The sequence below is a fragment of the Oncorhynchus clarkii genome, chromosome 1, assembly GCF_045791955.1.
Source record: "Oncorhynchus clarkii lewisi isolate Uvic-CL-2024 chromosome 1, UVic_Ocla_1.0, whole genome shotgun sequence".
In the NCBI taxonomy this organism is placed as follows: domain Eukaryota; kingdom Metazoa; phylum Chordata; class Actinopteri; order Salmoniformes; family Salmonidae; genus Oncorhynchus; species Oncorhynchus clarkii.
The window spans coordinates 51,180,273-51,252,361 of record NC_092147.1 but is presented as its reverse complement, the minus strand read 5'-3'; the positions used below and the strand labels follow the sequence as shown (position 1 = coordinate 51,252,361).

At 42.7% G+C, this 72,089-nt stretch overlaps 2 protein-coding genes and 1 pseudogene across 3 annotated transcripts; all 3 read right to left on the bottom strand.

The window, feature by feature from the left end:
* Nucleotides 1–17,687: 17,687 nt before the first annotated feature.
* LOC139408593 (CCR4-NOT transcription complex subunit 4-like) lies at nucleotides 17,688–32,300 on the bottom strand. Of its 2 annotated transcripts, none has more exons than XM_071152673.1 (13): nucleotides 32,064–32,300; nucleotides 30,611–30,829; nucleotides 27,778–27,975; nucleotides 26,414–26,500; nucleotides 25,182–25,283; nucleotides 24,774–24,899; nucleotides 24,197–24,324; nucleotides 23,569–23,793; nucleotides 22,939–22,996; nucleotides 21,992–22,253; nucleotides 21,216–21,773; nucleotides 20,626–20,868; nucleotides 17,688–20,425 (listed from the first exon to the last, which is right to left on the bottom strand). In XM_071152673.1, the coding sequence occupies exons 2-13, from the start codon at nucleotides 30,782–30,784 to the stop codon at nucleotides 20,043–20,045; spliced, it is 2,544 nt and encodes an 847-aa protein (XP_071008774.1). In that variant the 5' UTR covers nucleotides 30,785–30,829; nucleotides 32,064–32,300; the 3' UTR covers nucleotides 17,688–20,042. The 2 variants fall into 2 exon arrangements, with proteins under 2 accessions (XP_071008774.1, XP_071008766.1); XM_071152665.1 differs by having other exon boundaries at nucleotides 20,623–20,868; nucleotides 32,064–32,293.
* A 5,161-nt stretch (nucleotides 32,301–37,461) lies between these two features.
* Nucleotides 37,462–40,579, bottom strand: LOC139406394 (uncharacterized). The gene is given in 11 exon segments (XM_071148977.1): nucleotides 37,462–37,624; nucleotides 37,735–37,817; nucleotides 37,888–38,013; nucleotides 38,225–38,361; nucleotides 38,649–38,783; nucleotides 39,056–39,164; nucleotides 39,537–39,665; nucleotides 39,845–39,939; nucleotides 40,049–40,148; nucleotides 40,248–40,361; nucleotides 40,493–40,579. Coding segments are annotated over 11 exon segments (1,278 nt in total).
* Nucleotides 40,580–41,565: 986 nt separating this feature from the next.
* Nucleotides 41,566–44,037, bottom strand: LOC139406321 (pseudouridine-5'-phosphate glycosidase-like; annotated as a pseudogene).
* Between the last annotated feature and the right edge of the window lie 28,052 nt (nucleotides 44,038–72,089).

Below are 72,089 nucleotides of genomic sequence, written 5' to 3'. Positions count from 1 at the left end.
CAGTGTACTACGATTGCCGGATTGTTTTTAGGAAGAACATGCCATAATATACTGAAATATCAAATACTCTATAATAATGTGTTCCTCTGGCAAGCCATGATAATTAAACTGAAGTAGCCTACTATTATCAATTTATTGTAGGCCTACATTTGAATGATATGGACTACAATCCACTATATTAGCACTATATTAGCATCTGGATATATGGATCGTCTTCTCATTTCGTTTCAAGAAATACTGGAAAATTCATCCTAACCAACCACACCATTTAAGAGCGTTTCCAAATGCCCATTACTAAAAACCAACAGATAATGTATAGATAATGTATACATATCTCAACGGCAACCTACTGATCACAAAAACTGCATGGTCAACGGAAGACTGCATGAGCTTTTCAAAACTGTGGATCAGCTATAATAACAGTGTCATCACACCAAAGAAAACCCTTGCGTTCATCTACACCAAAGCCTTTAAAAAAAGATGAAATACCCTCCTTTATTATACATTTCTGGTTTTCTTTTTATTGAAAAACATTATCGTTTGCTTAAGATATTGACAAACACTTTGATCTCGGATCAGGCGTACCTTCTGGTTTTCATCTTGGATCAGGCGTACCTTCTGGTTTTCATCTTGGATCAGGCGTACCTTCTGTTTTTTTTATCTTGAATCAGGCGTACCTTCTGGTTTTCATCTTGGATCAGGGATACGTTCTGACTATTGACATCCCACCATGTTCAAACTAGCCTGGTCTCAGGTCTGTTTGCGCCGTCTTGCCAACTATTTGGTCGTTGTCAGGCCAAACATGTTTGGCAATTACCAATGACAACAATCATAAGAGTTGGCTGTACAGCACAAACAGATCTTTGACCAGGCTATATGTTCAAACCTCACTTTAGTTAGAATGGTGATGAGAGGTGACTAGTTTTTGTTTGATGACAGGGAGTGATATGATGGTAGACGTGTGATTACTACGAGTTTGTCATCCTGTCCATCCATCAGACATGCTTCGCATCCGAAATGACACCCTATTACTTATATAGTGCATTACTTTTGACAAGAGTAGTGCATTAAAAAAGTAGTGCACTAAAAAGGCAACAGGGTGTGATTTTGGACTCAACCATTGTGCATCTACATGTATATAGGAATGACATCCTATAGAAAACCTATAAGAACCTATGGAAATGTGACCAAGTGCATTGTATTTAGGGAAGCTGGCTTGCTTTGGAGCGAGCAGCTCAGCGGCACGAGGGACTGTTGACTCCTGGGGTCTGTTCAGGAGGGTGCAACGTTACAAGACATTCAGATAGAAATGTATTGTGCAGATGAGATATGACCATCTGTCATGTAGAACAGTGAGTCATGTCAGCTATACCCATTACATGTCTAACTGCAACATTCTCAATGTTTCACGTCGCTGAATAAACCCATGCTCTTTTTTTATTCTAAGTAGTCCATTTGCCGACTGAACATTGCAAATGTGTTCTTTTATGTTTGATCGTCGTTATTCATGTTTTGTTTTACGAGGATTATGCTACGATACGCTCAGTTTGTCAGACATCTGACAAAGGCATCGTCTGTGATCTATGCAAGGGTATTTCTTTTCTTACTTATGTCACACCTCATGATTTCATCGTACATCAAATACAATAAATTTTTAAGGATCTCATTGTGTATTTTCATTTGTTACTTGGTAAAAGGAGGTTTGGCTGTCTAGTCAAGTCTATAGGTGCTGACTGTGTACTTGTGAGCCATTAAGGGTTCAAGTATCCCATTCGGCTTCTATCCAAACCCCATTGGTGACCTTCCCAATGACACAGTCAGTGGACCAGTTTGCACCGGTACTCTCACATTACATTCAGGGGAGTCTTGATCAATTACAAACATCTTAGTACTTCAATATTGATAAACACCTGTATTAATGAATGTGGATTGAAAACTACCCACCCTGCATTCAGGCACTACCTCAAGTACCTGGCTACAGTCCATGTCACCTCTTGCCTACCTGTTGCTCACACTGTGGTTGTTATGAAGCATCAAGCACACGACATCTGAGAACAGCATTACTGTATGTGACATAGGAGAATGGAACTGTGAGTTCACAGGGCTGCAGGAATTGAGCCCTCTTACTCTATAGCTCAGCTATCTATGTAGCTACCATTGTGCTACACACTTCAAATCCATATGTTATTTTTTTCCCAATGGGAATGTTACAGAGAGGGGAGCCAATTTAAAGGTTTTCCTTTACACTAATCCCCATATTCAGGAGATGACCTCTCTCAATTTCATCATACTTCACATGTCATTACTCCATTCCGGGTTCTGAAGAGTGCAAATCTCACTTCTCCCACCACTGGGAAAACTGCCAATACAAAACCACTAGTAAATTACCACCCCAAAAAGCCCAACAGCCTTATTACAATCCAGACATAGCAATGACAAATAGCATTGCAAATAGTTGACAAGGAGTGTTGTGTTCTGTTCAAATCAAAGTAAACAACACTCATGGTGCATTTCTCAGCATATTTAATCATTCTAGAGTCCCAAAGCACCCAGCCTGTGTGAGAGTGAGATGCGTTGTGTCTGTGCGAATTTAGGGGAATCAAAATGATTCATCCCCACTCTGACTGTTCCCTGCTGCTGTGCCTGTGCTGCAGAGCTTTGTTACTGCTAGTAGGCTTGGTGCTGCAGAGTCATCATAGTAAATGCTACAGCTCTCTCTCTCTCTCTCTCTCTCTCTCTCTCTCTCTCTCTCTCTCTCTCTCTCTCTCTCTCTCTCTCTCTCTCTCTCTCTCTCTCTCTCTCTCTCTCTCCCCCTTCTCTCTCTCTCTCCCTCTCTCTCTCTCTCTCTCTCTCTCTCTCTCTCTCTCTCTCTGGTGTTTGGGATATTGCGACCCTGTGTAGTTCCCTTTCTCTTGTCCTCTGCATTGCCCTCAGGAAATGCAGCACTTCTCTCTCTCTCTGCCGGCAGCAGTATAGCAGCAGGGGTGGGGTAAGCTGGCTCCTGTCCCATTGCAAACGCTTTGACCGACACCAAAGCTCTGCTGTACTATAGTACAGAGCACAGTATACAGACAGCGGCTCTATGCTACAGCACCAGCCAGCAATGGTGGAAAAAGTACTTAATTGTCATACTTGAGTAAATGTAAAGAAACCTTAACATAAAATGACTCAAGTAAAAGTGAAAGCCACACAGTGAAATATTACTTGAGTAAAAGTCTAAACAGTATTTGGTTTGAAATATACTTAAGTATTAAAAGTAAATGAAATTGCTCAAATATACTTAAGTATCAAAAGTAAAAGCATAAATCATTTCAAAATTACTTATATCAAGCAAACCAGAAGGCACAATTCTTTATTTTTTTATTTATCGATAGCCAGGGGAACACTCAAACACTCAAGACATAATTTACAAACCAAGCATTTGTGTTTGGTGAATCTGCCAGGTCAGAGGCAGTAGGGATGACCATGGTTATTCTCTTCTTCTCTTGGCCATTTTCCTGTCCTGCTAAGCACTCAAAATGTAACGAGTACTTTTGGGTGCCAGGGAAAATGTATGGAGTAAAAAGTACGCTATTTTCTATCGGGATGTCGTGAAGTTAAAGTAGGCAAAAATATACAGTACCAGTCAAAAGTTTGGACACACCTTTTTCTTTATTTTGACAAGTTTCTACATTGTAGAATAATAGTGAAGACATCAAAACTATGAAATAACACATATGGAATCATGGCGTAACCAAAAAAGTGTTAAACAAATCCAAATATATTTCATATTTGTGATTCTTCAAAGTAGCCACCCTGTGGAAAAACCCTTGAATGAGTAGGTGTGTCCAAATTTTTGACTGGAACTGTAAACAGTCAAGTCAAGTCCAGATACCACAAAAAAGTACTACTGTACTTTTCACCACAGCCAGCCACACATACACACAAAACAACTGTCTCACACCATGTAGCTGTGTGAGAGAGGGCTGTGTCATCCCTGTGTTATGTTTGTGTGTGTGTGTGTTTTGTGTACAGTTTGTCCAAACCCGGAGGTTGTAAAGAGACACTAATTCCATGGAGATACTGTACCTGGTATTTGGGATCACTTATCCGCAGTATCCATGCGAGCCTGCGAGGGGAAATTTTAATTGAAACTGTGGTGGAAATCACTGTCTTGTCTCCCTCTCCGTCTGTCTGCTGCAGCAATTGAGGAACTATCGGTCAAGTCAGAGGTACAACAATCAAACCTCCCCCAGTGTCCATCTCATCCCTCCCTGATGTTAATTTATTTTAATGGTATGATATGAACAGTTGTCTGAAAACTGACTGTTGGTTATACACTAAATGGGAAATTAGTCCTGGCTTGCAGTCGGTGTTCCAATTCCTCCCAAAGGGGTAGATGGGGTTGAGGTCAGGGCTCTGTACAGGCCAGTCAAGTTCTTTCACACCGATCTCCACAAACCATTTCTGTATGGACCTCGCTTTGTGCACGGGGGCATTGTCTGCTGAAACAGGAAAGGGCCTTCCCCAAACTGTTGCCACAAACTGTTGCTGGCGGAAAAGAGGCACTCAGAGCTGACTTTTAGTCCGACTCAGGAGGCGCGCACACCACCCACCGCTTCAGAGTATATTACTCGCTAATGTACAGTTTCTGGACAATAAAGTTGACGAGTTCTGGGCAAGGATTTCCTTCCAGAGAGACACCAGCGATTGTAACATACTCTGTTTCACAGAAACATAGCTCTCTCGGGATATACTGTCTGAGTTCTTTCAGCCAGTTGGGTTCTCTGTTCATCGTGCAGACAGGAATAAATATCTCTCCGGGAAGAAGGCTGGGGATGTATGTTTCATGACTAACTACTCATGGTGTGATTGTGATAACATACAGTAACTCAAGTCCTTTTGTTCACCCGACCTAAAATACCTCACAATCAAATGCAGTCTGTATTACCTCCCTCTCTTCGGTTATAGTCACAGTCGTGTATACTCCCCCTCAAGCCGATTTTACAATGCCCCTCAAAGAACTTCACTGGACTTTATGCAAACAGGAAACTACCATATCCATATTTATTGTAGCTAGGCATTTTAACAAAGCAAATTTGAGGGAAACGTTAACAACTCCAACTCCAACTTCCGAGATGCCAACAAGGCCCTCCCCCGCCCTCCCTTCAGAAAATCTGATCACGACACGATTTTGCTCCTATAGTCAGAAACTCACAGAGGAAGTATCCGTGCTAAGGACTATTGAAGCTGGTCTGACCAATCGGAATCTGAGCTTCAAGATTGTTTTGATCACGCGGACAGGGATATGTTCCGGGTAGCCTCCGAGTTTATCAGGAAGTGTATAGGAGATGTTGTACCCACTGTGACTATTAAAACCTACCCTAACCAGAAACCGTCGATAGATGACAGCATTTGCGCAAAACTGAAAGTACGAACCATCGCATTTAACCATGGCAAGTGACTGGGAATATGACCAAATACAAATAGTGTAGTTATTCCCTCCATAAGGCAATCAAACAGGCAAAACATCAGTATAGAGACAAAGTGGAGTTGCAATTCAATGGCTCAGACAAGAGACAAGTATGTGGCAGGGTCTACAGACAATCAAGGACTACAAAGAGAAAACCAGCCACGTCGCGGACACCGATGGCTTGCTTCCGGACAAGCCGATGTGGCCTGCTACAAAGGACTGTGGGCTCTACTTCTCTGTGGCCAACGTGAGGAAGACATTTAAGCGTGTTAACCCTCGCAAGGCTGCCGGCCCAGACGGCATCCCTAGCTGAATCCTCAGAGCATGCACAGTCCAGGAGGCTGGAGTGTTTACGGACATATTCAATCTCTCCCTATCCCAGTCTGTTGTCCCCACATGCTTCAAGATGTCCACCATTGTTCCTGTACCTTCAGGAGGCTGAAGACATTTGGCTTGGCATGTAAAACCCTCACAGATGCACAATTGAGAGCATCCTGTCGGGCTGTATCACTGCCTGGTACGGCAAATGCACCACCCGGAACCGCAGCGCTCTCTAGAGGGTCTAGCCAACGCACAACCACTATCATCCAGAAGGCGAGGTCAGTACAGGTGCATAAAAACTGGGACCGAGAGACTGAAAAACAGATTCTTTCTCAAGGCCATCAGACTGTTAAAGAGGCATAACTAGCACATTAGAGGCTGCTGCCCTATACATAGACATTAATAACTGGAACACCAGTCAATTTAATAATGTTTACATATTTTGCATTACTCATCTCAAATGTTTATACTGTATTCAGTCCTATTCTACTGTATCTTAGTCTATGCTGCTCTGACATTGCTTGTCCAAATATTTATACATTTTTAATTCCATTCCTTTACTTTAGATTGTGTGTGTTGTTAGATATTACTTGTTAGATATTACTGCACTGTTGGAGCTAGAAACACAAGCATTTCGCTACACCTGCAATAACATCTGCTAAACACGTGTATGTGACAAATAACATTTGATTTGATTTGAAGTTGGAAGCACAGAATCATCTAGAATGTCATTGATGCTGAAGAGTTAATATTTCCCTTCACTGGAACTTTCCACTGCTCCAGAATCCAATGGCGGCGAGCTTTACACCATTCGACACTTGGCATTGCGCATGGTGATCTTAGGCTTGTGTGCGGCTGCTCGGCCATGGAAACCCATTTCCAGAAGCTCCCGACAAACAGTTCTTGTGCTGACGTTGCTTACAGAGTCAGTTTGGAACTCGGTAGTGAGTGTTGCAACTGAGGATAGACAATTTTACTCGATATGCTCTTCAGCAATCAGCAGTCCCGTTCTGTGAACTTGTGTGGTCTACCACTTTGTGGCTGAGCTGTTTTTGCTCCTCGATGTTTCCCCTTCACAATAACAGCACTTACAGTTGACTGGGGCAGCTCTAGCAGGGCACAAATTTGACAGACTGACTTGTTGGAAAGGTGGCATCACTGAGCTCTTCAGTACAGACCAGTCTACTGTCAATGTTTGTCTATGGAGATTGCATGGCTGTGAGCTTGATTTTATACACCTGTCAGCAACGGGTGTGGCTGAAATTGCCAAATCCACTAATTTGAAGGGGTGTCCACATACTTTTAGCCATGTACTAGTGTATCTGTTTTTAACAGACACATACACACGCAGACACACACACACACGCACACACAGGCCTGCTGTTTTTCCTGAGTCAGGCTTCTGGTTTACTTGCTATTCCAGATCAATTTCAGTAAAGACAGGCACTCACCCCATGTTATTTCCACATGTAATTTGTTTTCTGCATTCAAAAATGTTTATATTATATATAATTAGTGCACGTAACCCCTCTTGCATATCTCTAACAGTCCAATCAAGTGTTTACATGTACAAAATCTGCTTTGACAGCGATACTGTAGTACCTCCACTTCCTGTAGAATAGTGTATAGCCCTAATCCCACCCCGCTCACTCTTAGGCCTTTACCCCACCCAACACCGAAGGAAGGATGGAAGGAAGGGTGTGTGTGTCTGTGTGTGTGAGTGTTTTTGTGTGTATGTGTGTGTGTGTGTGTGTGTGTGTCTGTGTGTGTGTGTGTGTGTGTACATACCTTTGTGTATGTGTATGTAACACCCCCACCCCTCCCCACACATTCATTTCTACTGTGGCCCACTTCCTCGCTGCATTACCTCCATCAAAGAGAGAGGAGAGGCAGGCTGCAGCTGCTGTGCTGCTGCCACACTTGTTTAATTATTAAGGACATATTTCCCCTACTTTGTCCTTGTGGAAATCCACGGGCCTGTCCCAAATGGCACCCTATTCCCTATATAGTGCACCACTTTGTGGAGCTGTCAGGCTGGCACGTTTGGGCCAATGAACCGTGGTCAAAAGGAGTGCACTATATAATGAATAGGGTGGCATTTGAGACGCAGCAGTCCAAAATGTTTTTTTTTGTTGGAAGTCAGGCAGGGCGGTTAAATGTGCCTGCTCTTTACCTCACGCCACTGACAGCTCTACACCCCGGCAGTAATACAGCAAAGAAATAAATGAGAAATAGATGAGAGATTCAGGACAGACCAGGGAGAAAAGGAAAGCAAGATGAGGGATAGATTACTAGGCGTGGAGTGGCCTAGAACCACATCTTCATTGATTCATCCATTCATTCGTTCATCCATATGTGACGACCCACGTAAAAGGTAAAACGCTGCTAAAGTCAACAAACCCTCTGTAACAGCGGCCATCTACGATTCAGCACCACGAAAGCAGACGGTGACTGAATCATAATTCTAAGGTTCAGCACGACATGACAGTGGACAGCGGCCATCTAAGGTGTAAATCTTCCACTCACCTACAGCAAAAGTCCTTCCGTTCCTCTGCATTATCTTGCCGGTTCTTAAAGCTAGATCCAGTCCAGACTAGTCCAGTCTGTTCTTGTTTGGTTAGCAAACCAGTCTAGAATGTGTTCTTGTCGATACCAACCCAGGAAGAAGATCTCATCTTACAGTCCCTCTATACATCATGCAGTGTCAGCAGGCCAGTCTGGGGGAGAAAAGCTGAAAGTTAGCATCATCCAATCCAGGCATTAATATGAATTTACCGATTGGATTACAGCATCGCTGCACATAACACACTGCACCACAGCAGCACAGAAGGGGTTAGCCAATAGAAACCACAGAGGAAAAGACAGTTTGAGTGCACAAATGAATGCTGACGTAGGCTGTACAATGTGTGCAGCCATACCATAGATGTACAGTACAGTAGAAAGCTTTGCAAACCCATTACAATCCCTCTAATTGGTCAAGGCACATCTAGACAAGGCCCACAGTTCTTGACTCTATGGCTAAGTCTAGTGCTTTGGATAAATCACTGGAGAAAAGGCTCATTATCCACAAGACCTACTCACTCCCCTCCTTACCCCATCTCCATCTCCGCCCCTCCACCCTCTGCTCCTCCTCCCACCACTCATCCCCTCACCCTCCTCACCCATAGATCACATAGCAGGCAGTCCCATCAGCGCGGCTTGCTCTCTATCTGTCTGGACCACAGTGTGAAAGTCATTCATCTAAGGTCTCCTCTCCCTCTCTATTGATTTTGTATCGCTTCACATACTTCTGTGGAAAACCTCCTCATTGGGCGACTTTTTGCCATAGTACTTGACCTCTGAGAGGGATAGCCACAGAATGAAAAAGAACACATTCTCTTGTGTCTCTATGGGAGTATCTTTGTTGTTACACTACAACTCGGGTGTTATGGGAGATAAATAGGGATGAATATTAGTTGTAATCGGCCGAACGTGATGTGAGGGTCGGATATTGTGACGTCCAAGATTGGCAATGCAGTATGACTCACCTTACACAGGGAAACCCAGGAGAAAATAGCAAATTCAGGGAAACCAGATATGATTCCCTCTCTGTTACCAGGAACTGTAGGACAGGGCACTGAGTAAAATGCAGTTAAACATAAACAACTTCCCTTCGTGAGTCACGAACAGACCTATAGACTCATGGGGCTGTGGGCCAACGGGAGCTGCATGACTGCAACGCACATTTACAGTAAACCCCTTCCACAGGATTATGAGTTGTGAGTTTGCAGCAACAGAGGACTAATCTCTCTCTTTCTCTGCTTTAGAGAGCCTGGGCCTGGTCAAAAGTCATGCACTAAGTGAATAGGGTGCTATTTGGGATAGCTGAAAATTGGGAAGAGTGCTTTTTGCTGAGATGCTGAGAGAGAGAGAGCTGTCTGTCCCAACAGGTTTTACCACCTAGCACCCTGCACCAGGTAATTATAATCTGGCCGTCATCATATGATCCTGAGATGGATTGTGTGTTAGTGACGCCCGGGTCAGCTGTTTGTTCACCTGCACCAGCAATTTATAGCATTTTTTCCCCGGTCCCTAAACATATTTTCTGCACGAGAAAAACAGAGATGAAAGAGGAAAGAGAAAACAAACTTTACAGATGTTAACTAGATTGAACCATTCTATCAATTTATGCCATTATTCTGGTAAGCAATGATTTATTTAGTCTAACTATAGACAAGCTGACTAACAAATAGCATAACAAAATGTCATAAATTATAAGCAGAAACATAGGCCTTTGGGAAAAACAGTACAGCGCACATTCTATATTTGGTGCAGGCCTCAGATTTTCACTTTATCACATACAGTCAGGCGGTTGCAGATGGGTTATTTCAATTAACAAGTTCAAACAGGTGCCATTAATACAGGTAACGAGTGGAGGACAGAGGAGCCTCTTAAAGAAGAAGTTACAGGTCTGTGAGAGCCAGAAATCTTGCTTGTTTGTAGGTGATCAAATACTTATTTTCCACCATAATTTGCAAATAAATTCATAAAAAATCCTACAATGTGATTTTCTGATTTTTTTTTCTAATTTTGTCTGTCATAGTTGAAGTGTACCTGTGATGAAAATTACAGGCCTCTCTCATCTTTTTAAGTGGGAGAACTTGCACAATTGGTGGCAGACTAAATACTTTTTTGCCCCACTGTATGTATATAGAGTAACATATGGTAGTTTGTAGGCCAAAACATTCGAACGCTACAGATGATTTTGTGAGAAGACCGATTTTCGGAATGTCTCATGGTCTGACAAACACTGCTCTAGCTCTGTCACCTTTACCCGCAGATGCGGAAGTGTGACATCGGCGGATGCGGCGGATTGAGGCATCCATTGCAGATATCTCTAACTTAAATTGACAGATTTTTATGGGGATTTTTGTATTATGCTAATTAGATTTCCGCAAGGGGTGGACATCGACTCTAGGGGTTAACCTGTGTGTGTGGGATTCTGAGATGGATTGTGTATATGTACTGTATGCGTGTGCAACGTTCTTAGTGTGTGCTCCTGAGATGGATTATGGTACCCTCCCCCAGGTACAGAGGATCATTCAAGGACAGCACAGACAAGGCACAGCAGCTATAGAGAATACCCTACATTTTGCAGCAAGCAGTCCCTCTAGAAGGCAGGAAAACCTGGATGTCAGACCTTTAAGTGACTCTGTGTGTGTGTGTGTGTGTGTGTGTGTGTGTGTGTGTGTGTGTGTGTGTGTGTTACTCAATTCCCAGAGCAGAAGCTGCAGCAAAAACAGTAACAATGAGCGCATTATTACAGAGTATGATTCATCACCATGTCCATTACTGTCTCCCTGTTCTCACATAGCAAGAAGCACTACAGTAACTAGCATGAATACACCATTGCAGCAAAATAAGGCAATCAATCATTTTTTTATTTGTTTGAGATTTCTTTCCTGGCCCTGCCAAAGACAAAGCTAACCAGAGGAATCTGACTGGCCAACCCAGCCCGCTCACGCACACAAGCTATTAAAAAACAGTATTGGATTTCCTACAGTGACTTTCCCAGTCATGTAGCCCACAGACTATATGTTCTCTTTTCCATTACAGATTCCAACCTTCAGGTAATACTTGATTCTACAAAGAATTTCTTACAAACAATTATATATATAAAACGATTTATAATTCCAAAATACATATCAGGCCTCAATTGTGCAAAATCACTTCAGCTGTGAATGTGCGAGGTGCTTGTTGTGTGAAAGCACTCTGCTCTCCTGTGTGGGTGTGTGGTTGCCCGACCAGGAACACTGAGCAGAGAGAGAGAGAGAGAGAGCAGTGCCTCCCCCTCTACTGCCTCTGTGTTGCTGACTCATTGTCACTGCCCCAGAATCTGCTGGCTGTCTGCAATATTCACATCCTCTGTTAGCTGTTAGTGCCTCCTCAGCACCTGGACGGCCATGGGGCTGCTTGGCCGTGGGGGCTGTGCTGGCCCAGGGGGACTGGGGCCTAGGCTGAGATGAACTCAAAAGGCAATGCTGGGGCAACCAGACTCAGAGGGCTGGGTCAAGTCTCTGATAAAATGTCAGATTATGTTTAAATCATGGATTTACAATAAACATAACTTTTATAACGAAGAGTGTCCCGCCTCATCTTCTAATGCTGGGCCGGCTGTAGGGCAGTGGGGGGGGGGGCAAGTCTCAGAGGGCAGCTTCAGCCTCCAGTGTGCGTGCGTCTCACGCACGCACGCAGGGCAAATTCTACCTAAAAACCCTTTTCATCATCAGAAAGATTTTTGGAAGAAAGTGTTCTTTGATGCCTCTATGGAAGGCAAGAAGGATTCTTTGGAAGGCAAGGTAAAGACTAGCCTTCTTTGCTAGGTAAAGCTCCAACTTATCTCAGCTCACTGGTCACCATAGCACGCGCTCCAGCAGGTATATTTCACTGGTAACCCCCCAAAGCCTATTCCCACTTTGGACGCCTTTCCTTCCAGTTCTCTGATGCCAATGACTGGAACAAATTGCAAAAATCACTGAAGCTGGAGACTCATATCTCCCTCACTAACTTTAAACCTCAGCTGTCGGAGCAGCTCACAGATCATTGCACATGTACATAGCCCATCTGTAAATAGCCCATCAAACTCCCTCTTCCCCATATTATTTTTTTCTCCTTTGCACCCCAGTATCTCTACTTGCACATTCATCTTCTGCACATCTATCACTCCAGTGTTTAATTGCTAAATTGTAATTACTTCACCACTACGGCCTATTTATTGTCTTACCTCCCTCATCTTACCTCATTTGCACACACTGTATATAGATTTTTTCCTATTGTGTTGACTGTACGTTTGTTTATTCCATGTGTAACTCTATGTTGTTGTTTATGTTGCACTGCTTAGCTTTATCTTGGTCAGATCGCAGTTGTAAATGAGAACTTGTCCTCAACTGGACTACCTGGTTAAATAAAGGTGAAATAAAATGTAAAAGAAGAACGGTTCTATACAGAACCCTTCTAAATCTGAATAAACTTTACATTTTTCCCCTTTCCTTTAAATAGTGCTTTGAGCATGAGTGTTCACCTCAGTGTTTAAACTTGAACCCTCTAGAGTTTAAGAATGTTTTAAACTGTAGCCAATATGAGAATATGTCTGCCCAGCAAATTGGCTAGAGATACCAAGTGTTGGTTTTTCAGTGTAACAAATAGGTAAATTAACACTCAGTGGTGTAAAAAAAACGGTGTTGGTGAACTAGGGGTGACTGTGTCATTTTCACTCAAAACCACACACATTATCACATTTCCCAGCATGCTCTATAGCAGGTTGATTTTTTACAATTGTTTATAATACATTTCCCAAACAAATCTAATCTGTTCGTAGTTGGACTTATTGCACTCGTTACTGAGAGGGCTAATCCAGTTTACATGGTTATTTTATTTCACCTTTATTTAACCAGGTAGGCCAGTTGAGAACAAGTTCTCATTCACAATTGCGACCTGGCCAGGATAAAGCAAAGCAGTGGGACAAAAACAACAGAGTTACACAAACAAACGTACAGCCAATAACACGATAGAAAGATCTAGTCATCTCGATTATAAATCTTTCCTACCATGGCAGTCATTTTGAATGCAGGTTGTAGGTGAGTAAAAGTTCAAATTGTTCATCTTCTGTCTGGATTTGCAATAGGAATTAAGCATCACTTTGCACACCAGTCTAATGTGGCATGTAAGCCAGGTGTTTCTTAGGGTATGACTATGCCCTCAAAAAGGCCTTAGGATATACACTGAGTCTACAAAACATGTTTTTTCAATGACATATACTATGAAATCAAACTTTATTTGTCACGTGAAGAATACAACAAGTGTAGACTTTACTGTGAAATGCTTACTTACAAGCCCTTAACTAACAGAGCACTTCAAGAAGAGTTAGCAAGTCCAGTTGATAACTATGATCCTTATTGATGTCACATGTTAAATCCACTTCACATACACAATTCAGTGTAAATCAAGGGGACGAGACAGACATGGATTGTGTATGTGTGCCATTGAGGATGAACGGGCAAGACAAAATATTTAAGTCCCTTTCGAACGGGGTATGGAGGCAGGTACCAGGCGCACCGGTTTGAGTGTGTCAAGAACCGCAACACTGCTGGGTTTTTCACGCTCAACAATTTCCCATGTATCAAGAATAATCCACCACCCAAAGGACATCCAGCCAATTTGACACAACTTTGGGAAGTATTGGAGTCAACACAGGCCAGCATCCCTGTGGAACGCCTTTGACGCCTTGTACTCCATGCCCCAACGAATTGAGGCTGTTCTGAGGGCAAAAGGCGGTGCGACTCAATATTAGGAAGGTATTCCTTATGTTTTGTACACTCAGTATACGTAATGTATTGTCATAAAGAGTTGAATTTGAATAACTAATTAAAGGCTGGTGGAACCGCTCAGAGGATTCTAGGAAGAACCTTTAGATGATAAAAGGGTCCTTTGTAGGACCCATTTATAGAGGGTTCTAGATAGAACCCTCTAGTCTAAATGGTTCTATGACAAACCCTAATTAGAAGGTTCTAGGTAGAACCCTCAGAAAAGTGTTCTACCTAGCAACCAAAAAGCATTCCCCTATGGGGACAAACCAAATAACTCTACATGGATCTACTTAGCACATTTATTTCTAAGAGTGTAACAGTCACACTGACCAGGCAGACCAGAGGTAAACAGAAGAGAACGATGAGCACTTGGGCTCAGTGAAAATGATAAACATTAGGTAACAGCTCAACTCTGGCAGGTGGGGTGTCGAAGTCCCAGTGGGAAGACCAGAGGTAACATTATGGACGACGTTGGATTCATAGCATAACCTTGTCTCAGGATGAAACCTCGTATTTAAATAGGACATTCATTTACCGCTCTAGGGAAGAGGGTAAACATTCAGACAACATGGTGTGAGGCAAGTAAGTCACAGACTGGGAAGAACAAAGGTAACATATGAACATGGTTGAGTTCTCATACGGTCATGATGCAATATAATGACCTTGCTTTAGATTGAACTAATTCCGTCAAATAGAAAGACATTCATTCAACACCTATACAGGCAAGAAGATAAACAGAACATCCTAGCTGCGCGGGATGTGTAAGTCACACAGGGAACACCAGCAGGAACATTATGGAAGAGGACGGGTGGATTCATAACGTCATGATGCATTAGCATAACCTTTTTTCAGATTTAATAGGAAGACATCCACTAACAGTAAGATTAACATTACTCTCCCAGGGTGAGGTGTTGAAATCACAATGGGATTTTGTCACCACATTACAAGACTGACAATAGTGATGTCACAGAATTAGTGTCCCCATTGTTACCTTTAATCTCTCAGAGCTCCTAGAGGACACAGAGCCCACTACTATTCTGCTGCAGGTAGCTACAGAGCCCACTGCTATTCTGCTGCAAGTAGCTACCCAGCCCACTGCTATTCTGCTGCAAGTAGCTACAGAGCACACTACTATTCTGCTGCAGGTAGCTACAGAGCACACTACTATTCTGCTGCAGGTAGCTACAGAGCCCACTGCTATTCTGCTGCAAGTAGCTACAGAGCCCACTGCTATTCTGCTGCAAGTAGCTACAGAGCCCACTGCTATTCTGCTGCAAGTAGCTACAGAGCCCACTACTATTCTGCTGCAGGTAGCTACAGAGCCCACTGCTATTCTGCTGCAAGTAGCTACAGAGCACACTACTATTCTGCTGCAGGTAGCTACAGAGCCCACTGCTATTCTGCTGCAGGTAGCTACAGAGCCCACTGCTATTCTGCTGCAAGTAGCTACAGAGCCCACTGCTATTCTGCTGCAAGTAGCTACAGAGCCCACTGCTATTCTGCTGCAGGTAGCTACAGAGCCCACTGCTATTCTGCTGCAGGTAGCTACAGAGCCCACTGCTATTCTGCTGCAAGTAGCTACAGAGCACACTACTATTCTGCTGCAGGTAGCTACAGAGCACACTACTATTCTGCTGCAGGTAGCTACAGAGCACACTACTATTCTGCTGCAAGTAGCTACAGAGCACACTACTATTCTGCTGCAAGTAGCTACAGAGCACACTACTATTCTGCTGCAAGTAGCTACCCAGCCCACTGCTATTCTGCTGCAAGTAGCTACCCAGCCCACTGCTATTCTGCTGCAAGTAGCTACAGAGCACACTACTATTCTGCTGCAGGTAGCTACAGAGCACACTACTATTCTGCTGCAGGTAGCTACAGAGCACACTGCTATTCTGCTGCAGGTAGCTACAGAGCCCACTGCTATTCTGCTGCAGGTAGCTACAGAGCCCACTGCTATTCTGCTGCAGGTAGCTACAGAGCCCACTGCTATTCTGCTGCAGGTAGCTACAGAGCCCACTGCTATTCTGCTGCAGGTAGCTACAGAGCCCACTGCTATTCTGCTGCAAGTAGCTACAGAGCACACTACTATTCTGCTGCAGGTAGCTACAGAGCCCACTACTATTCTGCTGCAGGTAGCTACAGAGCCCACTGCTATTCTTCTGCAGGTAGCTACAGAGCCCACTGCTATTCTGCTGCAGGTAGCTACAGAGCCCACTGCTATTCTGCTGCAGGTAGCTACAGAGCCCACTGCTATTCTGCTGCAGGTAGCTACAGAGCCCACTGCTATTCTGCTGCAGGTAGCTACAGAGCACACTACTATTCTGCTGCAGGTAGCTACAGAGCCCACTGCTATTCTGCTGCAGGTAGCTACAGAGCCCACTGCTATTCTGCTGCAGGTAGCTACAGAGCCCACTACTATTCTGCTGCAGGTAGCTACAGAGCCCACTGCTATTCTGCTGCAGGTAGCTACAGAGCCCACTGCTATTCTGCTGCAGGTAGCTACAGAGCCCACTGCTATTCTGCTGCAGGTAGCTACAGAGCCCACTGCTATTCTGCTGCAGGTAGCTACAGAGCCCACTACTATTCTGCTGCAGGTAGCTACAGAGCCCACTGCTATTCTGCTGCAGGTAGCTACAGAGCCCACTGCTATTCTGCTAGGCTGTCTGGCTGCACAGCACAGGGGGAGGTTGAGGACTGCATATGGAATAACTAATATAAACTTCATCCCCCTGTCACATACATACATATATATATATATATATAACACATATACACACACAAACAAAAAAGGCAGATATCTTCTTAGCTACATACTCCTGCCATCTTTCTCAAAGTCAATAAATCAATTTAGGACAATGTCAATATTATCAGTTGGGACAGAATGAAACAATTAGTTTTACAGGGGAGAATCAATGAAGACAATGTACCCAGAGACAACCTTCAGCATCAACATTCCACCAAGCTCTCTGTAACCTTGTCTGGGTAGACAGAGGCATCATCCCAAATGGCATCCTATCCTATTCCCCATTTAGTGTACTACCTTTGTCCAGGGCCCTAGTAAAAACGTAGTGCAGTAAATAGGGAATAGGGTGCCATTTGGGACATCCAGTGTTTGGACTGCAGAGCCGGAGCACTGAGTAAAGACAGACTGGCCCCTAGTGGAGAGAAAGCCTGAAGAAATTATTTATTGACTTAGTTTGTGGTGTCAACATTTGGTAGGGTCATTCAAATGTTCTCCTGGTCTTAAAATGCTGGTCTTCATGCTGTGGAGATCAAGCACGTTACGTCAGAAACAGGACTCGGGTTCCCGGGGGCAGATCAAGTCTAATCCTGGACTAGAAAGATTGGAGAATTTCCATTGAGCAGTGACATACATTTTTAGTCCAAGACTAGGCTTAATCTTGAGTCCAGGAAACTAACAGACCCTGCGAGTTGTTGATATAGCCAGTGTTACAAGTTATGATAGATTAGAACAGCCTGTGTAATACTTGAACTTGAAGAAAAAAACAACATTGAAACGTGATAGTGTGAATCTCTGAAACAACAAAAAGAGCCAACTCGAGCACTGGGTTTTTCATTTTATTTAAGGTTTGTTTTTCCAGACGGGCAGTGGACAGTTCAATTCCTTTAAGCTCCTCATTGTGTTTTATATCTCCGCATCACGTTAAAAACCACAGTAAGTATGACTGTTGGTTTCACCTGGATCAGTTCATGTTTCTAGTGAATAATGTTTTAATAGGGGATATAGCAGGAGAGAGAAAGAGAGAGATAAAGATGTAGATATTATAGAGTTAAGACTTAAAAATAAAAGTTTGTGAAGGGAGGTTATTCATTCTCAAGGCCCAGAGAGAGGCAGAGCGCTCCTTGGATTAAATTGCTAGCCGTCGTTTGTCGTCGTCTTCTAGCACCTTCCTTTCACACAATCTCCGATATCGCATGACATTATTTAAATTCTCACTCTTTTCTACAGGTGCATATCTAGGAAGCCTTTTCATCATTTATCTGTTGGGTCTTCTTGTGACTTTCCTGATAAGGGTTTAGCTACTGTAGTTGCCACACAGTGGCACTGTGCGTATCAGACCAAACCCTACATCTTAGGATGTCCCATCTTCCCTCCAACAGTCTTTAAAGTAAAATTCCACCCCAAAACATTCAGTCCACTGCTGTTATAATCCCAAACTTTCAAAAAACAGAAAAAAACAGCTGGTATGATGCATTTTGCTTCATATGATGCAAAACGCAGCATGTTATGAAAAAAAGAGCATAACAGCAGTAAATCTGAATTTTGAATGTTAAACATCTTAACTTGATTGCTGCCATGCAAAAAAAAATGGGACTTCAACAATCAACTAATGAAATGATATCAAAATATCATTCTGGGGTGTTTTCCTTTAAATATTGTTCTTACATTTTTTGCCTCCACTCCAGCCATTCTTAGTTTCCCCAGAACTAGCATGTAACGTGCTGAGGTCTGGTATCATGACACTAGGCCTATTATTCTTCCAATCTGAGAATAGTCGTGAGACTAATTATTATTCTTCCAACCCTGGCGGTCAGTCCCCCAGTTAGGCAGTGCTCCATCCTCTGATACAGAGGTCGAACTGAATCTTGCCTCTACTACAGGATGGGGCACCATGACCCCAAAGGGAATGTGGGTTTTAATGACCTGTACAAGACAGGCCATTGGTGCGCATTCCAGGCAGACTACATTGCAGTTGCCTGCCAGATCTCACAATGCCTGTATCAGCTAACTAGTTAATCAGGTATAGCTAATCAGTTATATCAGTTAACCGCATATGATATAGCAGACTGACACCAGTCAGCAAAGTCGATGACCATTGGTTGCTGCGTGAGTGCAGCGTGACTGCAATATTGTCAGCCTGGAACGTGACCATTGTGACCCTGCCTAACAGGGAAGCAGATTGGCTTGGCTGTGCCCTCAACTCCCACATCCTAACATTATATCCATCTGTTACCATCTCTGTCTGCATCATTTTCTGTCATCTGAACCAATTAAAACAAGCCTGAAGTAATATTTACCCCTGTTTTTCTCTAAAGATTTTCAATCCTACCTCCTCTTAATCAGTTAAAAGGCATTTGGTATAATTTTTGCCTTAAAGTTATAGTTCACCTTAAAGCTTCTCTGCACTGAGTGAGTGTTAACCGTTTCATTCAGTCTCCTGTTTTAATCAAAGTGGGGAGGATGAGGGCCCTTGGGGCAAAGCTTTAAGAGCAGATTCACTATTCAGTTTGTTGCTTCATTCTCAAAGAGTAATCATGACTTCACTTTTTTTCACGACGATTTTCCTACAGGTTTCATATTTAATCATAAATTTACTTCTTAAAAATTACTCACGTTAGCTAATCTTGACTCCTGTACATTTGGAGTTATCGTCTTGGGTGTCACAAAATGTATCACTGCTCCTATTCTCTGTGCTCGTCTAGATCATACGGACAGACTCCACGTGAAGCTCAGAGTAGTCAGCACCGCTCTGATCCCAAACAATTCATCTGGGTCGTGTTCATTATGCACCAAACAAAAGAAAACCATGAGGGACTTACATGGACATATCTGCCCAATAAGAAACGCTCCTTTTCATTTTTCCGTTGGAAAACGTTTGACTACGGTGCATCCTACTGAAGGCGACCCTGACTACTGGAGCTCAGTGGGGCCGGTCAGTAGCAGACATAAAGGGTTAACAGGTCATTCATGTCATGTGCCACAAAAACCAAAACAAACAAATAGGCCTTTAGAATAGAAAAAAAGGAGGAAGGAGAAAGAAAAAGAAAGCCTTGTTATTTTGTTAATCATTTTCATAATCTGATAATCTGCAGATTAGTGTGTGTACTGTATCTGTATTGCATTGGGGATCGGGATTACGACGTGGGTCGGGGGTAGTCTGCTGTAATCTGTCTTTAGTTTAGTGGCGGTCCCCGGCGGAGGCGCTCTGTAGCAACTCTGTGGCGCTTTGGCCTGGGGGTCTGAAGGCTGTCTGGAAGCCTGGGGGAGGGCTGTGGAATTGGCTGGGGTTGGGGTGTGTGGGCTGGGTCAGGCCGGGCAGGTAGGGGGCCCAACCAGAGCCTGCTCTGTGGTGGAGGTGTGGGTGTGAGGAGGCCTGGTCTAGGAGGCCATGGTGGTGGCTGTGGTGGAGGGACTGGTGTTGCTGGTTCTGGGGCTGCTGGGGGAGTGATGGCAGTGCAGGGCCGTCCATCTCTGTCAGGGCCTGTAGGGATTTGAGCCAGTGGGGAGGGTTCTGGTCCTCCTGGAGACAGTCTAAACTGCTGCCTGCTGAGGCTGGGATGCCTGAGGTGAGGAGAGAAAGAAAGAGGTGAATGAAGATGTAGATTCTGGTTGGAAGTGACAATTTGAATCAGCTGTGTAGTGATACGGCAGAAAACTACACATGCACCCCTTGGGATCCCTAGTACAGAGTTTGGGAAACCGGTGCAATACAACAAAAATACATTTGTTTATAATAAACAAAATGTAAAGTTACTCACTACCTGTGATGATAGCTGGGTCCATCCAGCTGGCCGTACCATCCCAGCTGAGACTGTGTGAGAGTCCCCCTGGCCCATTTAGCCCCCCGGGACCCCCCATGTGGTTCATACTGGAGGAAGAGGAGGAAGAGGAAGAGGAGGAGGAGTTGGGGAGACCCCCGAAGTTGATGTTGATGTTGGGGAGGAGAGCTCTCAAACCGTCCTGCCATTCTTTCACATTGAGGCCGTCTATAGAACTGCTGTTTTCTGCAGAGAGAGAGAAAAATACATTTCATCAGGGATAAGTGAGAACATGAGTGCTGCTTTGCTTCTGTAAAAAAAGATATCAACGATAGAGAAGACATAAATATAGATTTGTAAGTCTTCACAGGGCAAAACACAAATGCATCTGCATGTAATATGTTTCTCGCAAGGTCAATATGACATGATCAAAACAGGCAAAACGATTACATATGTTTTGAAGTTCAATGCTTGTACGTTCATACTGAACAGATTGCGCTAAACCCGACTCAACCAGGGTTAGGGTCAATTCCATTTGACACGGGACATAACTGACCCCAACACTCCCAGAAAACAGACCCAGGGTATCCTACCTGACATGGGGATCCCTCCCAGCCCTGTATTGTGACTGTGGTGCTGAGGAGGCATGCTCAAGTCCAGGAAGTTGCTATGTCCTCCTCCAGCATTGGCTGAGTGGTTCAAGTGTGAGAGGAGGTGGTTATTGCTGCGTGCCGAGGGAGGCATGCCCATCCAGGTATGCCGAGCTGCAGCGGCCTGGGCAGCCTGACTTCCACCATGATGACTGCTCTGACTCTGGGAACCAGGGAAACTAAAGGAGCTAGAAATGTGCCTGTGGTGGAGCTGAGAGAGGCGGGGTGGAGGTCCAATGCTGCTGGGGAAATGGTTGGGGTTGGAGAGGGGCATGTGGAGGCCGTGGTGGGACCCGGGGTGGTGGAGGCCGAAGGGGCTGGGGGACCCCAGGGGACTGGGCTGGTCCTGGACTGACAACTCCTTCTCAATGAGGTCAGCCAGGGCCTTCCGTGTCACGTCAAAGGGGTCGAAGCCCAGGTCGTCGTCCTGCTGCTGTTTAGTAGAGGAGCCGAAGCCGAAGGCTGCCTGCCAGTCTGTGGAGGAGGAGACCGGTATTGTGTCTGAGGAGAGCAAGGGTGGAAGAGTTAGCAAGTGGTTAGCAACGTTAGTCAAATGAATCCACAGCAAGGAGAGACAAGTGTGTAACTTTTGTCTTCATTGGCACAAGGTTCAAACAGTGGAGCAGAAACTGCCTTTGTTAACGGAAGCATTGTTTCTTAACCGTGACGGAGTGCGTGTGCGCTCGTGCATCTGCGTGATTCTGCCCCACACAACCCACCTGATGCGAAGAGGCTCTGTGGTTCGGGGGTCATGGGCCAGTCGGATCCCCCTCTAGGCGAGCTGGCGAAGGGGGGCAGGCCGGACGGGATGGGGTTGGGGTGTCTGAAGTTACTGTTGTCGGAGAACAGGGACTGGGACTCTGCAGCAGCCCCCTCGAAGGGCGAGCGGGCGGTGAGGTCTGCTACAGTGATGGGAACCACCAGACTGCTGGGGGGCTTAGTCAGCCCCGGGGGAGGGGAAGGGGACTCGCGGTTAGGCATCTGGAAGGGGGAAAGAGGAATAAGGGGACTGAATTAGTGGGGGGATACCGTTAATACCGTCTAACATGTGTAAACAATAATAATTCATAATGAAAACAAATCTTTTAAAGGTCCAACCAATGCAGACGTTTTTACGTCAATATCAAATAATTTCTTGGTAACCCATTGAGTACCTTACTGTGATTGTTTTCAATTAAAATGGTCCAAAATACATTTAAAAAATGCTTCTTAGCAAAGAGCAATTTCCGATTCAATAATTTTGCTAGGACTGTCTGGGAGTGGTCTGATTAATTGAGGAGCTATTATTGGTAGAGGGGTTTGGAACTCTTATTGGTCTATAACTAATTTACCGCCTGGTAATTTCAGCCGGTGTTTTCAAATAGCTCTTACACTAAAATGGCATTATCATAATTTTCACTGTATTATTCCAACCTCAGTGTGGAAATATATATAGAAAAAGCGGGAAAGTCCCATTTTGGACTAAACTGGGCATTTAAAAATGGCTCAGGGAAGAAACAGTCTAGTCTGGATAGATATGACAATTTCTCTAATACCATCCCTATGTACTACATGTAAATAAAGTAATTATCTATACATTTATAAGAATCTTGAAAAGACATTCAAATGATTAAAATACTTTACTTCTACATGTTAAATTATCTAAAGGTAGCAAAAGTCTTCTTACCTGTTGTAAAGTCTCTCCATTCACCATACCTATTGATTCCGGAGGTTTGTCGCTGGGACTAGAGGGAAAGAGAAACAGACCAGCATCAGACTACGCAACTGTGTAGTTCATGGCCTAACAAAAGGGACCAAAAAAGGTGGCCAGTTTGGCCTGTGAGTTATACCCTTTTCAGTTCACTCTATTGTTCACATTTCCCTTTTCAGCAACTATAGTGAATGTGTAACCTTGTCTTCTCGGTACAGCTTGGTTTAGCTCAACTCCAGCCAGCCTGTATGTCTGTCCCGGTAATAACGGGATCACTGTCACAATTGGAGTAGAAGGGGGACAGAGCACATCCCCGTGTCCAGCCCCAGGCCCAGCCTCACTAATATAAGACTAATAGCCTGGCGGGTAGGAGCGATGGGCCAGTAACCAAAAGGCTGCTAGATCCAATCCCCGAGCTGATAAGGTAAACATCTGTAGTTCTGCCCCTGAGCAAGGCAGTTAATCCACTGAAGACGTGGACGTCGATTAAGGCAACCCTCCGCACCTCTCTGATTCAGAGGGGTTGGGTTAAATGAAGAAGACATTTTCAGTTGTACAACTGACTAGGTATCCCCATTAATGTACTACTATATTACTATAGATTACCCGTTGCTGTCACAATTAGAAGAGAAGGGGGACAGGGCAGCCCCCTGGACAGACCCCATCCCTGTGTCCGGCCCCAGGCCAAGTCCTAACCCGTCTGAGGTCATGACTTCTGGGTCCAGACAGCAGTCTAGCAGCGGAGGAGATTTCCTGTCCTCTGACAGCCCATTGGCCAGTTTGCCACCATACCCCGATAGTGTTGGCCACCCGTCCTTGCCGTTGCTGGGTCTGTGTTGAGAAATTGACAAAAACAAGAGGTCAGCATGGAAGAGAGAGATGTTGTGTGGAAGACTTGGAGAGGGAACTGCGGCCTGCGGTGTTCTAGCTGTTAGTGCCACGGCCTTCAGTGCAAATATTTGCTTTTTGGGTTTGCGGCGAGAGGTTTCACATATCAAGTTTATTTGCCATTCAAATAATGTATTCATTACATGTATCAATGGATCTTACTCACCCAAGGTCTCACAATAAAAGCACACAATAGAAACTGCAAGAAAGAAATATGCAAATACATTGTGTCGACCAGGGTTCCCCAACCTCAGTCCTGCCCCCCCAAATAAGGTCAATGTCATCAAATCAAGGGATGCTGCGTGGAAGAAAAAGATAGAGGGGAGAACCAAAATACCAAATGTACCTTTGTGTAGAATTTGAAGATTTGCTTTTGGACTTTTCCCCTGAACACGTTGGTGTTTGTAGAAAGCTGGGGTTCATTTTGTAGAGGTCCTGGAGTAGTTTCTGCTCGTATTCTTGGTGTTTCCCGGCCTAAGGACACAAACATTACATTAAGTCATTTTAGCAGTGAATAATAACACTATGCTCCCACTGTGCACCTAACTCAATTCAACTGTATGGCAGCGACTATAGGAGTTGGCTATACAACAAACAGATCTGGGAGCAGGCTAGATTCAAGAAACACTAATGCGGAGGTCTGAAGTAATTTGAAGTAAGAATACGATACAAAATTGTGGCAGACACCAAAAAAAAAATTCTCTAAAGGGAAGAATATATAAACACAGCCAGGCCTAACCCTTACATCTGAATGAATTAACTCTATTGATCCAAGAGAAGAAACTGGATTGGTCACCATCATCGGACACATATGCCCTGGCCTACTGACACCCAGGCAAGTACAATACATGACGTCAAGTTATCTGCCATCTCTAGTCGCCCACCAACCCAAACACAGACAGGAAGAATAACGGTTTGTTGACCTGCATCTCCTCTTTCGTAAAGCTAGCCGCCTCGTCCCCCAGCTCGTGTAGATACATACAGTCTGGTTTGGGACACTGCATGCTTTTGAGGAAGTAACTGCAGTATTTTGTTGTGCCTAAAGAAGCCTGCAATACAAAAACACACAGAAAGCTCAGTGAAAATGTACTTGTGATGACATTCTGTTGAATGTTCTCTTCAGCTGAGGTCAGAAGTCATAGTATTTGATAGCATTCCTTACAAAAAAAAAGTCACCAAATACTTCTACGACCAGTTTCCCAGACACAGTTTTAGCCTAGTCCTGGACTAAAATGAACCCTCAATGGAATTTATTTTATCCAGGATTTGGTTTAATCTGTGTCTGGTGAAACCGGCCCTGAATGTCTGTTCCTGTGTGTTAAGTCTCACACCTTGAGTGTTCTACCGTCCACCACCACATTGTTCACACATTGTATTGCTCTGAGGGCGTCTTCAGAGCGGATGTAAGTGACATAGGCACTAGCACTGGGACCCTGTGGATCAGAAAACAGTCAACATTTTAAATAGGTAGTTCATGTTCCCCATTCTCCATATTTACATTTGAGAGGAAATCACCTGCTGTTGAATTCAATCCCACATATATTAGCCAAAGTCACAGGATGGCATTTGAACCAGACAGATCTTTCGAGCTCAATATCATCAACAATGTGGTGGATTTTTTCAGAGACAACCATGTGTGCATTAACAAACCAATTACACAATCAATTTGACTTTGGTAAAAACAAAACTACATAACTTCATGCTAATCATTTATTTGAATGGTAAATCTCTATAGATAAAGTGGGTAAATAAAAATAGGCCAATGCCTAAGCCTATTCACAACACAGGTGAATACATATTCAATAGGAGTGTGTGTGTTGCATTGAGTTATTGAGCATGTTTTGGATGATATCATGGGGCTAACAATTCCCTTCCATTTGGGAATTATTTTATTGTACTGATCCACATTTGCGTAGAAGAAACGATCTCTTCTATAAAAGTGCACACTAAGACCTAATGACGTCATTCACACAGTAAGAGAGACTGGAAGACGTGATGCTGAAATCAGCCTATTTTCGCATTATGTTCATATAATATCGCAAACAAAGTACTAGGGGAGTGAACTGATGTTAACTTCCACTGTAAGCTAGCAAGGAAAGCTCGCCTACAAAGTTGAAAGCGACCGGTATCTTATTGTATTGTAAAGTGTTCTAGCCTGTAAATGGACCATGTTTTGTGAACAGTTATTTGCAGTTGCAACATTTCTACATGCTGTGTTGCATTATTCAAATGTGTTAACTTCTGTGCAGCATGAGTGGGGCGCGAGCATGTTGAAGCCCAGCATCGTGTTAGCTCCTCTCCCAATCAGTAGACGACGTGAGACATTTGACAGAAATATCAGAAGAAACAAATTCTAACACCGAACCGTTTTTCATGTTCTGGTATCGAAAGAGTACCAACGTTTCAATAATCCCACATCTTATGATGTGCCACTTAGCAGGCACTTTTATCCAAAGTGATTTACAGTACAGTCAGTGTAAATATTTTCTGTATGGGATCTCTGCGGGAATTGAACCCACGACCGTGTCTTTCACCAACTGAGCCACATAGAACCAGCTCTTACCTGTGAACCTGCATATGATGTGCTGTTGTTGATGACCACCTTGTGTATTTTCCCAAACTTCCCAAAATATTCTGGCCTCTTTAGAACCTGTGGAGAAACAGAGACAAATAGAGGGATGAATGTACTACGCTCTAGCATTATGGGGAAATTGTTCAAACAGAATTGTATAAATCCAGTTGGAGGGAAAACAAATGTAGCTAAGTCAGTAGACCAGAAATATGATCAAGTAAGAGAATAGTGAGATGAAATGCTATATCGCTCACACTAACTAGGTTATGGCTGAAGCACAGTGGAGGGCTGGGGACTTAGATTTAGCATGTGTGTGTGTGTGTTAGAACAATGTTCTAAATTATTTTGATCTTCACCCACATCTGTGGACGTCAAGTAATCTACGATAAAACTATGTACTCTATGTGCAACAGCTCATTTAAGCAGCAAAAAAAACATTGCCCAGGCAAACAAGCATGCATGGGTTAACTGTAAAGGAAATGGGATAGTAGATCACATGGAATATATTTCATATAGAACAAGAAACCTATGGCATTTTAGCTTAAAACAGATGTGGGAAAATAACACCCAAGTAACACCCAGGTTTTCCAGAAATCCTAGTTGGAGGATTCCCAATTTCTGGAAAACCTGAGAATTTTGGAAAATGTTTGTGGAATTTTGCCACCTTAACTATATATAAAAAAATATATATATATATACACACATGCCATTTGAGAGACGCTTTTATACAAAGAGACTTAGTCATGCAATGCATTCACTTCACGTACAGGTGGTCCCGGGAATCTAAACCACTATCCTGGCGTTACAAGTGCCATGCTCTACCAAATGAGCTACAGAGGACCACATATTTACCCCTAGGCAAAGAGCCGTGTTTCTCATATCCAGCCGTGGGATAGCCACAGTCAGCCCATAGCATAGACATAAAATGTATGCCTTTGTAAGTGGCAGCAGTCTTGACATTTTAGGTAGGAAATTCACTAAATATCTTCATTTTCGGTATGCCAGCGTTTCCTTTGGGCGTGAGGGGGCCTCAACATTTGCATAAAATAACTAGAAACCGGTTAGTCATTTTATAAAATAAAAGGTTAAAAAACAATCCCCGATTCACTCACACACACGTCTATATTTATGTAGTAGGCTTATATTGTGGAATCGAACACCAGGTTTCTCTGCACCACCCTGACCCTATGTGTGTGTGTGCGCACGTGTCCCGTCTCACCTCTGGGTCTGCGAGCCTTTGAGAGAGCCCGACAAACACCAGGTTTCTCTGCACCACCCTGACCCCGTGTGTGTGTGTGTGTGTGTGTGTGTGTGTGTGTGTGTGTGTGTGTGTGTGTACACGCGTTCTGTCTCACCTCTGGGTCTGCGAGCCTTTGAGAGAGCCCGACAACAAAAACCAGGTTTCTCTGCACCACCCTGACACTGGCCAGGTGTTTCCGATTCTCTGTCACCTTCTGTTTCTTCTCGTTCTGCTTCTGCTTCTTCTCATTCTTTATCCTCTGAATCTCCTCCTGTGACAGGGGCTTGTACACCGCAGGGTCCTCCGGGTACGGCTGGATGGTAGGGGGCAGAGATAGAAAGACAGGTAAGCTCACCTGTACGTAGGTACAGCGTATTTGTAAAGTATTCCGACCCATTTAATTTTTTCCCACATTATGTTGTTACAGCCGTATTCTAAAATGTATTCAATTGCCCCCCCCCCATCAATCTACACACAACACCCCATAATGACAAAGCAAAAACATGTTTAGACATTTTTACAAATGTATTAAATAAGTAAGTAGTATTCAGACCCTTCACTCAGTACTTTGTTGAAGCACCTTTGGAAGCGATTACAGCCTAGAGTCTCCTTGGGTATGACATGACAAGCTTGTCACACCTGTATTTTGGGAGTTTCTCCCATTCTTCTCTGCAGATCCTCTCAAGCTCTGTCAGGGTGGATGGGGAGAGTCGCTACACAGCAATTTTCAGGTCTCTCCAGAGATGTTAAATCAGGTTCAAGTCCGAGCTCTGGCTGAGCCATTAAAGGACATTGAGAGACTTTTGCTGAAACCACTCCTGCGTTGTCTTGGCTGTGTGCTTAGGGTCGTTGTCCTGTTGGAAGTTGAACCGTCGCCCCAGTCTGTGGTCCTGAACACTCTGGAGCAGGTTTTCATCAAGGATCTCTCTATACTTTGCTCTGTTCATCTTTCCCTCGATCCTGACTTGTTTCCCAGTCCCTGCCACGGAAAAACATCCCCACCACATGATGCTGCCACCACCATGCTTCACCATAGGGATGGTGCCAGCATTCCTGCAGACGTGACACTTGGCATTCAGGTCAAATAGTTCAATCTTGGTTTCATCAGACCAGAAAATCTTGTTTCTCATGGTCTGAGAGTCCTTTAGGTGCCTTTTGGCAAACTCCAAGCGAGATGTCATGTGCCATTTATGGAGGAGTGGCTGGCTTCTGGAGGAGTGGCTTCCATCTGGTCACTCTACCGTAAAGGCCTGATTGGTGGAGGTCTAGGACAATTCCTTTGACTTCATGTCTCGTTTTTTTTCTCTGACATGCACTGTCAACTGTGGGACCTTACATAGACAGGTGTGTGCCTTTTCAAATCATGTCCAATCAATTGAATTTACCACAGGTGGACTCCAATCAAGTTGTAGAAACATCTCAAGGATGACCAATGGAAACAGGATGCACCTGAGCTCAATTTTTAGTCTCATAGCAAAGGGTCTGAATTAGAGGTCGACCGATTATGATTTTTCAACGCCGATACTGATTATTGGAGGATCACAATAAAGACGATACCGATTAAATCGGCCAAATTTTGGTTGTTATAATAATGACAATTACAACAATACTGAATGAACCATTTTATTTTAACTTAATATAATACATCAATAAAATCAATTTAGCCTCAAATAAATAATGAAACATGTTCAATTTGGTTTAAATAATGCAAAAACAAAGTGTTGGAGAAGAAAGTATAAGTGCAATATTTGCCATGTAAAAAAAGCTAACGTTTAAGTTCCTTGCTCAGAACATGAGAACATATGAAAGCTGGTCGTTTCTTTGAACACGAGTCTACAATATTCCCAGGTAAGAAGTTTTAGGTTGTTGTTATGATAGGACTATTTCTCTCTATACCATTTGTATTTCATATAGCTTTGACTATTGGATGTCCTTATAGGCACTTTAGTATTGCCAGTGTAACAGTATAGCTTCCGTCCCTCTCCTCGCCCCTACCTGGGCCCAAACCAGGAACACGTCGACAACAGCCACCCTCGAAGCATCGTTACCCATCACTCCACAAAAGCCACGGCACTTGCAGAGCAAGGGAAACAACTAATAGGGTCGTTGTGACAGAGAATCGGAAACACCTGGCCAGTGTCAGGGTGGTGCAGATATGGTCAAATCCGGAAACTATAACGACAGTGCTTTTTTTGCGAATGCGCTTGTTAAATAACCGTATGGCGAAGTAGGCTATGATTCAATGATTAATTAACAGGCACCGCATCGATTGTATGCAACGCAGGACAAGCTAGATAAACTAGTAATATCCTCAACCATGTGTAGTTAACTGGTGATTATGTTAAGATTGATTGTTTTTTATAAGATACGTTTAATGCTAGCTAGCACCTTACCTTGGCTCCTTGCTGCACTCACATAACAGGTAGTCAAGCCTGCCACGCAGTCTCCTCGTGGAGTGCATTATGATCGGTGTCCAAAAATGCCGATTACCAATTGTTATGAAAACTTGAAGTCGGACCTAATTAATCGGCCATTCCGATTAATCGGTCATCCTCTAGTCTGAATACTTACGTAAATAAGGTATCCGGTTTTAATACATTTGTAAAAATAAAAAAACAGTTTTTTATGGGGTATTTTGTGTGTAGATTGATGAGGGGAAAAACATATGATACATTTTAGAATAAGGCTGGAACATAACAAAATTTGGAAAAAGTCCAGGGGTCTGAATACTTTCCAAATGCACTGTATATCCTTCTGAGGAGAGTTGGGAGCAGAATAATATTCTACGAGATTGTATGGCACATTTGCATAACACCTATGTTTATTGACAGCACCACCCGCCAGCCAGCCTCACTTTTCTGCAGGATGGGCAAAGGCTGTTCTTGTCTGTGTGGAGGCAGTGCCAGCGGAAGGGTAAGGTAAGGGCCAAGGTAAAATAGGTTATGTACCTTTCTGCAGGCAGGGCAGAGGCCGTTCTCATCTGTGCGGATGCGGTGCCAACAGAAGCGGCAGATCTGGTAGCCGCAGGTGCAGGGAAAGAAGTTTACGTCGTCAATCTCCAGCGGCTCCATGCACAGAGGGCACTCCATGGAGTCGTCCTTTATCTCGGGGCTGTGGGACATCCTATGGCACAGCGAGGTGGAGCAGATGTCACGGCTGGTCACGGGCTGGGAGGGAGAAGCGTAGTAAGGGATGAGAGGATAGAAAGTTGAGATGGACACAATTGTTACTCAAACTCTATTTGGAGCATTTCTGAAGAATATAAATTGTGAATAATGGAGAACATGAAGAGTACACACTACCGTCAATGCAAAATGTAGGCCTAAACTGGACCTGCTCACTTAGTTAGTTCTACTGGTAAAGAGGGATGTCCTATTATCATGTAGCCTAAGCTAAATGGTATGAGGCTCATCAATATATTTTGTGTTAGCAGTTGTTACAAAGTAGTGGCTTGTGGAAGGCACAAACGAATGAGGTGGTGTTTTGACAGTAGGAGGGCGTTCTATCTTGTAGCTGTCAACTACATCACAGGTTGATCAAATAAACAGGCCTATCGAATCTTGGGGTTTGTTGAGGATGAGTTTGCGCTTGTCCGGGATGTAAATTGCAAATAGGATGTTACTGAAACAGAGCTAGTTATTGATTGTAAGTAGACTAAATATATCGTCAAAAACTAGCTAGCTACATGCCAGCTAACGTTAGCTACAAGGGTAACACTAGTTGGTTGAATTGCAATTCAAAATCCGTTGTTAAACTACAGCCTAAATACGAAGGGCTTCGCGCTCCTATCCTCTTTCTGGTGCAGCTGTACAAGCAAGCAGCAAACGTCAGCTGACTGATAGTTACTAGCTATTCCAACCAGCTTGATAGCTAACTAACGTTAGCATGTTGCTAATGGTTTGCAATGATTCTCTAATGTTAGTTCACGGCATGACATTATGTATCAGCTAGCCGTTCAGGTGCTAAAACAAAATATAAAATACTCAAGTCGACGAGTAAAAGTACATGCACTTAATGTTGGGTTGAATAAATAGTTAACCAAAGTTCACAAGACATGGAGTCTTGTGAATACAAAGTGACAGCTTGCTAACCAACGAAGGTGCTAATAGGCTAACATTAGCCTACAAGCTAACTTCAGAGTCTAGGCTGGCATTCGCAGTTAGCTAACTTGGCTAGCTAGCGGCTGCGGCCTACTAACGTTAGTTTACTAGCTAACAGACGCCGACACAGTAAACCATTGACAGTTCATTAACTCCAAAAATAGACAACGATGCAAAGGATGGCATTGACACAGAAAATGTATCAATCCGTTTATGCAACCATGGAGCTAATGCTATTTTGCCACGAAATCAGTAGCAGACAGTTACAATAATAGTTTGGGCTAGCTTGCTAGCCACTTACCCTGTCCGTATTACAGGGATTCCACTCCAAATGGACAGTCACACCAAATTGGGCGGGGATTACTAATGTCTCTGAACTGTCCAGATTTGTATAGATAGACACTTTAGATTATGTTAGGTTTATTATTTCGCTATAATTCAAAAGGCTTGATAGATGTTTTGCCCTTTTCTTTCTTATCTGTAGAGACACTTTACGCTCTAACCACCATCTTAACTAGCGTTAAAATAGGGAGGAGGGAATGGGGCAAGCGCTCAGTACGTACTGAGGCTGCGTGGGAGGCTATCAACAATGCATTGTGTGAAATGTAGTTAATTATGCTTTCAGTCTGGATACTTATGACGGGCAAATTTCCAATTTGGTGGTTGGTAAACAAAATCCCGGCTCTTCTGGGAATGTGCCTGGTAGTGTGTTTGAAGTAGAGGGAGTACTTTATTTATTATTTTATTTAACCCTTGTTTTACCAGGTAATTTGATCGAGAACACTCATTTACAGCAACAACCTGGCAAATAGTTACATGGGAGAGGAAGGGGGATGAATGAGGCAATTGTAATCTGGGGATGTTTAGGTGGCCATGATGGTATGAGGGCCAGATTGGGAATTTAGCCAGGACATGGGGGTTAACACCCCTACTCCTTGTGACCCGTCTGCAAGACAGGGCTTAGCATGTCTCTCTCTCTCTCTCTCCGAGGAGGCCAAAAATAGATTTCGGCTTGGAAAAGTTTAATATTTTCAGAAGGAGTCGGGTAATTGGTTAAGGGAGAAGGATTGGTGGGAAAGAGAGAGGAGGTTGAAAAAACGGAGGGAGGTAGAGGATGGGTTTGACTCTGTTGAAGAGGGTATGTCGAGGAAGATTGGTGTCAAGTTGCATTGATGGACATGGTTATGATAAAGATACATTCGGTCCAGTGGGAGTGAGATTTTTGAAGAGTGTGGAACCAGGCCTTTTTGCTGATCCCATGGATGGTTTCAGGTTGGGTGGAAAAGATGGTGGGTGCTGTTGAGTCGAGGAACGTAACCCGAAGTGGACTTTCTTCAAATTAGAGGGAGCAGGCACTTGGGTGAAGATCAGTTTCTTGCTTTGCTCTTAGGAATAGGGCACCATTGAAAGGAGTGCTTTCTGGGGTAGCGTTAAGTGTGATGGGGAGCAATTGAAGTTGAGGATTCACAGTGTTTGTGACGCCCACCGTTTAGTGCAACACAGACCCGGTAGTGAGCGTGGTCATGTTAGGATATATCAGTTATCCTGTTAGAGCGTGTAGGAGGGAGATTCCAAGATGTGGGAAGTGTGCAGGAGGGCATTTGGTAGAGGATTGTGTAGTTTCGGTGGATAAAGTTTTGTGTGTCAACTGTAGGGGTGCCCATGTTGGTGGGGATCGGAAGTGTTGGGTGCGAGAGAGGCAGGTTGAGGTGGCTAGAGTCAAAGTAGTGCAGAAGGTATGCTGAGGCAGTGAAGAAAGTAGAGGAGGATGGGTCGAGGGATAGGCCAATGAGTGATTTATGCTTCAGTAAGGTTGGTTTCTTAGAGTTCATAGCAATGGTTATCAACTGTCCTGCAGAAATGGAATGTAAATCACGGAAAATAGATGCTGTGGTGAAAGCAGCAGAGAAGTGCATTGGAGTACGTGATTTGACTTCAGTAGAGTCACAGGGTATGTTGAGTTGTGTCCTGTCTTCTCAGGTCATTGGCCTAGGGTAGGATCCGATAGGGTCAAAGTAGTGGATTAAGGTGATGGGATTTAATGAGTATAGGGTTAGTTGGTAGGGTAATTATTATTATATTAACACATTTTATGAAACAAAAAATATATATATACAGTTGAAGTCAGAAGTTTACATTCACCTTAGCCAAATACGTTTAAACTCAGTTTTTCACAATTCCTGACATTTAATCCTAGGAAACATTCCCTGTTTTAGGTCAGTTAAGATCACCACTTTATTTTAAGAATGTGAAATGTCCGAATAATATTAGAGAGAATGATTTATTTCAGATTTTATTTCTTTCATCACATTCCCAGTGGGTCAGAAGTTTGCATACACTCAATTAGTATTTGGTAGCTTTGCCTTTAAATTGTTTAACCTGGGTCAATCATTTTGGGTAGCCTTCCACAAGCTTCCCACAATACGTTGGGTGAATTTTGGCCCATTCCTCCTGACAGAGCTGGTGAAACTGAGTCAGGTTTGTAGGCCTCCTTGCTCACACACACTTTTTCAGTTTTAACCACACATTTTCTAAGGGATTGAGGTCAGGGCTTTGTGATGGCCACTCCAATAATATGACTTTGTTGTCCTTAAGCCATTTTGCCACAACTTTGGAAGCATGCTTGGGGTCATTGTCCATTTGGAAGACCCATTTGCGACCAAGTTTTAACTTCCTGACTGATGTCTAGAGATGTTGCTTCAATATATACACATACTTTTCCTACCTCATGAAGCTATCTATTTTGTGAAGTGCAGCGGTCCCTCCTGCAGCAAAGCACCCCGTCACAATTGGGATGGTGTTCTTCGGCTTGCAAGCCTCCCCCTTTTTCCTCCAAACATAACGATGGTCATTATGGCCAAAAAGTTCTATTTTTGTTTCATCAGACCCGAGGGCATTTCTCCAAAAGGTACGATCTTTGTCTCCATGTGCAGTTGCAAACCGTAGTCTGGCTTTTTTATGGCAGTTTTGGAGCAGTGGCTTCTTCCTTGCTGAGTGGCCTTTCAGGTTATGTCGATATAGGACTCGTTTTTACTGTGGATGCAGATACTTTTGAACCTGTTTCCTCCAGCATCTTCACAAGGTATTTTGCTGTTGTTCTGGGATTGATTAGCACTTTTCGCACCTAATTACGTTCATCTCTAGGAGACAGAACGCGGCTCCTTCCTGAGCGGTATGACAGCTGCTTTGGTCCATGGTGTTTATACTTGCATACTATTGTTTGTACAGATGAACGTGGTACCTTCAGGCATTTGGAAATGGCTCCCAAGGATAAACTAGACTTGTGGAGGTCTACAATTTTTTTCTGAGGTCTTGGCTGATTTCTTTTGATTTTCCCATGATGTCAAGCAAAGAGGCACTGAGTTTCAAGGTAGGCCTTGAAATACATCTACAGGTACACCTCCAACTTACTCAAATGATGTTAATAAGCCTATCAGAAGTTTCTAAAGTCATGGCATCATTTTCTGGAATTTTCCAAGCTGTTTAAAGGCACAGTCAACTTAGTGTATGTAAACTTCTGACCACTGGAATTATGATACAGTGAATTATAAGTGAAATAATGTGTCTGTAAACAATTGATGGAAAACTTACTTGTGTCATGCAGAAAGTAGATGTCCTAACCGAATTGCCAAAACTATAGTTTGTGAGTAAGTCATTTGTGGAGTGGTTGAAAAACAAGTTTTAATGACTCCAACCTCAGTGTATGTAAACTTCCGACTTCAACTGTATATACAGTACAAGTCAAAAGTTTGGACACACTTACTTTTCTACATTGTAGAATAATAGTGAAGACATCAAAACTATGAAATTACACATATGGAATCATTTAGTAACCAAAAAAGTGTTAAACAAATTTTAGATTTTTCAAAGTAGCCACCATTTGCCTTGATGACAGCTTTGCACACACTTGACATTTTCTCAACCAGCTTCACCTGGAATGCTTTTCCAAACGTCTTGAAATAGTTCCCACATATGCTGGGCACTTGTTGGCTACTTTTCCTGCACTCTGCGGTCCAACTCATCCCAAAACATCTCAATTGGGTTGAGGTCGGGTGATTGTGGAGGCCAGGAAATTGCTATTTTATTAGGATCCCCATTAGCTGTTGCAAAAGCAGCAGCAGGTCATCTGATGCAACACTCCATTACTCTCCTTCTTGGTCAAATAGCCCTTACACAGCCTGGAGGTGTGTTGGGTCATTGTCTTGTTGAAAAACAAATGATAGTCCCAATAAGTGCAAATCAGATGGGATGGCATATTGCTGCAGAATGCTGTGGTAGCCATGCTGGTTAAGTGTGCCTTGAATTCTAAATTAATCACTGACAATGCCACCAGCAAAGCATCCCACACCATCATACCTCCTTCTCCATGCTTCACGGTGGGAATCACACATGTGGAGATCATCCGTTCACCTACTCTGCGTCTCACAAAGACATGGTGGTAGGAACCAAAAATCTCACATTTGGACTCACCAGACCAAAATACATATTTCCACCGGTCTAATGTCCATTGCTCGTGTGTCTTGTCCCAAGCAAGTCTCTTCTTATTATTGCTGTCCTTTAGTAGTGGTTTCTTTGCAGCAATTCGACCATGAAGGCCTGATTCACGTAGTCTCATCTGAACAGTTGATGTTGAGATGTGTCTGTTACTTTAACTCTGTGAAGCATTTATTTGGGCTGCAATTTCTGAGGCTGGGTAACTCTAATGAACTTACCCTCTGCAGTAGAGGTAACTCTGGGTCTTCCTTTCCTGTGGTGGTCCTCATGAGAGCCAGTTTCAGCATAGCGCTTGATGATTTTTGCGACTGCACTTGAAGAAACATTCAAAGTTCTAGACATTTTCCAGATTGACTGACCTTCATGTCTTATAGTAATGATGGACTGTCGTTTCTCTTTTCTTATTTGAGCTGTTCTTGCTATAATATGGACATGGTCTTTTACCAAATAGGGTTGGTTATCTTCTGTATACCACCCCTACCGTGTCACAACACAACTGATTGGCTCAAATGCATTAAGGAAAGACATTCCACAAATTAACTTTTAACAAGGCACACCTGTTAATTAAAATGCATTCCAGGTGATTACCTCATGAAGCTGGTTGAGAGAATGCCAAGAGTATGTCATCAAGGTGGTCCCAAATATTTGAAGAATCCCAAATATATATTTTGATTTGTTTAACAAATTTTTTGGTTACTACATGATTCCATATGTGTTATTTCATCGTTTTGATGTTTTCACTATTATTCTACAATGTAGAATATAATCAAAATTAAGAAAAACCCTGGAATGAGTAGGTGTGTCCAAACTTTTGACTGGTACTGTATATAATTGTTTTTCGGTTCTCCTTTCCCATTTTGTATCACAAAGTGTAATGGACCTGTACAATAGTTCAGTTGGTGGTACTAATATAACATATTGGATGCCAGCCACCATTAAACCTCACCGAAGAAGAAGAACACTTATGGCAGGTCAAGGCTATGGCTAGGCAACTGTAAACATGCATGTTATTTTTGCCTAGGCATTTGAAATAATGTAGTAAATAGAAGAATTGAAAAGTATTTTATTTAAAATGTATGCAAATGATCACCATTCTGTCACTGTGGTAGACAGTTTTTTAAACTAATCATTGAAAAGTTATTTTGATGGTCAAACAACATAATAAAGATAGTTGTTCCTCATTCCTCCATCCACATAAGGGTGGGTTAAGGCGGTTGGACATTGTTTGGTTCAACATAGTCTGTGGTCAGAGTTGGGCAGGTGGGGTGTGGGGAGGGCAGTGACAGGCATGTTGCCAGGAGCCCCATCTTAACACAGCTTTGAGTGTCTCTGCCCGGGAACATCCCAGCCGTTATCCCACCTGCAAGACTAAGGAGAGGGGAAAGAGGGGTGAGTGGGAAACCTAATTTCACCTATGAAGTCAATTAAGTATTTTTTCATTTCATGTGTTTATTCCCTGCCCCTACATATCTTCATACCAATCTCCTACTCTTGAGACATTCACTGTTTCCTCTGTGGTCTGAGCCAAAGCAGGGTAGTGGATGGCGCATAGCTGACCCTTCTGACAAACAAAAACCATCATCATCATGGTATTCCCATCATGGTATGCTATAGGTATTCCCAAAGCTTACCCTTGTTCCTCTCCTAGGCAGCAGGTCTCTCCACACAGTAGCACTCCCATGGCCCCCAGGGTTACCACCACACAGCAGCACTGACATGGCCCCCAGGGTCACCACCACACAGTAGCACTCCCATGGCTACCACCACACAGCAGCACTGACATGGCCCCCAAGGTCACCACCACACAGCAGCACTGACATGGCCCCATAAGGGTCACCACCACACAGCAGCACTGCCATGGTCCCCAGGGTTACCGTCACACAGCAGCACTGACATGGCCCCCAGGGTCACCACCACACAGCAGCACTGCCATTGCCCCCAGGGTTACCACCACACAGCAGCACTGACATGGCCCCCAGGGTCACCACCACACAGCAGCACTGCCATGGCCCCCAGGGTCACCACCACACAGTGCAGATTGTCCAATAGGGGGCATGTGAGAACCATGGCACAGCTCAGAACCTCCTCCACAAAGCTAGTCAGCACTGCCGCCATAAGACAAGACCACATTCTCATTCGTAATATGCTTATCATATACACACACTCTTAAATAATCTGTATATCTCAACCCAATCCATGGGGACCCCCAGCCTTTCCACATCTTTGTTAAATTCCAACACTAGAAGACCTGATTCAAACAATCAAGGGCTTGATGATTAGTTGACTGGTTAATAAATCAGATAGTGTTGGAATAGTTCAAATATGTGAAGTGGTTGGTGGTCCCCGTGGATGGTGATGAAAAACATACACGCATTAGAAATGATCCAAGTACAGCATTTGCTGAAGTATTGCAGCTTATTCATGGTACACAGCTCAGCCAGGTTGGGGGAGGTGGAGGCCAGGGCCTTCCAGCTGTCAGACAGGAGATGATTGTATGCCTTGTCAGAATTAGCTGGCTCATACCACACTGCAACACAAGTTTATCAGATCAGGGTCCGTATGTATAAAGCGTCTCAGAGATGGAGTGCTGTTGATATCGGATCAGTTTTGCCTTTTAAATCATGGTGAATAAGATAATATGGAGAGGGGGGACCTGATCCTAGATCAGCACTTCTACTCAGATTCTTTGTGAATGGACCCTGATCAAACAGACATGCACCGATTATCACGGCTCAGGCTAAGACCCAGATGCACACAGGAGGCAGATAGTACGAGTCTCAGAGTTTATTATAGTTCAACGGGCAGGCAAAGGGTTGTAATCCAAATCAGAGTCGGACAGGTACAGGACAGCGGGCAGGATCAGGACAGGCAGAAAGGTCAGAACTGGGAAGACTAAGACAACCAAAAACTAGAGCACAGGGAACACGGGACAAGCCAAAGTAGCAACAGACAAACAGAGTACGCAGGTATTAATACACAGGGGATAATGAGGGGACACCTGGTGGGGGAGACCAGCACAAAGACAGGTGAAACAGTGACACGGATGGGGAAAAAATGGTGATTGATCACTATTGACGACTGTCGATTGTGGTTGCCATACAGACACACGAGAGAAAACCCCTGAAAGGTTTTCCTCAAACTGGAATATTTTGACATTCCCTCTAATTTAGTCCTGAGCAAAGTTGTTATTATTTCAGTGCTCTTCTCAACAACAACAACTATATCAACAACTTGATATATGTAGACTTTGATGTCTCGTGCCTGCTTCAGAAATACTCACATACTGTTCTGTGATTTGCTGGCTGTTATGCCTGTCGCCCAATCCGAGACTCAGGTCACCGTTCTCAGTCATCCCGGCACAATAAGTTGCGGTCCTCTGCTCTTGAAGCCTGGCGACGCCTCTGGTGCACTTAGATAAAACAACAAGAAGAAGCAGCAATTTAATGTCATGCCGGAATACTATGGGAGAGGGATTCATTCTGCTTTGCATTTGGTCATAACAAACAGTTGTTACCACTCGCTAAGGGCCCGATTTAGAGTTGAAATAAGAGCACACAACACCGCTCCTAAACTTCTTTGCATATGTACCATGTGCTGAGAGTAGTTCAGTACAGCATCACTGTGAGAGTCAGTTCCAATGGCTGAGATGAACAGAGGTCTTTGTCCCATTCTGTTCAGAGAGTCTGTTGGGAAAAACATCCCAAAAGAACTCAACATTAACTCAATGTAATATTTGTACACCATATCCTCATAACCAGTTGAAGTTTTGCAGATCAGGAAATTAAAACGAACCAGCAAGGTTCCTTCCTACTCCACCAGGGCCAACAAAGCCAACAAGGCCAACAATTCCAGTATTCGTCTGTCAAAATGTGAAATATAAAAGTAGTTATGTCTCAATCAAATAAACCCATTATATTAACATAATCTAAGTGTTATAGACATAAGCCTACAGTATACAGTACAGTGTGTTTGATGTAAGCCTATGTACCACAAGCGACTCTGTTTTCCCCATTGCAATAAAATCCACGTTCACACCACCTATGATTTTTTTTAAACAAGCCACAGTGGTATTGTACAGCAAGCATGTCACCCACTGTCCATCATGCTAAAACTAAAGTGGGAAAAGAGGGTGCACTCTATAAGACAAGATAAGAGGGGTTCACCTGCATTTGATGAGGAACATATGACTAGTACTCACAATTTTTGATAGTCAGAATCTTTCTCTTCCTCTTTTACGTGAAGACCAGGAATAGTCCTCTTCTTCTGCATTTGTTCAGACAGTGCACAGGCTATCTGCCTGCCCAACCTGACACTATTATGCATGTTGAGCGATATCTTTGGGAATATGAGGTTAAGGGACCTCATATAAAGTTATATGGAGAAATATATATAATGTATATATATTTTTTAAGAACAACAATATGTCAGCTCATTACCTTTTTTTCCCACAATTTCTAACCTTACACTGAGATTGATTCTCTCTCTCTACCTCTACCATAGTTTCTTGTGTCACGGTATTGATCTGAGAAGGTAACTAGCTAGGACGGACTTTCCTCTGGGCAAATTCGTTGACCTTTTGAAGGATGAAGGGGGCGTCACATCTCTTCTTCTAATGCCTTTAGCACTAGAGGGGAAATTAGAAGGAAACAGAGACATAATCGTGTCACTAAGGTGAAACACTGAAACTTCAATTTTTTTCTCATGTTAGTGCAACCACAAAGAGACTCTGTGATAAAGGAGACTTCCTGTGATGTCAGCCATGCAAGTAGCTATCTAGAGATCAGGAAATAACCGTTCAGAAAAACAACATGAGCACAGACAGACCATGAGAACCAAAAGACTAAGTGCTCAGTGAATGGGGCTCTGTAGCGATACTGACAAAACACAATATCACTATCAAATACCTAAGTAAGCAAAATACATATCCAAAAGAACATGGGGATTCAGCTACAGGTCGCAATTGTAAATGAGGCAACATGAAAAATCATATTATGTTCCATTTTGAGTGGAACATCCCTTTAAGCCTAATGCATTCCTTACTTGGCCTCTGCCAGTGCAGCCTGTATAGCGTCCTCAATCGGTTGGCCGGCTGCTGCATGCTCCTCAGGGATGGGCACAGCTAATAGCAGATCGCTCTGTAGACCCAAGGACAGAGTACCCGCTGTAGGTCAGGAGAAAAAGACAGGTGTGCTGCATTATGAAGCGGTTGTAATACATTGTACAATTGATGACAATGTAAGATTTACGACTCCTTATAGTGTTTTATTATCAGCTTATAATGATCCTGACTAAATAACAGCCACTTTGAGTCACTTGACAAAGACAGGGATGCCAGCTCTGTATGCTGCTATCATGGTTCCTGATACAGTGGTGCCACCACAGAGACCTTGGAGAACACACACACACACACACACACACATAAAACACACACACACACACACACACACACACACCACGCAAGCAAGAAAAACAGCAAAACAGAAAAATACCAAATTGACTGACTTTTCAGTTGTTTGTCCAAAACTTGTCATGGGTAACACCTTACTGATGGCATAGGGCAGGTCTCGTCGGGACACTTTCAGCGACGTCTTACTCTGGGCTAGGCAGTCAAGTTCTTCTGAGGACAACCCTACATGTACGCTCCCCCCTTACTATGGCCTCCAACTCTTTGGCTGTGCTGAATGAGGCAAAACTGGGATACTTAGCAACTGCCAGTACTAACTATGAATAAACAAAGGATACCGGTAGAAATAACCTCAATGAAATAGTACATAAAATACTGAAAGTGCATTTCTTTTTGAGACATAAACAACACGCACAACACCTTTACATCAGGAACTTTGTTAAACAAAATGGTTCTCTTTTACTGTACCTCACGCTGTGTGGGTAGGAAATGCCATGGGTAATGCCATGGGTAATAATAGTGCTCTCTAGCGCCACCACCGACCTGTATTCTGCCAACGCCTGGAATACTGACGGGTGGACTCTGAAGAGACCATCTAGGGAAAACAATAAGCATGTATTTTTCAGAAATCTAGAGAATATAAACGTACAACAAATTATGATAATTAAAACAAATTCAACATTCAATTGCAACATGATGCATAATCTACTAAGAAATGTTGAGATGCCATGTCTCAGGAGTTGAGCAGAAACTCTCCTCAGCAATCTCAACTCAGAATCTCTTAGGTAAACACTGACAGCAGAATAAAGAAATCAGAATCGGAAAGTGTTCAGACCCCTTGACCTTTTTTTCAAATTTTGTTACGTTACAGCCTTATTCTAAAATGTACTAAATACATGTTTTTCCTCATCAATCTATACAAAATACCCCATAATGATCAAGCGAAAACAGGTTTTTATGGTAGAGTGGACAGTAAAAGGCACATGACAGCCCGCTTTGAGTTTGCCAAAAGGCACCTAGAGGACTCTCAGACCATGAGAAACAAGATTTTTTGGCCTGAATGCCAAGCGTCACATCTGGAAGAAACTTGGCACCATCCCTACGATGAAGCATGTTTGTAGCAGCATCATGCTGTGGGGATGTTTTTCAAAGTCAGGGACTGGGAGACTAGTCAGGATTGAGGGAAAGATGAATGGAGCAAAGTACAGAGAAATGCTTGTTGAAAATCTGCCGCTCCAGAGTTCTCAGGACTTCAGACTGAGGCAAAGGTTCACTTTTCAACACGACAACAACCCTAAGCACACAGCCAAGACAACGCAGGATTGGCTTCGGGACAAGTCTCTGAATGTCCTTCAGTGGCCCAGCCAGACCCCGGACTTGAACCCGATCTAACATCTCTGGAGAGACCTGAAAATAGCTCTGCAGTGACGCTCCCCATCCAACCTGACAGAGCTTGAGAGGATCTGCAGAGAAGAATGGGATAAACTCCACAAATAAAGGTGCGCCAAGCTTGAAGCGTCATACCCAAGAAGTATCAAGGCTGTAATCGCTGCCAAAGCTGCTTCAACAAACCACAGAGTAAAGGGTCTGAATATTTATGTAAGTACAGTCGTGGCCAAAAGTTTTGAGAATGACACAAATATATTTTTGTCAGATGTTACTATGGAATATTGAAGTATAATTACATGCATTTCATAAGTGTCAAAGGCTTTTATTGACAATTACATGAAGTTGATGCAAAGAGTCAATATTTGCAGTGTTGACCCTTCTTTTTCAAGACCTCTGCAATCCGCCTTGGCATGCTGTCAATTCACTTCTGGGCCACATCCTGACTGATGGCAGCCCATTCTTGCATAATCAATGCTTGGAGTTTGTCAGAATTTGTGGGGTTTTGTTTGTCCACCTGCCTCTTGAGGATTGACCACAAGTTCTCAATGGGATTAAGGTCTCGGGAGTTTCCTGGCCTTGGACCCAAAATATCCCTGAGCCACTTAGTTATCACTTTTGCCTTGTGGAAAGGTGCTCCATCATGCTGGAAAAGGCATTATTTGTCACCAAACTGTTCCTGGATGGTTGGGAGAAGTTGCTCTCGGAGGATGTGTTGGTACCATTCTTTATTCATGGCTGTGCTCTTAGGCAAAATTGTGAGTAAGCCCACTCCCTTGGCTGAGAAGCAATCCCACACATGAATGGTCTCAGGATGCTTTACTGTTGGCATGACACAGGACTGATGGTAGCACTCATATAGTCTTCTCTGAACAAGCTTTTTACCCAAACAATCGGAAAGGGGATTCATCAGAGAAAATGACTTTACCCCAGTCCAAACCCTGTACCTTGCTTGCTTGTAACTTGCTTGCTTACCTCACTTGCTGGACATTCTTGCGCGCCCTGAAGTCATCTTCACAACAATTGAACCGCTCTCCTTGAAGTTCTTGATGATCCGATAAATGGTTGATTTAGGTGCAATCTTACTGGCAGCAATATCCTTTCCTGTGAAGTCCTTTTTGTGCAAAGCAATGATGACGGCACGTGTTTCCTTGCAGATAACCATGGTTGACAGAGAAAGAACAATGATTTCAAGCACCGCCATCCTTTTGAAGCTTCCAGTCTGTTATTCAAACTCAATTAGCATGACAGAATGATCTACAGCCTTGTCCTCGTCAACACTCACACCTGTGTTAATGAGAGAATCCCTAACATGATTTCAGCTGGTCCATTTGTAGTAGGGATGAAATGCAATGGAAATGTTTGTTTGGGATTCAGTTAATTTGCATGGCAAAGAGGGACTTTGCAATTAATTGCAATTCATCTGATTACTCTACATAACATTCTGGAGTATATGCAAACTGAGGCAGCAGACTGTTAAAATTAATATTTGTACAGCCATGACTGTACAGGCATACTTGTAGAGTACATGAAGTTGCAGAAAACAGATTTCTCAGTCTTGGATTTCCAGCATCAAAAGCAGCAGTGAGTAGCCTACCCCGACACTGCAAGGCAAACATCCAGTTCAACCATTCAGGAAATTTTCCATGCTCCAGTTAGTTGGAACAAATTAACTCCCACCTATTGGGGCACACTCAGCAAGCAACCTACACCCCAATATCAGTGCTGTTTGCAACATTGTGAAATTTGTGGAGTGGTCCATGTTCCTATTGATTTCTTATCCCACTCTATACAATAACTTATTCTCAATAAGCTATATGTAAAGTTAATTATTGAATTGTTCATACTTATCAATATAAAGTCATAATGGTGGAGCAAAACACAGTCAACAGTGTAATTTAATGGAACAACTCCTTGAAAAGAAGTGAGGAATGGGCTCTGTCAAAGATATGGTCACATACTGTATAAAGTTCACACAAAAAAGGCCTTAGACATTAACAATAACAACAGCAATGATTCAATACCAAGTAACTCACAATCACAACATGCTGCTATGTAACAGACATGAGAATGTCTTTCAGGATCTGAGTCAATAGTTGACATTACAATTCCTTTAATTAAGATTTAAGGCATACTCGTACATTCATCACTAACGTATTATAAAAATGACACCAGGCATCCCATTTCCCATAATTCACATCAGCTCATTATGAAATAAACTTTGTCTCCAACAATGCTGAACAAATCCTTACCTTCCCCAGCATGTGAGAAATTAGAAACTGAGGAATGACAGCCATTTTGCCCAGAAGAGTGAGTGAACTTTGACCCAGCCATGCTTTTTGTTGACACAGCTTGCCTGACTTTAACATAGAACTCTCTGGCCTTGATCTTTGATGGATTCACCCAGTCTCACTGAGTTTGCGCAATTGGGAATTAACATTTTCATATAAGAATAAGACCAGAAAACTATACTGTATGTAGAAATATAGATCCATCGTTATCAATGCAAAGAGTTGTACAATTCAACTAAGGGAGAACTTTTCATACCATACAATTCAATATATGATGACATGGACAGATGAGTAATGACATTTAAAAAACAGGAAAAAAGGGTAATGTAATCAAAGTTGAATATGTCTTACATACAGTATAGTTTAGTTCAGGGGTCACCAACCTTTTCTGAGTCAAGTCAAAAAGCAAGCCGAGATCTGCCGCTCAGATTCTTTTTAAACATGACTTAAAAAATGTAACATTAACCTAAAAAAAAAGCTATGTAAGATTGAGCTTTGTGCAGTAGGCCAAATACATGATCACAGCATATTGGTTATATGCCTGGCCTGCCAATATTGTTCTTCTCTGACAATATTATATTTCAAAACTTGAGCTTTGATTACAAAATAGAACAGTTGGTGTAGCACTTTCAAGGCACAACTGAGCATAAATGAAACTTTATATAACTAGACAAGTCAGTTAAGAACAAATTCTTAGTTACAATGACGGCCTACTCGAAACTCGAGTAGCACCGCATCTGACTCATGCACAAATTCATGTTGTTCCTATGACCAGAGAAAGTGAAATATTCCTCGATATTATAAAATAGACACGACGAACTGCTAATAATAATACAAAAACGCAAGGATGTCAATACACTTGGCTACTCATTCATTGCAGCTGCAGTGCCAGTGGAAGTAGTAAAGAAGCACATTTTATGTTTTGTAACAGTGCTGAATATTTTTTAATAAAAACAGCAGCTCTTTGCGGTATAATTTGACTCTCTCTCTGTGGCCATGGTTTTAAAAGTTATTAAATGATACGTAGGCTAGTATCAAACGTTGATGTGGGCGGGGGTCGTTGAAGGTCTGTAAGTACGGGGATTTTAACCACAGATCTCCCTGTCCGCCTGGTAGACGGATTTGGTATTTTCTCACAAATTAAATGGTTCAAAATGGGAACACTTTGCTTACCTGGTGCACAGAGCATCTCAAACAAGTGCACATACGGCCAATAGTGCAGCACGAAAACAAAAAAAAGTTTGCAGATCCAACACCACCTGAAAGAGTCAATTAATTAACTTTATTTGACAAATTGAAAATGCATTTTCTCCAGTTCACTCCAGTTCACATTTGGGAGTGGGTGAGAGGTTGTGTGGTGGCTCTAGGAGTTTTTATGCAAAGCGTCTGCTAAATGCATACATTTTATGTATGGGTGGTCCCGGGAATCGAACCCACTAGAGGAAGGCCCTAAAAATTGTCCAAGACTCCAGCCATCATAGTAATAGACTGTTTTCTCTGCTACCGCACGGCAAGCGGTACCGGAGCGCCAAGTCTAGGTCCCCCCCCCCCCCCCCAACTTTACGGCTTTTACTTTTTAATTACTGTTTTATATTTGTATTTTTTCCCTCACGCTACTTTTTTCATGAAACTTTTTCACCCTGGAAGCTTTATCTGGACGTGGTTCATCAGGACCTCCACCAGCCGAAGATAAGTAGTAATATTAACATGATGCCTTCTAATTGCAGTCGCTATACTCATAATATACAGGAGAACGATCGCCTTAAGGCGAGGATAGCCGTGCTACAAGCCCAGCTTCAGACGCAAGCGTTAGGCAAGGGTAATGTAAGTGTAGGAAAGGATGAAACAGTGTCTGTGCCACCAGTAAGTACAGATAGAAGTATAAATCCCCTCGCACAGTCCCCGCAGCCGGACAACTTTCTCATGCTTCTGGAGGGAAATGCTGTAGGAATGCTCAACAGGTGTCGCTCATTCAGCCGGCAGAAACTTTGGACCGGTTCTCCCCACTAAGCAACTGGTCGGAGTCAGAGGCCGAGCCTACTCTGTTCTCTCCTCCTCCCGTTACGGGGTCTGAGATGCGGAAGACTTCCACCATTAGCTCTGACAAATTGAAAAACCTAGTCATTGGTGACTCCATTGCCCTCAGTATTAGACTTTAAACAAATCATCCACACTGTTTACCAGGGGGCAGGGCTACCAACATTAAGGCTGATCTGAAGATGGTGCTGGCTAAAGCTAAAACTTGCGAGTGTAGAGAGTATAGGGATATTGTTATCCACGTCGGCACCAATGATGTTAGGATGAAACAGTCAGAGGTCACCAAGCGCAACATAGCTTCAGTGTGAAAATCAGCAAGAAAGATGTGTCGGCATCGAGTGATTGTCTCTGGCCCCCTACCAGTTAGGGGGACTGATGAGCTCTACAGCAGAGTCTCACAACTCAATCGCTGGTTGAAAACTGTTTTCTGCCTCTCCCAAAAGATAGAATTTGTAGATAATTGGCCCTCTTTCTGGGACTAACCCATAAACAGGACCAAGCCTGGCCTGCTGAGGAGTGACGGACTCCATCCTAGCTGGATGGGTGCTCTCATCTTATCTACGAACATAGACAGGGCTCTAACTCCCCTAGCTCCACAATGAGATAGGGTGCAGGCCAGGCAGCAGGCTGTTAACCAGCCTGCAAGCTTTGTGGAGTCTGCCACTAACACAGTCAGTGTGGTCAGCTCAGCTATCTCCATTGAGACGGTGTCTGTGCCTCGATCTAGGTTCGGCAAAATTAAACATGGCGGTGTTCACCTTAGCAATCTTACTGGAATAAAGACCTCCTCCATTCCTGCCATTATTGGAAGAGATTGTGATATCTCACATCTCAAAATAGGGCTACGATGTTAGATCCCTCACTTCCAAGGCAGTTGTAGTCAATGAACTAATCACTGATCATAATATTGACAAGGCTCTAACTCCCCTAGCTCCACAATGAGATAGGGTGCAGGCCAGGCAGCAGGCTGTTAGCCAGCCTGCCAGGTTAGTGGAGTCTGCCAGTAGCACAGTCAGTGTAGTCAGCTCAGCTATCCCCTTTGAGACCGTGTCTAATTTTTTGGTGACTTTAATATTCACATGGAAAAGTTCACAGACCCACTCCAAAAAGCTTTCGAAGCCATCATCGTCTCAGTGGGTTTTATTCAACATGTCTCCAGACCTACTCACTGCCACAGTCATACTCTGGACCTAGTTTTGTCCAGTGGAATAAATGTTGTGGATCTTAATGTTTTTCCTCATAATCCTGGACTATCAGACCACCATATTATTATGTTTGCAATTGCAACAAATAATCTGCTCAGACCCCAACCAAGGATTATCAAAAGCCATGCAATAAATTCTCGGACAACCCAAAGATTCCTAGATGCCCTTCCAGACTCCCTCCACCTACCCAAGGACGTCAGGGGACAAAAATCAGAACCACCTAACTGAGGATCTCAATTTAACCTTGCGTAATACCCTAGATGCAGCCGCACCCCTAAAAACAAAAAACATTTGTCATAAGAAACTAGCTCCCTGGTATACAGAAAATCCCAGAGCTCTGAAGCAAGCTTCCAGAAAATTGGAACGGAAATGGTGTTACACCAAACTGGAAGTCTTCCGACTAGCTTGGAAAGACACTACCGTGCAGTATCGAAGAGCCCTCATTGCTGCTCAATCATCCTATTTTTCCAACTTAAAATTGAGGAAAATAAGAACAATCCAAAATGTATTTTTGATACTGTCGCAAAGCTAACTAAAAAGCAGCATTCCCCAAGAGAGGATGGCTTTCACTTCAGTGATAAATTCATGAACTTCTTTGACGAAAAGATCATGATCATCAGAAAGCAAATTATGGACTCCTCTTTCAATCTGCGTATTTCTCCAAAGCTCAGTTGTCCTGAGTCTGCACAACACTGCCAGGGCATAGGATCAAGGGAGACACTCAAGTTTTTTAATACTATATCTCTTGACACATTGATGAAAATAGTCATGGCCTCTAAACCTTCAAGCTGCATACTGGACCCTATTCCAACTAACCTACAGAAAGAGCTGCTTCCTGTGCTTGGCCCTCCTATGTTGACCATAATAAACGTCTCCCTATCCACCGGATGTGTACCAAACTCACTAGAAGTGGCAGTAATAAAGCCTCAATTGAAAAAGCCAACCTTGAGACAGAAAATATAAAAACTATCTGCTATATCAAATCTCCCATTCCTCTCAAAAACTTTTGAAACAGGCCCCTGCCTCTCTGAAGACAAACAATGTATAAGAAACGCTTCAGTCTGGTTTTAGACCACACTTGTGAAGGTGGTAAATTACCTTTTAATGGCATCAGACTGAGGCTCTGCATCTGTTCTCGTGCCCCTAGACCTTAGTGCTGCTTTTGGTACCATCAACCATCACATTCTTTTGGAGAGATTGAAAGCCCAAATTGGTCTATATGGACAAGTTCTGGCCTGGTTTAGATCTTAACTGTCGGAAAGATGTCAATTTGTCTCTGTAGATGGTTTGTCCTCTGACAAATCAACTGTAAATTTCAGTGTTCCTCAAGGCTCCGTTTTAGGACCACTATTATTTTACCTCTTGGTGATGTCATTCGGAAACAATGTTAACTTTCACTGCTATGCAGACGACACACAGCTGTCCATTTCGATGAAACATGGTGAAGCCCTAAAATTACCCTCCCTGGACTCCTGTGTTTCAGACATAATGAAGTAGATGGTGGCAAATGTTCTACTTTAAAATTCAGACAAAACAGAGATGCTAGTTCTAGGTCTCAAGAAACAAAGAGATCTTCTGTTGAATCTGACAATTAATCTTGATGGTTGTACACTCATCTCAAATAAAACTGTTAAGAACCTCTGCGTTACTCTGGACCCTGATCTCTCGTTTGACGAACATATCAAGACTGTTTCAAGGACAGCTTTTTTCCATCTATGTAACATTGCAAAAATCAGAAACTTTCTGTCCAAAAATGATGCAGAAAAATTACTCCATGCTTTTGTCACTTCTATGTTAGACTACTGCAATGCTCTACTTTCCGGCTGCCTGGATAAAGCACTAAATAAACTTCAGTTCAGCATTCTGCTAGAATCTTGACTAGATGTAACAGTTTTCTTGTGGTGAAGGAGAGGCGGACCAAAATGCAGCGTGGTTGTTATTCATTGTACTTTAATAAAGAAACTGTACATGAATAAACTAACAAAATAACAACCGTACAAAAACCTAAACCAGTCCTATCTGGTGCAGAGACAGGAACAATCACCCACAAAAACCCAACACCAAACAGGCTACCTAAATATGGTTCCCAATCAGAGACAATGACTAACACCTGCCTCTGATTGAGAACCATATCAGGCCAAACATAGAACTAGACAAACTAGACATGTAACATAGAATGCCCGCTCAGATCACACCCTGACCAACCAACACATAGAAACAAACAAAGCAAACTATGGTCAGGGTGTGACACTAGAACCAAAAAATGTGATCATATTACTCCAGTGCTAGCCTCGCTACATTGGCTTCCTGTTAAGGCTAGGGCTGATTTCAAGGTTTGACTGCTAACCTACAAAGCATTACATGGGCTTGCTCCTACCTATCTTTCCAATTTGGTCCTGCCATAAACACCTACATGTACGCTACGGTCACAAGATGCAGGCCTCCTTACTGTCCCTAGAATTTCTAAGCAAACAGCTGGAGGCAGGGCTTTCTCCTATAGAGCTAAATTTTTATGGAATGGTATGCCTATCCATGTGAGAGATGCAAAATTTGATTTCATTAAATGGGTTTCCATGGTTGAACAGCTACTCTGGGGGAGTGGAAATGTGTTCTCTGGAGTGATGAATAATGCTTTACCATCTGGCAGTCCGACAGACGAATCTGCGTTTGGCGGATGCATAGTGGCAACTGGAACGTTTGGTGGAAGAGGAATAATGGTCTTGGGCTGTTTTTCATGGTTCAGGCTCCTAGCTCCAGTGAAGGGAAATCTTAACGCTACAGCATACAATGACATTCTAGACAATGCTGTGCTTCAAACTTTGTGGCAACAGTTTGGGGAAGGTCCTTTCCTGTTTCAGCATTAAAAACGGTGGGGAAGAACTTGACTGGCCTACACAGAGCCCTGACCTCAACCCCATCGAATACCTTTGGATGAATTGAAATGCCAACTGCGAGCCAGGCCTAATCGGCCAACAACAGTGCCAGACCTCACTAGTGCTCTTGTGGCTGAATGGGACTTGCTTTGTTCCAACATCTAGTGGAGAGCCTTTCCAGAATAGTGGAGGCTGTTATTGCAGCAAAGGGGGGACCAACTTCATATTATTTCCCATGATTTTGGAATGAGATGTTCAACAAGCATCTGTCCATATACTTTTGGTCATGTGAGATTTCTATTTAAGGGTTGTATCCAGGCACACGCTTTGCGTCATTCCTAAAAACAGTCCTTAGCCGTGATAAATTTAAGTAATAAGGCCAGAGGGGGTGTGGTATATGGCCAATATAGCACGGCTAAGGTCTGTTCCTAGCCACAACGCAATGCGGAGTGCCTGGATACAGCCCTTAGCCATGGTATATTGGCCATGTACCACAAACCCCTGAGGTGCCTTATTGCTATTATAAACTGGTTACCAATGTAATTTGAGCAGTAAAAATAAAATGTGTTGTCATACTCGTAGTATACGGTCTGATATACAGTACCATGGCTGTCATCCAATCAGCATTCTGGGCTCGAACCAGACAGTTTATAATGGCCATTATAAACTATTGTAAACTGGGTGGTTCGAGCCCTGAATGCTTATTGTGGCAATATACCACAGCTAAGGGCTGTATTCAGGCACTCCGCATTGCATTGTGTAAAGAACATCACTTAGCCATGGTATATTGGGCATATACCACACCCCCTCGTGCCTTATTGCTTAAATATACCACACCTCCTCTGGCCTTATTGCTTAATTAAGTGTGTGTAACATAGTGGACCCTAGATGGTCTTGTCAGGGGGTGCGAGCATCTAGACTGGTCTCATCGACTGTGTTGTTCCCATGTTTCATGAGCTTAAATAAAAGATCCCAGAAATGTTCCATATGTTACAAAACCTTAATTCTCTCAAATGTTGTGCACAAATTTGATTACATCCCTGTTAGTGAGTATTTCTCTTTTGCCAAGAGAATAAAAGGCCACTCTAAAATGTGCAGTTTGTCACTCAACGCAATGCCACAGATGTCTGAAGTTTTGAAGGCACGTGCAATTGGCATGCTGATTGCAGGAATGTCCACCAGTACTGTTGCCAGAGAATTTAATGTTAATTTCTCTACCATAAACCAACATCGTTTTAGAGAATTTGGCAGTACTTCCAACCTGTCTCACAACCGCAGACCACGTGCCAGCCTGACCGAAGTTCGGCGTTGTAACGACTTCAGTGGGCCAATGCTCACCTTCAATGGCCACTGGCACGCTGGAAAAGTGTGCTCTTTGTGGATGAATCCCGGTTTCAACTGTAACGGGCAGATGGCAGACCACGTGTATGGCGTCATGTGGCGAGTGGTTTGCTGATGTCAACGTTGTGACCAGAGTGCCCCATGGTGGTAGTGGGGTTATGGCATGAGCAGGTATAAACCACGGACAACAAACACAATTGTATTTTATTGATGGCAATTTGAATGCACAGAGATATCGTGAAGAGATCCTGAGGCCCATTGTCATGCCATTCATCACCTCATGTTTCAGCATGATAATGCACGGCTCCATGTCGCAAGGATCTGTACACAATTCCTGGAAGTTGAATGTCCCAGTACTTCCAAGGCCTGCATTGTGTGACGGCCCTGAATTTTTCTGAACCGTCTCAGTGCTTCTCCTTCCAATAGGGCGCTTCCCCTTTAATTCCCAATTAAATAGTGCTTCTCCTTCCAATAGGGCGCTTTCCCTTTAATTCCCAATTAAATAGCAAGTATCAGCTGCGCAAAATTGGGGTTATGATGGAGGCGTGAATGAGGATGTGGTCAACCCGCTGTTCCGTTTGTTTTGTAGCTTAATAGAGTTTTACCCAAGACCGGATCCACTCTTTGCGTCCGTGGCCTTCCTCCGCTGGAGATCTGTTGGCGGATTGGATTGTCTGACTGACCACAACCTTTTTGTATACGGTATTTCATTTGTTTTGATGTATACTGTGATGCTTTATGTAGTTAGTTATAGTTGAGGACTTATTAAGATTTGATACGCTTGATGGTTGTGTGGCAAAATAATTGTTATTTTGATTATATGATTTGATACTGGCTTTACGCTACACTTGTATGAACGGACAAACATTGCGTGACTAAGGTCACTTGAGTTTCCTGAACTTCTTTACCGGGCTGGACTCTTTTAGGCCCGAGGTACAGGACATTTCTGGAGGAACCAGTGCTCATTATTTGTTATAATGTTAAGTGTGTGATCATTTATGTTGGTAATACAACCCACGCAAAATAATAGTAGTTTTTGAAGTTCTTTCCAATGTTTTAAGGGTTTATGAAGTGTTTCCATCCTGTCATCCTTTTCCATCAACTCCTTTGTGTTGGTGTAGACTTGACGGACCAGATGAGACTCATTCCCTCCCAAACCAAAAGGAGAAACCAATGTTTTCTCTGGTAGGCACAACCTACCTGGCACCCCTATAAATAATAACTTCAAGTCAAAACCGTTACAATACTCACCAGACATGTCACCCATTGAGCGTGTACTACAGTGTGTTTCAGTTCCTACCAATATCCAGCAACTTCACACCTCATTGAAGAGGTGTGGGACAACAATCAACAGCCTGAAACTCTATGCGAAGGAGATGTGTTGCGCTACATGAGGCAAATGGTGGTCACACCAGATACTGACTAGTTTTCTGATCCACACCCCTACATTTTTTTAAGGTATCTTACACCAACAGATGCATATCTCTATTCCCAGTCGTGTGAAATCCATTGATTAAGGCCTTATTGTTTTAAATTGACTGATTTCCTTATTTGAAATTGTTGCATGTTTATATTTTGGTTCAGTGTACTTAGTGTGTTAGCTAACCCTAACCTTAACCCCTAGCGCTAGCACTATCCACCTAGCAAATTCGTAACATATCATACGAATTGTAATTTGTAATATATCATACAAATTAACACACACCATACGTAACATATCACACCAAATGGAGTGTCTTGGATTTACGTACATAATAATATGAAATGCCCTGAGACCACATTGGAGCATCAGGAGTCAAATACCCAGGCGCACACATCAACAACAGTCACCCACGAAGCATCGTTACCCATCGCTCCACAAAAGCCGCGGCCCTTGCAGAGCAAGGGGAACTACTACTTCAAGGTCTCAGAGCAAGTGACGTCACCGATTGAAACGCTACTTAGCGCGCACCGCTAACTAAGCTAGCCGTTTCACATCCGTTACACTCACACAGCTGAGTTTTAGAGAGAGCCCTGGGACATGTCACTCCAGTCTAAGCTCACATGAAATGAGCAACCTGAACAGGGGTGTATTCATTAGTCAGATTCTGTTGCAAAACATGTCTGTTGCAAAACGTTTTGCAACACACCCTATGTAAAAAGCCCAACCCATACCACTGAACTTTAACAGGTAGGCTATTTCTCCAATTACATTATCTCATTCTATAATCCGTACTCTCAATACATTATACATTTCACCATGTCAAGACATATCACAAACATTTAACGAATAAAAAATATTAGGAAAACACCCTCAGCTATGAGAATAGAGCATTTGAATTACTGAGAACTGTGCTGGATAGATATGTGACATGACCGGAGTGCATTCTCCTCATCAGTCCTCAAACAATCTGTGGTGGAGAGTAAGCTGACCCAGGATGGCTATACAATAATGTATCTTTTAATATCTGCGTTGTTAAACTTTCTTCTCACGTGTGATATGTATTAGACAAACGTGGGACATGTCTAGCAGTAGGCATATACTTGAAAAGGAAAGCAACATGAACAAACATAGGAAACATTAGCACTGTGTTTGGAGCCAAGTGAGGGAAATGTGCATTCCACAGTCTATATTATATATGTCATTAATTTCCTTGATAAATAACTTATGTTAACACATCAGCCTACCTGTTCTGTGCAGTTCAGGGGTAGCCATTCAAGAATCATGAGTTGATGGCAGAGTAAATCCAGAGATAATCAACCAAATAAGATCAACACCATTCTTGTAGACTAAGTGCACAGTTAGGATAAAAGCCCTGTTGGGAAATGTGTTGAGTGATACAGCTCAAATCACTCAGCTGAATTTGATAGAAGTTACAGGATGTGCAGGCATGAACAAGGAAATGCCTTCAGGTACAAGTGAAGTCATTTTCTGGTGAATATGTTATTATACACATTAGCATTGGCAGGAAATGACAAATAAGAACGTTTCTATTATCAGATTTGTGCTCAGGCTTGTAATTATCAGTCACTAGAGGGCAGCAGTAGCTAAACTTCTTTGCCCTAGTCTCGTGAGTATCCCGTACCCACTTCTATTTTGGTATCAGTAAATAGGCCTACAGTAAATTGCAATTGCTTACATTTTCTTTCAACTATTTGAAGGGTTTTGTATATTTACATTTTTATTTGTACCATTTGGAGAGTAGCCAACCAATGCCATTCTGATTGTATATAGTCCAATTGCTAAACTATATAGACTGCATAGAAATACATCCATTAACTAAACTTAAATTAAAATGTTGATTACTGGACGTATATTCAACTGCAGTCTAGCACTACTACTCCTATTCAGAGAATATGCCATTACTCATCAAAACCAGGTTGGAATGTGTTGGAAAATCCCTCAGCCATAACCCTAAAGGATCTGTGTACATTCTCAACCTCATTCAAAGGCTCAGACTGATCCATCAACAAGTTGCACAGGCTCAATGTTCCGTCAAACTTTTGGGGCACTGAGCAAATTTGAGGTCTTGTGAGCGTAAACTTGAACTTGTGCGACTTCCAGCACGCGTTTACAGGCTGTACCCTGACGCTGTAGCCAAAAGGCTACTGTGGCTATTTGAGCATGTTGGCCTACCAACAAAACCATTGGAGCAAATCCAATAGCATTTTCACATGGAAATAGCTTTTGATTTCTGTGAAGTAGCCAATATGCAGGCCTACATTGCATGATACTTTTAAAAACGTTTTTACGTTATGAAGGGCTTGATATTCATTAATTGTTTTTTTACTTGGTCTGTAACACCATGGGCCAAATAGGTGACTGTAAATTGCATTGTGTTGTGTTCCATGGTGCAAGAAGCCACTCAACAAAACAACAAATATTATTACCATACAGAGAATTAGACAATGGATTATGTGCATATTCAAGCCTGTCTCAAAATACAACAATTAAGACAAACTTTTTTTTTTTTTTTTTTTACCTGTCTGGCTTTCCAAAGACCGCTTGAAATGCAGCCTACACGTTTTATACATCAACAACATCAACAAATGTGCACAAGCATGGCTCAGCGCTGGAGAAGCACCTGACTGCAGTGTGCAGTTCGGGCCCGGGCTCAATGTGTGGCGAAGTCCAACGCGTTTAACCAGAACCCTTCCCGTCTCCTTCAATGTCAGCCAAGTTGAGGTAAACATCGAAGGTGTCAACGAAAGTGAATCTTCATCGAACCTAACCTACATGGATAAAAATATAAACCATGGAAGTGAGACTGTCATTATGCATAATGTACGTCGTAATATTCATGTTATACCAATGCGGTGGTAAAAATGTTTATATGACCAACTACCGCACCGATGTTAGCATAGCTTTCATTAGCACCCATTTGCACGTGAGCGAGCTAATTGCTCACAATGAGGGAATCTTTACTTGGACAAATTTGCCTACTTGAGCAGTAAGCCTAGGTTTACATGTAAATTACAGTTATGTAATTTATTTTTTTATTGTTGATTTTCTGTATTTCTTTAATGTATGCCTTGTGTTTGACTGGCTCTAAATGTGTATTGTTGAAGCCATTACATTAGTTACACATAGCAAGTCTACACAGTATATACAATAATGAAATCACCTGGTCCCAACATACATGGTAAGTCAAGAAAAGTAATTGTAACTTGTCCACACAGCAAACTGAAGTAAAATAAGAACAACTTCAAAATACATTTACGAAGAAAGCATACACATTGCTTTGAAACAGTGTCCAAGGAAAGAGTTTTGGCATGTGAGAAATGGTGTGTTTGCAGTCGAAAAGAAATGTTCTGGTCCAGCAAAACCCATACATGTTGTGAAAAATAATTGTGCTAATTCAGTTCCAACTGTGTTCAAAACTGTTATGCATGCTGGAGTATAACAAGCTGTTGAATTGTACTTTTTCTTTACTTTCACAAACACTGTGCTCACAGAAACAGTGGGGGTCTTCTTCATCCAGAAATATATTCCTGGGGGGTATTATTACTATTTACTATTATTGTTATCATAACTATCAAACTTAACAACCTACTCTTTCTTTACGTACAGTACGCTCTGTACATTGCAATGGAAGCAAAGTGTGATTTCACTGAGGTATGTATAAATTATGACATTCTCATCACTAGCAGATATGTTTTTTGGGATCCCCATCCGATTGTGTGATTTTCCTTTCATATTGAATATATATAATGTCATTCACTCACTAAGGTCTGAAGAAGACTTAACCCCCCCCCACCTCTCCAATATATTTTAGGATGATGTAGAAGACAAGATGTCACATCAGCATCCAGCTCTGCAGGATCAGGTACTGTATAGGCTATTAGCTAAAGTAACACACATTCCTAGAGGTTCCCTTACATTACTTAATGACCACAATCTGTTTTCTTTCTAGACAATACTGAAAACAAACTGCGTGGCGAGCTGTGAACTGGGTATGTATTCTATGTATAATACTGAAGGCTTGATGCATGGCAAGATATCATATTTGTGATGACTTGTTGAGCAGTTATAGATATTGAAAACCCCTTTAATAGTGGCTTTTGTTTGCATCGTTGTATTGTGAATGTGGGGTGTAATTTAACTTGATCACCCAATGAGGCCCTACTCCTAATATTTATTCTTCCTTTTTCTTCAAGGAAGCAGATATTCTACGAAGGGACACCCTAGAGGCAGCAAGGTGGTTGAACTCCAAACATTTAAATGCACTGTTTTTCTCCCTAGAAAATGGCTGTCTTTGCCTCTTTTGAGGAGCAGGGGTAAAGCCATTTTTGAGCAGTGGTCAAACCTTGTTTTTGTCTGCTGTGTTGAAACAATTATGTTGTTTAGTAAAGATGATGTAGAAATCACCCGAGTCTCTGATCTCTTTACTGGAGCTGGTATAACTTAATGTACAAAGCTTGTCAGTATGTCTATATGGTATTATATGCGGCTGATTCCCTGATCCACTTCTACGCAGACGACACCATTCTGTATACTTCTGGCCCTTCCTTGGACACTGTGCTATCTAACCTCCAAACAAGCTTCAATGCCATACAACACTCCTTCCGTGGCCTCCAACTGCTCTTAAACGCTAGTAAAACCAAATGCATGCTTTTCAACCATTCGCTGCCTGCACCCGCACGCCCGACTAGCATCACCACCCTGGATGGTTCCGACCTAGAATATGTGGACATCTATAAGTACCTAGGTGTCTGGCTAGACTAAACTCTCCTTCCAGACTCCTATCAAACATCTCCAATCCAAAATCAAATCTAGAATCGGGTTTCTATTTCAAACCGTCGGCTTTCTACTTCAAACCGTCCCCTCGCCCATACCCGGGCGCGAACCAGGGACCCTATGCACACATCAACAACAGTCACCCACGAAGCATCGTTACCCATCGCTCCACAAAAGCCACGGCCCTTGCAAAGCAAGGGGAACCACTACTTCAAGGTCTCAGCAAGTGATGTCACCGATTGAAATGCTATTTAACGCGCACCACCGCTAACTAGCTAGCAGTTTCACATCCGTTACACTTGTATACCATGGGTTCGACACAGTGTATACAAAACATTAGGACACCTGCTCTTTCCATGACAGACTGACCTGGTGAATCCAGGTGAAAGCTATGATCCCTTTTTGATGTCACTTGTTAAATCCACTTCAATCAGTGTAGATAAGGGGGAGGAAACGGGTTAAAGAAGGATTTGGTCGTAGGTGCCAGGCGCACCAGTTTGTGTCAAGCACTGCAATGCTGCTGGGTTTTTCATGCTCAACAGTTTTCCGTGTTAATCAACAATCGTCCACCACCCTAGGAACATCCAGCCAACTTGACACAGCTGTGGGAAGCATCGGATGGGGGTGCAACTCAATATTAGGAAGGTGTTTGTTTAGTACACTCAGTGTATGTGTACTTATGTTAGCAAATTGTGTAAGCAAAAAATACAGTAACACACCATGTGCAAACCTATTATGACTGGAGCAGACCAGCTCTGCTGGCTTCGTGTGCAGGCTTCGGTTCCAGCCCAGCACACATTATTCAATTTATCAAACCTAATTAGTTGATAATTTAAGTGTGCTATTGCTGGGCTGGAATATAAATCTGCTCACTCAGTGGAGCAAGGTTACCCACCGTTGGTATGGACTTTTTTTTTCTTCACCTGAAATGATGCTTTAGTAATAATAGCCAACTTGTTACTAAGATTTCTAACCATTACATATGACTTAGCTTGCTTGTACACTTTGAAATGACAAATAGTGTTGATTCTTTGAAGTGAAGGGTTTAAACTTGTTTTAATTTGTTAACTTAACTGTTATTCAAGATGAACTAGTGTCAATGTTGATTAATCACAGATCACAATTGTGCAATAAAGATAGGAAGGGAGTCTGTCTCTAATTTGTCTCCGTTTCTGTGTTGTGTTCTCAAATGAACACTAACTTTTTTTTCAGTTGCAAACTTTCCAATTAGTTTTATTTGATTTTCACTTGTTTTTTCAGGATATCAGTCATGTGAAGCCATTTTGCAGCTGATAATGGCATGCAACGCCAATGCAGCCATAGGCTTACAGCAGTGGTTCCCACTTCAGATCTTGAGTATCCCCAACAGCACACCTTTTGCTTTTCGCCCCGGACAAACATTCAACTCATTGAGGGCCTGATGAATGAGGTGTGCTTGTTTGGGCTACAATAAAAACGTGTACTGTTGGTGGTATTTGAGGACCATAGTTGGGAACCACTGGCCTACAGTATGATGGCATTTTGCCTTATGGGCATTTGCAATGCACCTCTTGACATTCATTATGCATCTGAAGCAGATAATGGCTTAATTTACACATTGTTTACATGTTGTCACGCTATATCAAGGTAAGATTAATTAAAGACAATCGAGCCCTGATGGTATAGGTGACCTGAATAAGTGATATTCTAAAATAAAAAAACAGCAACAGTGTGTGAAAACCTTGTGAAGACTTAGAGAAAATGTTTGACCTCTGTCATTGCCAACAAAGGGTACATAACAAAGTATTGAGAAACTTTTGTTATTGACCAAATACTTATTTTCCACCATAATTTGCAAATAAATTCATAAAAAATCCTACAATGTGATTTTCTTGATCTTTTTTTTCTTATCATTTTGTCTGTCATAGTGTACCTATGATGAAAATTACAGGCCTCTCATCTTTTTAAGTGGGAGAACTTGCACAATTGGTGGCTGACTAAATACTTTTTTGCCCCACTGTATAGGGCTGTGGCAGTCATGACATTTTGTCAGACGGTTATTGTTATTGAAAAGACCGCCAGTCTCATGGTAATTGTCTATTAACAGAAACATGTTTAGCATATCCAGGCCTTCACCCATGAAAGCTATCACAATAAATCCATTATTTATTTTTGGTTGGTCCAAAGAAACATTATGATATGAAGAAAATGTATTTCAGAAGCATAGAATATCAGTTGGCCTACTGTATGTTATCTGTCTATGCGCCATGCCATAGGCTGTAAGCTTGTTAATTTATCAGACAATATATCAGGGGTGTAAAGCACTGAAGTAAAACTACTTTAAAGTACTAAAGTTGTTTTCTGGGGTATCTGTACTTTACATATTTTTGACAACTTTTTCTTCTCTACATTCCTAAATATGTACTTTTTTTTAAATCCATACATTTTCCCTGACACCCAAAAGTACTCAAAACAGTTAGAATGCTTAAGCAGGACAGGAAAATGGTCCGCTTAACACACTTATCAAGAAAACATCCCTGGTTATCCCTACTAGTGTTGGAGAGTGCCCCTGGCTATCTGTGGATTTAAAAAAAATAAAGTGTGTAATTTGGTTTGCTTAGTATAAGAAATTTGAAATTATTTAAACTTTTGCAGTTAACTTTTACTTTTGATACTTTTAGTGTTTCACTGGGTGACTTTTACTTGTCATTTTCTATTAAGGTATCATTACTTTTACTCAAGTATAACAACTGGGTACTTTTTCCATCACTGCAAGATATACTTATAATTCCTGTGCCATTATTTTATATTATGTGATTTTATAGTAAGAAGAATATAAGTTAGCTGAATAAAATATAAAGGATATTTTTCCCATTCCGGAGCAAGTGAAGTGGCTATGTTGAGCGTAAAAGTTAATATTTGAAACAAATCTAGCGTATAGGACCTATTTGGTAACTTTAGTTTTGAATGATACTAACCTCAGAATGTCTTAGAATCAAAAAACGAGTTGATATGAGCTGCATGATGATACTAATAGGCTATTTGAAAAAGTCGCAAAAATGCTTGTGCCCTGTTCCTTGCCCCAGGCTGCACAGCTGTTCTCTCATCAAGTGATCATATTGTCATCCATCAGACTATTCTCAATTTTTAAAAATCTTTACTAATATGTAAAATTTGTTTAAATTTAGAATGGCCTATTATCAAGTGAGCAGGGGGGAAATTGTCAGCAGTATGCACTCCAATAGCAAATAGAGGCCGCTTTCCCACCAGTTCGTTGTTCAATGATGCTGGGTAGGCTTCTTCGGTTTTATAGTAGAGCATGTGCTTAATATGAGAAGCTGAGAAATAAACAAGAACTATAGTAGCAGCTGGGATCCTCTTATTTTTAGTGGCAACCATCAAAACTCGGCTTTCACACGGGATTGCATATAGAATGTCTGGCCAATAAGAACACTTATTTCACTTCACGCATCAACTACCGTTTGTGGCGCATGCTCTCGCTGCACACCCGGTGATATTCCACCCAAACTCTGTACGCTATGGGCTCGCCCACCGTGTTCCCGCAGCTTTCCAAGTGCTTCATTTGGTAAACCAAGTAAAAATCTGTTCGTGAATATCGATAGTAACCTTTTCAGAAGGAAACATATTTCATTATTAATCTGTTGACAGCCCCTATCTCTGCATGCTCGAGAGAGAATGGAGGAGATGGAAACGTGCGGTGGGGAGATATAAAACATTCCCTATTACTAGGCTTTTCAAAATCAAATCAAGTTCACTATAATTGTAGGCTAACTCTATAAGACAACCTACACAATCAATGAACCAAAAACATTGCCTAAGCGTATATGTTCTCTCCCAGATTCATGGATATAAAGTTTGGAGCATGGTATTAGGTAAGCAGTCCATCTGGTATAAATAATAATACAGTCCAAACTTGTCTTTATCATTTGTTTCATTTTGGAGTACAAGCTAAACTAATTTAGCACCGAAGATGTCTTAAATCAGTTTTTATGTATGTTTTTCTGCCATGCATAATATGTGGTAGGCTATGTATTGTATATTGGCATAATCATGATCTGAATTTCGCATATATCGTTTTTCAAGCTTGGCAAGAGAAGTAGGTGAACCCATTGGAATTACCTGGATTTATGCATAAATTGGTCATACAATTTGATCTGATCTTTATCTAAACCAGAACAATAGACACACACAGTGTGATTAAACTAATAACACACAAATTGTTGTATTTTTTTGGTCTATATTGAATACATCATTTAAACATTCCAAGTGTAGGTTGGAAAAAGTATGTGAACCCCTAGGCTAATGACTTCTCCAAAAGCTAATTGGAGTCAGGAGTCAGCTAACCTGGAGTTAAATCAATGAGACGAGATTGGAGATGTTGGTTAGAGCTGCCTTGCCCTATAAAAAACACTCACAAAATTTGAGTTTGCTATTCACAAGAAGCATTGCCTGATGTGAACCATGCCCTGAACAGATCTCAGAAGACCTAAGATTAAGAAATGTTGACTTGCATAAAGCTGGAAAGGGTTACAAAAGTATCCCTAAAAGCCTTGATGTTCATCAGTCCACGGTAAGGCAAATTGTCTATAAATGGAGAAAGTTCAGCACTGTTGCTACTCTCTCTATGAGTGGCCGTCCTGCGAAGATGACTGCAAGAGCAAAGCCACTGCTGTCCAAAAAAACATCGCTGTACGTCTGAAGTTTGCAAAAGTGCACCTGGATGCTCTTGAGGTCATGCATCTCAATCGGGTTGAGGGCAGGACTCTGACTGAGCCACTCCAGAAGGCATATTCTGTTGAAGCCATTCTGTTGTTGATTTACTTCTGTGTTTTGGGTTGTTGTCCTGTTGCATTACCCAACTTCTGTTGACCTTCAATTGGCGGTCAGATAGCCTAACATTCTTATGCAAAATGTCTTGATAAACTTGGGAATTCATTTTTTCCATCGACGATCGCAAGCTGTCCAGGCCCTGAGGTAGCAAAGCAGCCTCAAACCATGATGCTCCCTCTACCATACTTTACAATCGGGATGAGGTTTTGATGTTGGTGTCCTGAAAATCGAGTGCTGAGTATCAGGCCATTAGCGACCTGATGGTCATTAGTGAGTTGGGTACTACCAACTTGTGTCCAGAGTGCATAAGAGGAGATTACTCAGTGGTCACGTGGAATTTTACTGCGACCATGACTCATGAGTGGCGGTAATGCGGTCACCGCAACAGCCCTATTCAGTAATCATCTCATTGTTAGCTGGCGGTAAACTATTTGGCCATTGAGGACAGCAGTGTTGATCAAATGGAAAAATATATTCTTATACCACTTATTGGTTTTTCTGAGCGCATCCCACAAATAAGTTTATCATGTCTGCCTTATCTGCTGCACCTATTTTGCGGTTACGATTATAGTCATGCACACAGTCTGGTTTGATCTTTCTCTCTCCCTTCAGGTGGTACACCTTCCCTGTGGTTCTCTCTTCTCCAGTAGCTCCAAGGCATAGCGATTGGTCTCAACTACTGTATGTCTCAGTCAGAAACAACTTGAAGCACTCTGCCTCCAGAGGGAGATGGCAAGGGTTTTTACACTGAAGACTGGGACTTATTTACAGATGTATTCAGACGCTTAGCTATTTATGAGACTCGATTTGAGCTCAGGTGCATCCTGTTTCCATTGATCATCCATGAATGTAGTCCACCTGTGGTAAATTCAATTGATTGGATATGATTTGTCTACAGTATATAAGGTCCGACAGTTGACAGTGCATGTCAAAGCAAAACCCAAGCCATGAGGTTGAAGGAATTGTCTTTAGAGCTCTGAGACAGGATTGTGTCAAGGCAATGATCTGGGAAAGGGTACCAACAGGTCCCCAAGAACACAGTGGCCTCCTCCATTCTTAAATGGAAGAAGTTTTGAACCACCAAGACTCTTCCTAGAGCTGGCCACCAGGCCAAGCTGAGCAATCGGGGGAGAAGGGCCTTGGTCAGGGAGGTGACTAGGAACCCGATGGTCACTCTGACAGAGCTCCAGAGTTCCTCTGTGGAGATGGGACAACCTTCCAGAAGGACAACCATCTCTGCAGCACTCCACCAATCAAGCCTTTATGGTAGATTGGCCAGACGGAAGCCTCTCCTCAGTAAAAGTCACATAACAGCCCGCTTGGAGTTTGCGAAAAGACACCTAAATACTCTCAGACCATGGTCTGATGTAACCAAGATTAAACTCTTTGGCCTGAATGCCAAGCGTCATGTAGGAAACCTGGCACCATGGTGGTGGCAGCATCATGTTGTGGGGATGTTTTTCAGCGGCAGGGACTGTGAGCCTAGTCAGTAGACTTGTTTACATGCTGCTATGAGTTTTGTTGCTAACCTTACTTTGCTACCTGCCAACTTTACGGTTTTTACTTTTTAATTACCATTTATATTTTTAGTTTTTCCCTCGCTCTACTTTTTTCATTTAACTTTTACACTCCGGACGCTTTATCTGGACATGGTTCTTCAGGACTTCCACAAGCCGAAGATAAGTAGTAACATTAACATGATGCCTTCTAATTGCAGTTGCTGTACTCATAATATACAGGAGAACGATTGCCTTACGTCGAGGATAGCTGTGCTGCAAGCCCAGCTTCAGATGCAATCATTAGGCAAGTGTAATGTAAGTGTATGAAAGGATGAAACAGCATCTGTGTCACCAGTAAATACAGATAGTAGTATAAATCCCCTTGCACAGTCCCCGCAGCCGGACAATTATCTCATGGCTTCTGGAGGGAAATGCTGTAGGAATGCTCAACGGCACATATGTCAGAGTCAAGGCCCGCGGGCCACATCCGGCCCGCAAGAAGGTTTTTTACGGCCCCTGGGATGATCTTGATTTATTATTAGAACCGGCCCGCAGCAAGCCGGCAGCCCGCAGATCTTTTACACGCACCAATACTACATTTCCCACAATGCAAAGGTGACGCACCGAGCAGTAGGCTGCTTCATTTCAATATTTATTGGCACAGCAGTCGTCAGCATCACAGTAAAATTAACTTTCAGATACCCATCAAAAATGGCAAAACGGAAGGTGGATACTGAGAACCGGGGGTTTCAAACAAGGTGGGAGTCGGAGTATATGTTCACGAAGGTAGCTGGAAAACCTGTGTGTCTTCTGTGTGGAGAAAGTGTGGCGGTACTGAAAGAGTATAATCTGAGACGACATTATGAAACGAAACACGCGGACAAAAACAAGAATATGGACATGGAACAAAGGCTACAAAAGGCAGAGGAATTAAAACGAGGCCTCAAATCTCGACAGGCTCTGTTCAAAAAAGCCAAATCACAAGGCCAGGCTGCTGTCAAGGCCAGTTTTATTTTGGCAGAAGAGATCGCTAAATCAGCCCGGCCATTTACGGAGGGGGATTTCATCAAAAACTGCATGATTAAAGTTTGTGACGAAGTTTGCCCAGAAAAAAGGCAACTCTTTTTAAATGTGAGTCTGAGCAGAAACACCATTGCCGAGAGAGTAGACCAGTTGTCCATCAATCTAAAAGAGCAGCTTGTGAAAAAGGGAAAAGATTTTATTGCATATTCCTTGGCTGTGGATGAGAGCACCGACATTTCTGACATTGCCCAGTTGTCAATTTTCATCCGCGAAGTGGACTCCAACCTAAGCGTGACAGAGGAGTTTTTGGCTTTACGTCCTATGCATGGCACAACTACGGGGCATGATTTGTATGAAGAGGTGTCAAGATGTGTAAATGAGATGGAGCTGCCTTGGGAAAAACTCGTGGGTTTGACAACCGACGGAGCACCTGCGATGTGTGGACACAGGAGCGGACTGGTGGCGAAGATACGGGAAAAGATGCAAGAGGAAAACGCGACAGGTGAGCTGACAGCTTATCATTGTATCATACACCAGGAAGCGTTGTGCGGTAAAGCCTTGAAAATGGAGCATGTAATGAGCATCATCACGCGCACAGTTAACTTTATCAGAGCCAAAGGTTTGAATCACCGCCAGTTCAAGGCATTTCTGACGGAGTTAGAAACGGAGCATGGTGATTTGCCTTATCACACAGAGGTGCGATGGCTAAGCCAGGGAAAGGTGCTTCAAAGATGTTTCGAGCTTCGTGAGGAGATTTGTCTGTTCTTGGACAGCAAAGGGAAAGACACAACACAACTCCGAGACGAAATGTTTCTGTGTGAAATGGCTTTTCTGTGTGACATTACGAGTCATCTGAATGCATTAAACTTGCAGCTGCAGGGTCGGGATCGTGTCATCTCTGATATGTACAGTACAGTGAAGTCATTTAAAACCAAACTGACTCTGTGGGAGACGCAGATGCGGAAAGAAAATTTGAGCCACTTTCCCAGCTGCCAGACCATGAAAGAGAAGCTCTCTACCAGTGCGTTCCCGAGCACACAGTTGGCTGATAAAATAGGTATGCTTGCCGCTGACTTTCGACGCCGATTTGCTGACTTTGAAGCACAAAAAAGCAGGTTGGAACTGCTCGGTAACCCATTTGCTGTTGACGTGGAAAGCTCACCACCAAACCTCCAAATGGAGTTGATTGACCTCCAATGCAATGATGCACTGAGGGCAAAATATGCGGCAGTGGGTGCTGCGGAGTTCGCCCGTTTCCTCCCCGGCACAATGCCCCAGCTGCGCATCCAGGCTGCTCAAACGTTGTCTATGTTTGGCAGCACATACCTGTGTGAACAACTGTTTTCTTTGATGAACCTGAACAAAACATCACACAGAAGTCGACTTACTGCTGAACACCTCCACTCAATTCTGAGGATTTCTTCAGCTCAGAGCCTTACCCCGAACATTGATGAACTTGTGGAAAAGATGGGACACCACCAAGTATCACCCTCAACCTCAAACAAGTGAACATTACTGTGCAATCACATATTTAGAGTTTTTACTCAGTTCAAGTTTAAAAGTTAAAATTTAATATTTGTTTTCACTGCATGTTACTTCTCCTTAAACAAAGTGTTGTTTTTGATTAATAGATTTTTGCACTTTATTTTTTTGTATTTCAATCCAATTATATTTTAAAAATATTTCAGTTGAGTGGATGATAGAAAATTGCTATTATTGTTTTTTCTTTGAAGTAAATTTAGCCCACTTTTGCTAAAATAGAAAATATAGTCTACTGATGGTGCCTTGAATACCGGTTTCTTTCATTTAATGTTCATGTTATGGGGATATTTATATAAAGGAAATTTGTCTTTTGTGTCTGTTGAAAATTAAAGATTACTGACAGAGCCATAAGAAAATATTGCTTTATTTATCTGATCATATTGTAATATATTTGTTAGGTTTTCAGTAGGTTCAATTAGGTTCACTAGACTATATGCGTCATTTAAAAATTTTTCAATGAACATTCGAACAGTCCGGCCCTCGTCTTGTAGCTGATTTTTTTATTTGGCCCTCCGTCCATTTGACTTTGACACCCCTGCTCAACTGTGTCGCTCATTCAGCTGACAGAAACTTTCAACCGGTTCTCCCCACTAAGCAGCGAATCGGAATTAAGAGGCCGAGCCTTCTATGGTCTCTACTACTCCCGTTACGGGGTCTGAGACGCCGAGGCCTTCTACCATTAGCTCTGACAAATTGAAAACCCTAGTCATTGGCGACTCCATTACCCGCAGTATTAGACTTAAAACGAATCATTCAGCGATCATACACTGTTTACCAGGGGGCAGGGCTACCGACATTAAGGCTAATCTGAAGATGGTGCTGGCTAAAGCTAAAACTGGCAAGTGTAGAGAGTCACCAAGCGTAACATAGCTTCAGCATGTACAGTGCACGTTCTCCCACAGATGAGAGGCCTGTAATTTTCATCATAGGTACACTTCAACTATGACAGACAAAACGAGGGAAAAAAATCAAGAATCACATTGTAGGATTTTTAATGAATTTATTTGCAAATTATGGTGGAACATAAGTATTTGGTCAATAACAAAAGTTTCTCAATACTTTGTTATATACCCTTTGTTGGCAATGACAGAGGTCAAACATTTTCTCTAAGTCTTCACAAGGTTTTCACACACTGTTGCTGGTATTTTGACCCATTCCTCTATGCAGATCTCCTCTAGAGCAATGATGTTTTGGGGCTGTTGCTGGGCAACACGGACTTTCAACTCCCTCCAAAGATTTTCTATGGGGTTGAGATCTGGAGACTGGCTAGGCCACTCCAGGACCTTGAAATGTTTCTTACGAAGCCACTCCTTCGTTGCCCGGGCGGTGTGTTTGGGATCATTGTCATGCTGAAAGACCCAGCCACGTTTCATCGTCAATGCCCTTGCTGATGGAAGGAGGTTTTCACTCAAAATCTCACGATACATGGCCCCATTCATTCTTTCCTTTACACGGATCAGTCGTATTGGTCCCTTTGCAGAAAAACAGCCCCAAAGCATGATGTTTTCACCCCCATGCTTCACAGTAGGTATGGTGTTCTTTGGATGCAACTCAGCATTCTTTGTCCTCCAAACACGACGAGTTGAGTTTTTACTAAAAAGTTATATTTTGAATTCATCTGACCATATGACATTCTCCCAATCTTCTTCTGGATCATCCAAATGCTCTCTTGCAAACTTCAGACGGGCCTGGACATGTACTGGCTTAAGCAGGGGGACACGTCTGGCACTGCAGGATTTGAGTCCCTGGCGGCGTAGTGTGTTACTGATGGTAGGCTTTGTTACTTTGGTCCCAGCTCTCTGCAGGTCATTCACTAGGTCCCCCCGTGTGGTTCTGGGATTTTTGCTTACCGTTCTTGGGATACTTTTGACCCCCCGGGGTGAGATCTTGCGTGGAGCCCCAGATCGAGGGAGATTATCAGTGGTCTTGTATGTCTTCCATTTCCTAATAATTGCTCCCACAGTTGATTTCTTCAAACCAAGCTGCTTACCTATTGCAGATTCAGTCTTCCCAGCCTGGTGCAGGTCTACAATTTTGTTTCTGGTGTCCTTTGACAGCTCTTTGGTCTTGGCCATAGTGGAGTTTGGAGTGTGACTGTTTGAGGTTGTGGACAGGTGTCTTTTATACTGATAACAAGTTCAAACAGGTGCCATTAATACAGGTAACGAGTGGAGGACAGAGGAGCCTCTTAAAGAAGAAGTTACAGGTCTGTGAGAGCCAGAAATCTTGCTTGTTTGTAGGTGACCAAATACTTATTTTTCACCATAATTTGCAAATAAATTAATAAAATATCTGACAATGTGATTTTCTGGAAATTCTTTCTCTCATTTTGTCTGTCATAGTTGAAGTGTACCTATGATGAAAATTACAGGCCTCTCATCTTTTTAAGTGGGTGAACTTGCACAATTGGTGGCTGACTAAATACTTTTTTGCCCCACTGTAAGTCGGCTAGAAGGATGTGTCGGCATCGAGTAATTGTCTCTGGCTCCCTCCCAATTATGGGGAGTGATGAGCTCTACAGCAGGGTCTCACAACTCAATCTCTGGTTGAAAACTATATTCTGCCCCTCCCAAAAGATAGAATTTGTATACAATTGGCCCTCTTTCTGGGACTCACCCACAAACAGGACCAAGCCTGACCTGCTGAGGAGTGACAGACTCCATCCTAGCTGGAGGGGTGCTCTCATCTTATCTACGAACATAGACAAGGCTCTAACTCCCTTAGCTCCACAATGAGATAGGGTGCAGGCCTGGCAGCAGGCTGTTAGCCAGCCTGCCAGGTTAGTGGAGTCTGCCAGTAGCACAGTCAGTGTAGTCAGCTCAGCTATCCCCATTGAGACCGTGTCAAATTTTTGGTAACTTTAATATTCACATGGAAAAGTTCACAGACCCATCCAAAAAGCTTTCGAAGCCATCATTGTCTCAGTGGGTTTTATTCAACATGTCTCCGGACCTACTCACTGCCACAGTCATACTCTGGACCTAGTTTTGTCCAGTGGAATAAATGTTGTGGATCTTAATGTTTTTCCTCATAATCCTGGACTATCGGACCACCATATTATTTTGTTTGCAATTGCAACAAATTATCTGCTCAGACCCCAACCAAGGATTATCAAAAGCCATGCAATAAATTCTTGGACAACCCAAAGACTCCTAGATGCCCTTCCAGACTCCCTCCACCTACCCAAGGACGTCAGGGGACAAAAATCAGTTAACCACCTAACTGAGGAACTCAATTTAACCTTGCGTAATACCCTAGATGCAGCCGCACCCCTAAAAACAAAAAACATTTGTCATAAAAAACTAGCTCCCTGGTATACAGAAAATCCCAGAGCTCTGAAGCAAGCTTCCAGAAAATTGGAACGGAAATAGTGCTAAACCAAACTGAAGGTCTTCCGACTAGCTTGGAAAGACACTACCGTGCAGTATCGAAGAGCCCTCTGTGCTGCTCGATCATCCTATTTTTCCAACTTAATTGAGGAAAATAAGAACAATCCTAAACGTTTTTTTGATACTGTCGCAAAGCAAACAAAAAAGCAGCATTCCCCAAGAGAGTATGGCTTTCACTTCAGCAGTGATAAATTCATGAACTTCTTTGAGAAAAATATAATGATCATTAGATAGCAAATTACGGACTCCTCTTTAAATCTGCGTATTCCTCCAAAGCTCAGTTGTCCTGAGTCTGTACAACTCTGCCAGGACATAGAATTAAGGGAGACACTCAAGTTTTTTAGTACTATATCTCTTGACACATTGATGAAAATAAACATGGCCTCTAAAACTTCAAGATGCATACTGGACTCTATTTCAACTAACCTACTGAAAGAGCTGCTTCCTGTGCTTGGCCCTCCTATGTTGAACATAATAATTCCTCTAAAATTATTTTGAAAAAATAACTCACTCCCTTCTTGAAGACAAACAATGTATACGAAACGCTTCAGTCTGGTTTTAGACCCCATCATGGCACTGAGACTGCACTTGTGAAGGCAGTAAATGACCTTTTAATGGTGTCAGACCGAGGCTCTGCATCTGTCCTCGTGCTCCTAGACCTTAGTGCTGCTCTTGATACCACCGATCACCACATTCTTCTGGAGAGATTGTAAACCGAAATTGGTCTACACGGAGAAGTTCTGGCCTAGTTTAGATCTTATCTGTCGAAAAGATATCAGTTTGTCTCTGTGGATGG

Excerpts from the sequence above, each read along its gene's own strand:
- LOC139408593 (XM_071152665.1), bottom strand. The coding sequence starts at position 30,784 with ATGTCCCACAGCCCCGAGATAAAGGACGACTCCATGGAGTGCCCTCTG. Across the intron at positions 27,976-30,610 it reads TCTGCCCTGCCTGCAGAAAG|CCGTACCCGGAGGACCCTGC; the intron begins GTACATAACCTA and ends CCTACCATCCAG. Across the intron at positions 24,900-25,181 it reads TGGACGGTAGAACACTCAAG|GCTTCTTTAGGCACAACAAA; the intron begins GTGTGAGACTTA and ends TTTGTATTGCAG.